The sequence below is a fragment of the Oncorhynchus clarkii genome, chromosome 2 (genome assembly GCF_045791955.1).
Source record: "Oncorhynchus clarkii lewisi isolate Uvic-CL-2024 chromosome 2, UVic_Ocla_1.0, whole genome shotgun sequence".
In the NCBI taxonomy this organism is placed as follows: Eukaryota; Metazoa; Chordata; class Actinopteri; order Salmoniformes; family Salmonidae; genus Oncorhynchus; species Oncorhynchus clarkii.
In genome coordinates, this window is record NC_092148.1 from 43,032,127 (window position 1) to 43,104,215 (window position 72,089).

General features: G+C 43.4%; 1 protein-coding gene across 1 annotated transcript; it reads right to left on the reverse strand.

The window, feature by feature from the left end:
- Window positions 1-1,908: 1,908 nt before the first annotated feature.
- LOC139368133 (LHFPL tetraspan subfamily member 6 protein-like) lies at window positions 1,909-35,185 on the reverse strand. Its single transcript, XM_071106722.1, has 4 exons — window positions 34,914-35,185; window positions 27,345-27,905; window positions 4,086-4,184; window positions 1,909-3,938 (listed from the first exon to the last, which is right to left on the reverse strand). The coding sequence occupies exons 2-4, from the start codon at window positions 27,727-27,729 to the stop codon at window positions 3,820-3,822; spliced, it is 603 nt and encodes a 200-aa protein (XP_070962823.1). The 5' UTR covers window positions 27,730-27,905; window positions 34,914-35,185; the 3' UTR covers window positions 1,909-3,819.
- Window positions 35,186-72,089: the final 36,904 nt, after the last annotated feature.

The following is a 72,089-nucleotide window of genomic DNA, read 5'->3' on the forward strand; positions in this document are numbered from 1 at the left end:
CCCCTATCAACACTTTTTAAACTTTTGGTGCCAGAGAGAATGGCATAAGAAAGTAGTCAAGACGACTAGCTAGATTAAGCCTCCGCCAAGGCATTGATGCTATGGACTGGCCCGCCCGTTCCCCAGACCTGAATCCAATTGAGCACATCTGGGACATCATGTCTCCACCAACGCCACGTTGAACCACAGACTGTCCAGGAGTTGGCGGATGCTTTAGTCCAGGTCTGGGAGGAGAACCCTCAGGAGACCATCTGCCACCTCATCAGGAGCATGCCCAGGCATTGTAGGGAGGTCATACAGGCACGTGAAGGCCACACACACTACTGAGCCTCATTTTGACTTGTTTTAAGGACATTACATCAAAGTTGGATCAGCCTGTAGTGTGGTTTTCCACTTTAATTTTGAGTGTGACTCCAAATCCAGACCTCAATGGGTTGATAAATTTGATTTCCATTGATAATTTTTGTGTCTTTGTTGTCAGCACATTCAACTATGTAAAGAAAAAAGTATTTAATAAGAATATTTCATTCATTCAGATCTAGGATGTGTTATTTTAGTGTTCCCTTAATTTTTTTGAGCAGTGTATTTGTAGATATATAGAAAAGCTATATTTCTTATTGTATTGTTACAATCCATAACCGGGCTAAAATTGTGTTTCATTATTTTCCTCGTCTATGAGGACATTGTAATTTTTAAAATAGCCGTGGAGTAGTCTTTGTGTCTCTGAACAACTGGTTATCAATATATAGTTTATTGACGACGAGAGCTACTTGTTTCTCTTTTAATCTATTTTCTTTGAAAATTGGATACAGAACTTTACGCCGTTCTGCAATTTCCTTTGGGAACTGATCACCCGTGCCGATTTTGGTCCCAGCAAATATTTTACCCAGGCTTTTAACCATTATTTTATCTTTAAAGGAAGCAAATCTGCCAACGATTGGGCGTTCATATCTTTGCCCTCTCTGTCCGAAGCGGTGTACAGAGATCTTGGTGCAGTATTTCTCTTAATTGAACAATTCCTACTATTGAAGAATCCCTACTGTTGACCAATCACCAAGGAAGGGGTGTAGACTTTGGTTTGCCTCGAGAATTTTTGAGGTGTGCACAAACAAAAAAAACTTGCCGAAGACCAAATGAACTAAAACGTCCCAAAATGTTGTCATAATATATGCATGAACTGTTCCTACCTGTTTCGGATGGGAAGCATGCAGATGTCTTAATGGTCTGGCAGTGGACCAATGACATTTGGAATTGGTGTGTGTGCATGCGTGCATGTGTGTTAATCCTTACTAATGATTTACCTCCAGCAGCATCTGTTGACAGGTTAACTCCCCTCCCTCCTTGCTGTTCTGTTCATAGTCAATCCTGATGGGTTTTAAAGCCCAAATAACAGCCAGTTCATGTTGTTTGAGCTGACCATCAATAAAGATAAACACGACAGATGGTTTTAACACAGATTAACCAAGCATATCAACTCAGAGACAGCAGGAGCAGTAGAGATACTCTGAATGATTGGCTATGAAAAGCCAACTGACATTTACTCCTGAAGTGCTGACCTGTTGCACCCTCTACAACCACTGTGATTATTATTATTTGACCCTGCTGGTAATTTATGAACATTTTAACATCTTAGCCATGTTCTGTTATAATCTCCACCCGGCACAGCCAGAAGAGGACTGGCCACCCCTCATAGCCTGGTTCCTTTCTAGGGAGTTTTCCCCAGCCACCGTGCTTCTACACCTGCATTAATTGCTGTTTGGGGTTTTAGGCTGGGTTTCTGTACAGCACTTTGTGACATCAGCTGATGCAAACAGGGCTTTATAAATACATTTAATTGATTCACCAATAATCTGAACAGATGAGAAACAAATTGCTGTTAAGGCTTCAAGAAAGACCAATAGTCTCATGCCAAGTGCTTCAATTCAGATTAAGTGGAGCTACAGCTTTAGAACTTCTCCACTTCTGAAAGGTTTGTGAATATTTATTAAGACTTTAAAGTAACAATTTATTTACAGGGTCAAATCTATTGTGTTTCATTCAAATGTAATGTTATACAATACAATATATTGTACATCATACACACACAAAAACACAAACATATGTCAGACATACATTCAGGGACTTTAACATTCCCTGTTTTATAGCTATACTGTAAATAGTTACTGACATGATAACAGTTCAAAATGATTGCAAGATACCAGTAAGGGTTTATATATTTAAAGGGGTGCTGAACTTTTGGCCTCGTTATTCGGCTTGGACATTAATAAATGCAGCAGTCATGACTGAAGCCAAACAAGATTTGTTTTGGAGTGGTGGTTTAACGTGGGTGTCTCATGTGTGTATAATCACTCTGCCACAACAGTACACAGTCACTCAACCTTCTAGATAACTTGAAACAGTCGAACCAGGTCTCGAGTCTTGAAGTCTAGGCTAGCTAGTGCAAGCAAACTTATTTCACCAATTAGCTAGCTCACTGTTGTAACACAGTGACAAAGTTTGTTTGACATTGTTTGACATTGGATAGCCTATCTCTGGCTCTAGTTAGGGACAAATAAATGACACAACGTATGGTTCAATATTGTCATGTTGCACATATTTTAGCTTTCAATATTTGTATATGAATTTCTCCAATTTATAGTTGGTTTGAGATTTTTAAGTAATTGAAATTTGGAGCTTTTGACCTTTTAAAATATTGTCCCAGGTACATTGTGTCATTTACTAATGGTCCCTAACCAGCTCCATAGGGATATTGAATGTCAAACCAAATTGAACATTGCGCTCCAAATTGATGATTACTTGGGTGCTGCCAGCTGTGGGCAGGATTTAAATAAACCCAACCCAAGGAAAACTCTTACGGTACCCTTCATTATGTGACATACAAGCTTTCCTATAATCTTGCAAATCAACCTTTTGGACAAGACTGACTTTATGACCAAAATTATCCAATTTACACTTGGTAGTACATTTTGACGCTACAATAAATGTTTCGGACTCATATCGACGCCATGAGAATGAGCTTTTTACGGGTCTTTAAGGCAATACTAGGCCAATGTGGGGGTACATAACATATTTATTAAATACAGGATGTAAAATACAATAAAAGTAACATCAAAAGTATAGTAATTTAATATATCTTTACCACTGGTTGTGCCACTACTTCAGTTACCACAAAGTTATAGTACATAGACATGACAGAATAGAATAGGAGGCGAAATAGAGAAGCAACCATACAACCCAAGGAAAATAGAGATAGAAACAGATGTTGTTCTTGCTGTCAATGAATACAAAGTATGTAGACTACACTCTTTTGAAATGCTCTGTTGGACAATGGAGTGTAATTGCGAATGTATTGTGTTGTGTTGTATTATTTTCTGCCTCAGTACCAAATGCACCACAAGGTAGTCCGCTCTGCTTCAATTATGATGACAGAGTGCATAACTAGCCTATGGCATTACAGGCCGTGTTCAAGAGCATCAAAATTGTGATGTTCCATGGGTAAATTGTGACTGACTGACTGATCTACAAATAATATTGAGTAGTTATTTATGATGGTGATTTGTAGATCAGTCTCGACTCGCCTTTAAAGTCAGCTGCAATGTCGAATGCGCCCATAGACACTGTCCCCCTGATATTATCCTTTGCTCTGAGTCTCTTCAATTGCCAGTGATGACGGGTGTTGGGGGAGGTGGTCATCATGGTCTCTGTGGCTGTCCCGCCTTGATGACATCAGTAGGGGTACTGCTTCCGTCTCTTCCCAGCGAAGCAGGCCATCCAGGTGCATAACATCATGGTCTCTGTGGCTGTCCTGCACTGATGACATCAGTAGGGGTACTGCTTCTGTCTCTTACCAGCGAAGCAGGCCATCCAGGTGCATAACATCATGGCTGCTGATGCCCCTGCTCCGGTACAGTAGAACGCCCAGCCAATCTCACAAGAACCTGGACGCAGACACAGACACACACACAGCGAATTTGAATCTGAGCCAACATACCATAATATGAGCTGTGACCAATTTGAATGACTTGTTGATTATCAACTTGTGCCTTGAATATGATGGTGTTCTTGTGTGGATGTTTGACCCATACCAAGCTCAAACTGGTTGGATCTATTGCTGCAGGTCTGTCGAACTTCGTCACTGTCCCAACCTAGAGGGTAGAGCGCACACCCCGACCCAATCAGCAACGCTGTACAGAGAGAGAGCGAGAGAGAGAGAGAGAGGGAGAAAATCATTAGAAGTGCTTTACAGCATACATGTGCTAAGCTAAGTCATAAACTCATACAGTACATAATACAGTGAACAGTGCAGCTTGCATTATTCAAAACCACTTTTGATGTACTGAAGTTAGAAAGATACCACAAAAGATAACATTCCTGAGATGGCACTTTCACAAAGAGCTTACATATGTCACCTCATTTTATCACCCTTCATTTTGTAATGAGACACCCGAGCACCATCAGACACACGTACACACACACACACTGGGTTCCCATCATCATCCCTCTCCCCTGGGAACTCTCTCACTCATATTGATCTCATTCACTGACCTGAAACCTTAAGTTAAATCATGTTTTAAACTTTCCATCTCAAAGCTGACTGTCCCTTTCTCCCTCACTTCATGCAGTAACATTTGACTTCTAAATTTCCTCTCAGACGTCTATGTTTGCTCTCAGAAGAAACGCTGACCAGGTATTCTCAGACGTCTATATAACACTTCTAAGATGTCTGTTAGCTCTGAGAAGAAACACTGACCAGGTATTCTAAGACTTCTATAATAGACTTCTAAGATGTCTATGTTAGCTCTCAGAAGAAACGTTGACCAGGTATTCTCAGACCTGTTGCGCAGCATCTCACTGCCTTCCTGAAGACAAACAATGTATACGAAATGCTTCAGTCTGGTTTTAGACCCCATCATAGCACTGAGACTGCACTTGTGAAGGTGGTAAATTACCTTTTAAATGGCATCAGACCGAGGTTCTGCATCTGTCCTTGTGCTCCTAGACCTTAGTGCTGCTTTTGATACCATCAATCACCACATTCTTTTGGAGAGATTGGAAACCCAAATTGGTCTACACGGACAAGTTCTGGCCTGGTTTAGATCTTATCTGTCGGAAAGATATCAGTTTGTCTCTGTGAATGGTTTGTCCTCTGACAAATCAACTGTAAATGTCGGTGTTCCTCAAGGTTCCGTTTTAGGACCACTATTGTTTTCACTATATATTTTACCACTTGGGGATGTCATTCGAAAATATAATGTTAACTTTCACTGCTATGCGGATGACACACAGCTGTACATTTCAATGAAACATGGTGAAGCCCCAAAATTGCCCTCGCTAGAAGCCTGTGTTTCAGACATAAAGAAGTGGATGGCTGCAAACTTTCTACTTTCTACTTTTAATGCTTGTTCTAGGTCCCAAGAATCAAAGAGATCTTCTGTTGAATCTGACAATTAATCTTAATGGTTGTACAGTCGTCTCAAATAAAACTGTGAAGGACCTCGGCGTTACTCTGGACCCTGATCTCTCTTTTGACGAACATATCAAAACTGTTTCAAGGACAGCTTTTTTCCATCTACGTAACATTGCAAAAATCAGAAACTTTCTGTCCAAAAATTATGCAGAAAAATTAATCCATGCTTTTGTTACTTCTAGGTTAGACTACTGCAATGCTCTACTTTCTGGCTACCCGGATAAAGCACTAAATAAACTTCAGTTAGTTCTAAATACGGCTGCTAGAATCCTGACTAGACCAAAAAAATGTGATCATATTACTCCAGTGCTAGCCTCCCTACACTGGCTTCCTGTCAAGGCAAGGGCTGATTTCAAGGTTTTACTGCTTACCTACAAAGCATTACATGGGCTTGCTCCTACCGGTCTTTCCGATTTGGTCCTGCCGTACATACCTACACATACGCTACGGTCACAAGACGCAGGCCTCCTAAATGTCCTTAGAATTTCTAAGCAAACAGCTGGAGACGGGGCTTTCTCCTATAGAGCTCCATTTTTTTGGAATGGTCTGCCTACCCATGTGAGAGACGCAAACTCGGTCTCAACCTTTAAGTCTTTACTGAAGACTCATCTCTTCAGTGGGTCATATGATTGAGTGCTGTCTCTGCCTGGCCGGTTCCCCTCTTTCCACTGGGATTCTCTGCCTCTAACCCTATTACAGGGGCTGAGTCACTGGATTACTGGTGCTCTTTCATGCCGTCCCTAGGAGGGGTGTGTCACTTGAGTGGGTTGAGTCAATGATGTGATCTTCCTGTCCGGGTTGCCCCCCCCCCCCCCCCGGGTTCGTGCCATGTCAGAGATCTTCGTGGGCTATACTCGGCCTTGTCTCAGGATGGTAAGTTGGTGGTTGAAGATATCCCTCTAGTGGTGTGGGGGCTGTGCTTTGGCAAAGTGGGTGTGGTTATATCCTGCCTGTTTGGCCCTGTCCAGGGTATCTTCGGACGGGGCCACAGTGTCTCCTGACCCCTCCTGTCTCAGCCCCCAGTATTTATGCTGCAATAGTTTGTGTCGGGGGGCTAGGGTCAGTCTGTTATATCTGGAGTATTTATCCTGTCTTATCCTGTGTGAATTTAAGTATGCTCTCTCTAATTCTCTTTTTTTCCTCTCTCAGAGGACATGAGCCCTAGGACAATGCCTCAGGACAACCTGGCCTGATGACTCCTTGCTGTCCCCAATCAACCTGGCCGTGCTGCTGCTCTAGTTTTAACTGTTCTGCCTGCAGTTATGGAACCCTGACCTGTTCACCGGATATGCTACCTTGTCCCAGACCTGCTGATTTAAACTCTCTAGAGACAGAAGGAGTGGTTGAGATACTCTGAATGATCGGCTATGAAAAGCCAAATGACATTTACTCCTGAGGTGCTGACCTGTTGCACCCTCTACAACCACTGTGATTATTATTATTTTACCCTGCTGGTCATCTATGAAGAATTGAACATCTTGGCCATGTTCTGTTATAATCTCCACCCGGCACAGCCAGAAGAGGACTGGCCACCCCTCATAGCCTGGTTCCTCTCTAGGTTTCTTCCTAGGTTCTGGCCTTTCTAGGGAGTTTTTCCTAGCCACCGTGCTTCTACACCTGCATTGCTTGCTGCTTGGAGTTGTAGGCTGGGTTTCTGTACAGCACTTTGTGACATCAGCTGATGTAAGAAGGGCTTTCTAAATACATTTGATTGATTGAGAAGAGTAGTTCACAATCTAGTCTGGTTGCGGCCGTAACTAGACCTCGTTTCAAAGGTATGAACAAATGATCTTATTTGTATTCCTAGCAATCACAACTATACATTGTTTGAGACACACTTTTATAAGTCTCAGTCACAAACAGCTCCAATAAGCTCCAAAGATCTGTGGTGGACTGTGTTAAACAGGATGCTAGTCTATTCCCAATCTACACATACACACACACGCATGCAAGCAGGCATGTGCCCAAACACATACACACGCACTCCGTCCTGCTCACATGGAAATGCTGGACAACAGCACAGCGTCCCATGCCAAGACAGACATTCCTGCCAGGCCCAGCCACTTCACTACCTAGAGATTGTAAATGCTTTACAACAGATCTGTTTGTGGTTCAGAGACAGACACCAATATAACCAGTGTTACAGTATGTTACTCCTTCCCTCTTCTTTTTCATGGCCCATTGGGACATGGAGATGTGGCTACAACAGTTCATAAACTGTATGGTGGGTGGTGGGTTTATTATTATATGCGTTTTAACAGTATACCGTCAGGTTGCTCTGTTTGTGACAACATCCACAGTGGGTTTGTTCCTGTGCTTGGCGAGGTCTGTGTAGCCTACACCACCGACAAGTCTCCACTCATCAGAATGATATGTAGGTTTAATCCTTTTTCCACTTTCAAAGCCAATAAAACACTCAGGATGAAATGAAATTCACATAAAACATGCTCATAGGTTCAACATGTAATTACACTGAACAAAAAAAGGTGCGCAAAATGTAAAGTGTTGGTCCCATGGTTCATGAGCTGAAATAAAAGATCCCAGAAATGTTCCATATGCACAAAAAGCTTATTTCTCTCAGATGTTGTGCACAAAATGTGTTTACATTGCAGTTAGTGAGCATTTCTCCTTTGTCAAGACAATTAATCAGCCTGACAGGTGTGGCATATCAAGAATCATATTAAACAGCATGATCATTACACAGGTGCACCTTGTGCGGGGGACCATAAAAGGACACACTTAAAATGTTCAGTTTTGTAACAAAACACATTGCCACAGATGTCTCAAGTGTTCAGGGAGCCTGCAATTGGCATGCTGACTGCAGGAATGTCAACCAGAGCTTTTGCCAGATTATTGATTGGTCATTTTTCTACCATCTACCAATGTTGTTTTAAAGAATTTGGCAGTACGTCCAACCGGCCTCACAACCGCAGACCACGTGTATGGCGTCGTGTGGGTGAGTGGTTTGCTGATGTCAATGTTGTGAACAGAGTGCCACATGGTGGCGTTGGGGTTATGGTTTGGGCAGGCATAAGCTACAGACAACGAACACAATTGCATTTTATTTATGAAATTTGAAATCACAGAAATACCGTGACTGTAAGGAATGCGTACTGGCGGCAGAGAACTCAGGCGCAGGAGAGCAAAGACTTAAACTGCGCCGTTGTAACATAATCAAAATCACTGTGAACAAAACTATATATATGGGACAAAAACCCTTCGCACGCCAGACATAACGTGCATAAGCACTTACAACAAACAATTCCGGACAAAGACATGGGGGAAACAGGGGATTAAATACACATGTAATTATGGAATTGGAACCAGGTGTGTGGGAAGACAAGACAAAAAAAATTGAAAATTAAAAGGTGGATCGGCGATGGCTAGAAGGCCGGCGACACCGACCGCCGCCCGAACAAGGAGAGGGCCCGACCTCGGCGGAAGTCGTGACAGCGACGAGATCCTGAGGTATCTGTGACCAGCATATCTGTATTCCCAGTCATATGAAATCCATAGGTTAGGGCCTGATTTATTTAAATTGACTGATTCCCTCATGAACTGTAACACAGTCAAATCTTTGAAATAGTGTTTATATTTTTGTTCATAGATCTAGTGCTTTCAGAAAGTTTTCATAAAACATTGTTGTGTTACAGCCTGAATTCAAAATGGATTCAATTCACCCATCTACACACAATATCCCATAATGACAAAGTGAAAACATGTTTCTAGACATTTTTGTACATTTATTGAAAATTAAATACAGAAATCTCATTTACATAAGTATTCATACCACTGAGTCAATACTTTGTAGGAGAGCCTTTGGCAGCGAATATAGTTGTGAGTCTTTCTGAGTAATTCTCTAAGAGCTTTCCATACCTGGATTGTGCCATTTATTATTTTCAGAATTCTTCAAGCTCTGTCTAATTGGTTGTTGATCATTGCTAGACAACCCTTTTTTGGTCTTGCCATAGATTTTCATGTAGATTTAAGTCAAAACTGTAACTCGGCCACTCTTGAACTTTCACTGTTTCTTGGTAAGCAACTCCAGCGTAGATTTAGCTTTGTGTTTTAGATTATTGTCCTGCTGAAAGGCGAATTAATCGCAGTGTCTTGTGGAAAGCAGACAACCAGGTTTTCCTCTAGGATTTTGCCTGTGCTTAGCTCCATTCCATTTCTTTATACTGAAACTCCCCAGTCCTCCGATTAAGTATACCCATAACATGACGCAGCCACCACTATGCTTGAAAAAACAAATTAATGTGTTGTATTGGATTTGCCCCAAACATAACATTTTGTATTCAGGACAAAAACTGAATTGCTTTGCCACATTTTTTTAAGTAGTAGTGCCTTTAGTGTTTTGAAATAAGTTTTATTCTTCTTTTCACTCTGTCAATTAGGTTAGTATTGTGGAGTAACTACAATTTTGTTGACTCATTCTCAGTTTTCTCCTATCACAGCCATTAAAAACTCTGTAACTGTTTTAAAGTCACCACTGTCCTCATAGTGTTAATCCCTGAGCGGTTTCCTTCCTCTCCGGCAACTGAGTTAGAAAGGACACCTGTATCTTTCAAGTGATGGGTTGCATTGATAGACCATCCACAGAGTAATTTAAAACTTCCCCATGCTCAAAGGGATATTCAATGTCTGCTTTGAAAAACCTCCCTGGTCTTCGTGGTTGAACCGGTGTTTGAAATTCATTGCTCGACTGAGGGACCTTACAGATCATAGTATGTGGCATAATCATAATATTAAACACTATTTTTGCACACAGACCATGTCCATGCAATTTATGTGACTTGTTAAGCACATTGTACCCCTGAACGTATTAGGCTTAACATAACAAAGGGGTTGAATACTTATTGACTCAAGACATTTAAGCTTTTTATTTTTATTAAATTAGTAAAAATGTCTAAAACATAATTCCACTTTGACATTGTGGGGTATTGTGTGTAGGCCAGAGACCCCAAATCTTAATTTAATCTAGATAGATGTAGGCTTGATTCATGAATTCTATTTTGCAAACACCAAGACAAAACAGTTCTCTCATCTACGGTATGGTCTTGGTTATCTTGGAGCTTACCTCTCTGCTGCAGCAGTCAGAGCATGCCAAGCGCTCCTCAACTATCTCCTGACTGTGGATGCAGGCCCCACATCCTAACCCTGCTGGCCTGACTGCGCAGGAAGCAGAGGACAGGGGGAAAGAGACCGGCTCAGATACATTTTAATCCCCCCTTCCCTCGCCTCGACAGTGTTGAGGCATGAAAGAGACAGCAAGGGAGCAGGCAGGCCATATGGTCCCAGAGGAGCAGCCAGCCAAAGCCTGCAGAGGTTCTATTGCCTGCCACATGAACACCCTAGTCCCTTTATTCCCTAAATAGAGGGCCATTTGGGACGAGCCCAGGGACTCACGACTTCAACACCAGAGAGACTATACTCAGCACTCTACCGCAGCTCTGTGAAGAGAGAAGCAGAGAGGGGGTTTAATCCTACAAATCCGACTATTGCAGACATCAACAGTATAGTAGTCAGTGTGCTAGCTGTATTTATGTTATATTCATTTGATCCCGGTGTATGTAAATGTGTTCACTACCAAACCACAATGGAGATATGTGAGAAAAAAAAAGAAAAGAGTTTGACTGTGTCCTTGTTCTACTGGAAATGCCAAAAACAGTGTCAGAGAGAGGAGACGAGTTGGAGATGATAACTTCAGTATGTACTGCTAATATGGTGTATATACAGTAGGAGTTGAGTGAGTGAGTGACAGGGGTGTGTAAATGATGCAGGAAAGGAATGTAGTGTGAAGTTATACGGATTACAGTGAGGCTGTGACTATGGTAATAGAGGCTGGGCTAGGTGTGAGTGGGAATGGGGAAATTAGGTCAAGACTGACTGAACTTCTGAGCAGCAGCAGCACTACAGAACACAGCATGTGTTGATGTCCTATATACTACAAATCTCTGAAGTGCCATAGGCCACAAAACAGATGAAATATTGCCAGGAGCATATTCTGTGCTTCGATCTGGCACTGTATAAGACTTCTTATACTATCATATGGTGATGGTATCCGTTCTACTAAAGCAAGAGCATTGCTTACAGTATAAATCTCTCTTTATCTCTCTGTGTACACAACACTGACCTAACACTGAGGCCAGGATTCAATACGATCGTGCATTGTCAACAATAAAAGGCAATGTTCCTGTGTTTGGGGAGATTGCATTCAAGGTAAACGTTGCAGATATCGACTCTAACGGTGCGGTCATATATAATCCCGGCCTAAATACATACCACTGAATAAAATGTTGCAGGTTTAATAGTGGTGGAGTATAATAGAAGTTGTGCTTCAGTCGGTCTGGTATTCCTAACTCCTCTCACTCAGATCCTACAGATGCTTTATTCAAGACACCCTCTGCAAGGATGATTCATTATTTTGCCTCTGGATATGCGTTTTAGAGTCTTATTATTATTTATTTCCCCTTGTCTGAATTGACATATCACTCATCGCAGTGCCTTTCTCCCCCATCACCACCATGTAGCAGCAATCCCTATACTCATTTGATGTTGGTATTGTCTTCACTGAGTATTTTGTCTGCAGTTCCAGCTGAGGTTTTAATCATACCAAAGGCTTAGCGAACGATATATCAAAAACCTTACATTCCCTCTCTCCCACATCCACTCCTTTGCCTTGGAGACACTGAACAACACACTGCTGATTCCCTGGATTCTGTGATCCCAGATTGCTTTTCTCTAAGTATGGCCAATTATAACAAAGGGAAATCTTTGAGTTATAATTGGTCTCCTCCTATTTTGGATGAAATCAAAATCAAATCAAAGTTTATTGGGCACAGATTTGCAGATTTTACTGCAGGTGCAGCGATCTAAAACGATGCTCAAATAATAAAAAAAAATGCAAATGAAATTAAGAAAAATGAGGACGAGCAATGCCAGAGTCCAGAATATATAAATATATATACACACACTACCGTTCAAAGGTTTGGGGGTCACTTAAAAATGTCCTTGTTATTGAAAGAAAAGAAAACATTTGGTCCATTAAAATAACATCAAATAGATTAGAAATACAGTGTAGCCATTGGTAATGTTGTAAATGACTATTGTAGCTGGAAATTGATTATTTTTAATCAAATATCTACATAGGCGTACAGAGGCCCATTATCAGCAACCATCACTCCTGTGTTCCAATGGCATGTTGTGTTAGCTAATCCAAATGTATCATTTTAAAAGGCAAATTCATCATTAGAAAACCATTTTGCAATTATGTTAGCACAGTTGAAAACTGTTGTCCTTCTTTTGACTAGTTGAGTATCTGGAGCATCAGCATTTATGGGTTCGATTACAGGCTCAAAATGGCCAGAAACAAAGTACTTTCTTCTGCAACTCGTCAAACAATTTTTGTTCCGAGAAATGAAGGCTATTCCATGTGAGAAATTGCCAATAAACTGAAGGTGTTCGTACAACGCTGTGTACTACTCTCTTCACAGAACAGTGAAAACTGGCTCTAACCAGAATAGAAAGAGGAGTGGGAGGCCCCGGTGCACAACTGAGCAAGGGGACAAGTACATTAGAGTGTCTAGTTTGAGAAACAGAAGCCTCACAAAACCTCAACTGGCAGCTTCACCCACAAAACACCAGTCTCAAAGTCAACAGTGAAGAGGCGACTCCGGGATGTGGGCCTTCTAGGCAGAGTTGCAAAGAAAAAGCCATATCTCAGACTGGCCAATAAAAATAAAAGATTAAGATGGTCAAAAGAACACAGACACTGGACAGAGGAAGATTGGAAAAAAGTGTTATGGACAGACAAATCTAAGTTTGAGGTGTTCGGGATCACAAAGAAAAACATTTGTGAGACGCAGAAAAAAAAAAAAGATGGCGTGCTTGACGCCATCTGTCAAGCATGTTGGAAGCAATTTTATGGCCATATGATTTTATGGGGGTGCTTTGGTGGTGGTAAAGTGGGAGATTTGAACAGGGTAAAAGGGATCTTGAAGAAGGAAGGCTATCACTCACTATCATTTGCAAACGCCATGCCCTGTGGAAGGCGCATAATTGGAGCCAATTTCCTCCTACAACAGGACAATGACCCAAAGCACAGCTCCAAACTATGCAATAACTATTTAGGGAAGAAGCAGTCAGCTGGTATTCTGTCTGTAATGGAGTGGCCAGCACAGTCACCGGATCTCAACCCTATGTTTACATCTGCTCCTGCCACGCCCTCTACTTCTCATCCTGTGTATCCCTAACCTGCCACCACTTCCCCAGTGCTCTCTCCTCCTGTGTGTGTGTGTGATTGTGTGGGTGGAGACAGGTGTACTGGAGGCAGAGCAGATCCCCATCAGCTGCAACCTCTTCCATAGTCAAGACCTCCACAAATACTCAGCCCTGCCACTTCCATGCAGCCAGATCGTAACCTCTGCTCGGTCAGTCTGCGTTTTTAGCCGTTTGTTCATGCTTAGATCATGTTTTCGTGTTATGCCTGGTTTGGGTTCACCTGTTCTGCTCTGCGTGACACCCTATTGAGCTGTTGTGGGAGCAGTTTGACATTATGCTACGTAAGAAGTGCCCATCAAGCCAATCCAATTTGTGGGAAGTGCTTCAGGAGGCATGAAGTGAAATCTCTTCAGATTACCTCAACAAATTGACAACTAGAATGCCAAAGGTCTGCCAGGCTGTAATTGCTGCAAATGGAGGATTCTTTGATGAAAGCAAAGTTTGAAGGACAATTATTATTTCAATTAAAAATCATTATTTATAACCTTGTCAAATGTCTTGACTATATTTCCTATTCATTTTGTAACTAATTTCATATCTTCTGTATACCACCCCTATCTTGTCACAACACAGCTGATTGGCTCAAATGCATTAAGAAGGAAAGAAATTCCACAAATTAACTTAACAAGGCACACCTGTTCATTGGAATGCATTCCATGAAGCTGGTTAAGATAATGACAAGTGTGCAAAGCTGTAATCAATGCAAAGTTTGGATACTTAGAAGAATCTCAAAATAATGTTTGCATTTGTTTAGAACTTTTTTAGTTACATTATTTCATACATAGTTTTGATGTCTTCACTATTCACTACTGAGTGCATAGAACATAAAAATCATCTGTCCTCAGTTGCAACACTCACTACCGAGTTCAAAACTGCCTCTGGAAGCAATGAAAGCACAAGAACTGTTCGTTGGGAGCTTAATGGAATGGGTTTTCATGGCCGAGCAACCGCACACAAGTCTAAGATCACCATGCCAAGCGTCGGCTGGAGTGGTGTAAAGCTCGCTACAATTGGACTCTTAAAACAGTGGAAATTATTTCTCTGGAGTTATGAATCATGCTTCACCATCTGGCAGGACAATGGACAAATCTGGGTTTGGCGGATGCCAGGAGAATGCTACCTGCCCCCATGCATAGCGCAGTTGTTGAATAATAATGGAGCTGCAGGGGATGGCTGCTGTTTTACAAGCTCCTAACCTAACACATTTCAGGTAAGACCTAGATGCAGACAATGTCGAGGTAACAGTTTATTAATCCAAAAGGGGCAGGCAAAGGACAGGTCAAGGGCAGGCAGGGGTCAGTAATCCAGATAGGTGGGGCAAAGGTAAAGGACGGCAGGCAGGCTCAGAGGTCAGTAATCCGGATAAGTTGGGCAAAGGTACAGGACAGCAGCCCGGCTCGGGGCAGGCGTAAAAGGTCAACACCGGGATAACTAGGAAACAGGAACAATCGAGAGACAGAAACAGAGGGGAAAATGCTGGTAGGCTTGACAAAACAAAACGAACTGGCAACAGAAAAACAGAGAGCACAGGTATAAATACACAGGGGATAATGGGAACAATGGGCGACACCTGGAGAGGGGTGGAGACAATCACAAAGACAGGTGAAACAGATCAGGGAGTGATATAACCAACTTTGCTATTTTGTTAGTTTTTTTCACATAGTTTGTAACGCATTTTGTACATAATGTTGCTACCGTCTCTTATGGCGGAAAAGAGCTTCTGGACATCAGAACAGAGATTTACTCCCCTCGAACTGGATGAAGATTTTTTATTTCATGAGTCCAACGCAAAGGGTATACTGCTTCCCGGAGTCTAGGCCCAAATCCCCTTCATTCGCGTGAAGAAAAGACAAAAACACAGGAGGCAGAGATCTGGGTGACTTGTGAGAATTTGTCGGCATGAGTAAACCACCACTACCCTCTGTATTATTGGCCAATGTGCAATCATTGGAAACTATCCTACCAACGGGACATTAAAAACTGTAATCTCTTATGTTTCACTGACACTTTCCCGAACGACGACAGGGATTATATAGAGCAGGCTAGCTTATCCGTGTTTCGGCAGGACAGAGCTGCTAAGTCTGGTAAAATGTGGGGCAGGGGTGTGTCTATTTGTCAATAACTGCTGGAGCGTGATGTCTAATATTTAAAAAAGTCTTGAGGTATTGCTCACCTGAGGTAGAATACCTCATGATAAGCTGTGGAACACATTATCTAACAAGAAAGTTCACATGTATATTATTCATAGCTGTCTATTTACCACCACAAACCGATGCTGGCACTAAGAACGCAATCAATGAGCTGTATAAGGCCATAAGCAAACAAGAAAATGCTATTCCAGAAGCAGGGCTCCTAGAAGCCGGGGACTTGCAGGCAAAAAACTTAAATCCTTTTAACCTAAAATGTCACATGTGCAACCAGAGGGGGAAAGAAAAAATAAAAACTCTAGACCACCGTTACTCAACACACAAACGCATACAAAGCTCTCCCTTGCCCTCCATTTGGCAAATATGACCATAATTATATCCTCTTGATTCCTGAATACAAGCAAAAACTAAAGCAGGAAGTAACAGTGACTCACTCAGTACGGAATTGGTAATATGAAGCGGATGCTACGCTTCAGGACAGTTGTGCTAGCACAGACTGGAATATGTTCTGGGATTCATCCAATGGCATTGAGTGTACCACCTCAGTCACCAGCTTCATTAATAAGTCCATCGACGACGTCGTCCCCACAGTGACCGTACATACATTTCCCAACCAGAAGCCATGGATTACAGGCAACATCTGCATCGAAGTAAAGGCTAGAGCTGCCGCTTTCAAGGAGCGGGATACTAATCTGGTAACGTAAAAGAAATACCACTATGCCCTCAGTAGAACCATCAAATAGGAAAAGCGTCAGTACAAGACTAAGACTGAATCCTACTACACTGGCTCTTGACACTCGAACGTGGCAGGGCTTGTAAACTATTACGAACCACAAAGGGAAACCCAGCCACGAGCTGCCCAGTGATGCAACCTACCAGACGAGCTAAATGCCTTTTATGCTCACTGAGGCAAGCAACACTGAAGCATGCACGAGAGCACCAGCTCAGTTCCAGAAGACTGTGTGATTACGCTCTCCGCAGATGATGTGAGCAAGACCTTTAAACAGGCCAACATTCACAAAGCCACAGGGACAGATGGATTACCAGGACGTGTACTCAAAGCATGTGTGGACACACTGGCAAGTTTTTTCACTGACATTTTCAACCTCTCCCTGGCCGAGTCTGTAATACCTTCATGTTTCAAACAGACCACCATAGTCCCTGTGCCAAAGAAAGCAAAGGTAACCTGCCTAAAAGATTACCGCCCCGTAGCACTCACATTGGTAGCCATGAAGTCCTTTAAAAGGCTGGTCATGGCTCATATCAACACCCTAGACCCACACTGCCCTTTCCCACCTGGACAAAAGAAACACATACGTGAGAATGAGCTCTTGAGTTGGGAAAATCTTGTGCAATACACAGACGCATGTCTTGTATTCAAGATCCTTAATGGCCTGGCTCCCCCTCCACTCAATATTTTTGTTAAACAAAAAACCCAGACATATGGCAGCAGATCCACAAGGTCTGCCATGAGAGGTGACTGTATAGTTCCCCTAAGGAAAAGCACCTTTAGTAAATCTGCATTCTCTGTGAGAGCTTCCCATGTCTGGAATACACTGCCATCAGACACACATAACTGCACCACATATCACACTTTCACAAAATGCTTGAAGACATGGCTAAAGGTCAATCAGATTTGTGAACATGGTCCCTAGCTGTGTGTTGCCGCTTTCCATGTTGTCTGTTGTCTGTAGCTTGTGAGGTGTGGAAACACTTTGTTGCTTTTATGAATTTTGTCTTGCTGCTTTTTGTTTTATGTTGCTCTGTCTGTATGCTACGTCTTGCTTGTCCTATGTTGCTCTGTATGCTATGTCTTGCTTGTCCTATGTTGCTATGTCTTGCTTGTTCTATGCTGCTATTGTCTATATTGTAATTTTTTTTAATAACCTGCCCAGGGACTGCGGTTGAAAATTAGCCGGCTGGCTAAAACCGGCACTTTTACTGAAACGTTGATTAATGTGCACTGTCCCTGTAAAAATAAAAATAAACTCAAACTCAATGCTATTCATTGACTACAACTCACCATTTAACACCATAGTGCCCTCAAAGCTCATCACTAAGCTAAGGACCCTGGGACTAAACACCTCCCTCTGTAAATGGATCCTGTACATCCTGGATGGGCCGCCCCCAGGTGGTAAGAGTAGGCAACACCACAGCTGCCACGCTGATTCACAACACTGGAGCCCCTCAGGGGTGCGTGCTTGGCCCACTACTGTACTCCCTGTTCACCCACGACTGCGTGGCCAAGCATGCCTCCAACACCATCATCAAGTTTGCTGATGACAACATGTGACAGCCTATTGGGATGAGGTCAGAGACCTGGTGGTGTTGTGCCAGGACAACGTCTCAATGTGAGCAAGACAAAGGAGCTGATCGTGGACTATAGTAAAATGAGGGTCGAACGGGCCACCATTAACATTAACGGGACTGAAGTGGAGCGGGTCGAGAGTTAAGTTCCCTGGTGTCCACATCACCAACAAACTATCATGGTCCAAACACACCAAGAGAGTCGTAAAGAGGGCACGACAACACATTTGCCCCTTCAGGAGACTAAAAAGATTTGGCATGGGTCCCCATCTCCTCAAATTTCTACAGCTTTACCATCAAGAGCATCCTGACCGGTTGCATCACAGCCTAGTATGGCAACTGCTCGGCTACAGAGGGTAGTGCGTACAGTTCAGTACATCACTGTGGCCAAGTTTCCTGACATCTAGGACTTATATACTAGGGGGTGTCAGAGGAATTCCCCCCCAAAATTGGTAAAAGACTCCAGTCACGCAAGTCATAGACTGTTCTCTCTGCTACCGCACGGCAAGCGGTACTGGAAAGCCAAGTCTAGAACCAAAAGGCTCCTTAACAGCTTCTACCCCCAAGCAATAAGACTGCTGAACAACTAAACAAATCAAATGGCCACCCAGATTATTTACATTGACCCCCCCCCTCACTTTACAAATGACCTTGACTAACCTGTACATTGACTCACTACCGGTACACCCTGTATATAGCCTCGTTATTGTTAAGTACATTTCTTGTGTTACTTTAATTTTTACTATAATTTAATACATATTTTATTAACTCTTTCTTGAACTGCATTATTGTTTAAGGGATTGTAAGTACGCATTTCACGGTAAGGTCTACCTGTTGTATTCGGCGCATGTGACAAATAAAATTAGATTTGAACTGTAAAGTTTGGTGTAGGAGGGATAATGGTCCAGGGTTGTTTTGCATTGTTCGTGCTAGGCCCCTTAGTTCCAGTGAAGGGAAATCTTAACACTACAGCATACAATGACATTCTAGACGACTCTTCGCGTCTAACTTGATGGGAACAGTTTACAATGAGTGTACAAAACATTAGGAACACCTGCACTTTCCATGACAGACTGACCAGGTGAATTCAGGTCAAAGCTATGATCCCTTATTGATGCCTACTTTAAATGCACTTCAAATCAGTGTAGATGAAGGGGAGGAGACAGGTTAAAGAGGGATTTTTAAGCCTTGAGACAATTGAGACATGGATTGTGTGTGCTATTCAGAGGGTGAATGGGCAAGACAAAAGATTTAAGTGCCTTTGAACGGGGTATGGTAGTAGGTGCAGGCGCACGGGTTTGAGTGTGTCAAGAACTGCAACGCTGCTGGGTTTTTCACACTCAACAGTTTCCAGTGTGTATCAAGAATGGTCCAACACCCAAAGGACATCCAGCCAACTTGACACAAGTGCAGGAAGCATTGGAGTCAACATGGGCCAGCATCCCTGTGGAACACTTGACACCTTGTAGACTCCATGCTTCTGCTCTTTCATAACAATCATCCCATATTCCCTGCATAGTCAGGGGAGTTCAGTGAAGGAGCGGCGATGGACACAAACAGGATCGGGGGAGTGTCACCACACCACTGCAGCTGGGTTACAGTGTTGTGGTAACAGATACAGTATAAGAACAGGCAGACCTAGTTAGCAATCTGTAATGCAGAGTGAAAAAGAAAGAAAAAAATATTGGTGTAAAAAAAAAAAAAAAAAGTCAATTTCAGTGACATAATATTGTGTCTGTTCATGTTGTGGAAAGTTATTGGTTTTCTTTATTTATGATCATGATTCGACTTAAGCATGCAATATGTAGCTGACAAGTTACAGCTTCATATGTTGATTGTAAGATCAACAACGTTCAGTTCATTATAATTTCGCTTGGAGGAGAAAGTCTTGAGCTGCACAAGCACGGCACACGTAATAAAGAGGAGAGACTAAGAAAAAGTGAGTGGTTGACTTATGGTTGTAGGTTTGAGAGTGAGTGGTTGGTTGACTTATGGTTGTAGGTTTGAGAGTAAGTGGTTGAGTGAGTGAGGGATATAAATTGTGTGGGATTAAAACTACTGTAAAATAAGAGCTTTAGAGGAATCAGAAGTGGGAGAAGAAACAATAGGAAGACACACAGCAAGTGTGTGCCATGTTTGTGTTAACGTCTGTGTTGTTTGTGGTGACTGTGTGGGTTCAGAGCCATATGTTCTGCCAGGTTGTCATGGTGGCACCATTCCATTTGGCCTTCTAGAGCACCTAAACCAATGGCCACACAGAACAGCACAGTAGTCAACCGTCCCACCCCTACACCACCTACAGAACCCTGACCACACAGTAAAGAACAGCAGACAGCCACCAACCCAGCTGTTATAATCAAGGAGAAAACCTCTACCGGGGTTGGCTTCTATACTCAGGACAGTATGTGCAGCAGCAGTGTTGACAGGCAGGCAAGTAGACTCACAGGCAGATAGACGGGATGAACATTAGGAAATAGGCAATTTACAGCTGTCAATTATGCATCGAACCTGCTCTGCATATTTAACCACCTGACTGAGAGTCAGTGATTTACTTACTACAGATTGGATATGTATCTATGTCTAAATTACTGTTCTACTGTGTGTGTGTGCCTGCGAGTGTGTGCTTGGGGTCAGGATTATGAATGATGTCTGAGACTAACCTCGCTTTCTGAGACTAATTTTGGCAGCTAGTGATCAACTGACGTAAAATGTTGTCTGTATCCGTAAGCTACAATGAAAGCCAATATAATGAAAGCCAATTAATTTTCCGTAGGCGGTTGGTCAGACGAGGCAATACCTCTGTCACGTCTGTGAGGCTGGAGAACAAAGGAGACTGTTGCAGAGCTTTCAAAGGTCTCTGGGCTGCATCCAGCCTGCCTGTAGTGCCCCTGAACTCAACAGGCTGGCACCAATTTTGTACACATTTGTCATTCTCTCTGGAATTAACCCTTTTACTGTGTATATTACTTTTTAAGATTGGTCTAAACTTCCCAAGTTGTGATGTTTGTTTTACTATCTACAAGAAACTGGAATGTATGCAAATTGTGATGATGCAATATAAGAACATCTGAGAATCTCCCATTTCCATGATTGCTACAAGTTGGCCTCATTGCTGATGTTTTCATATAAAGACTTGAAAAAAGGGTGGATTGGAATCTAAACCTTGGGTATTTGTGTTGCGGTGATATCGTCAAACAGTAATGCTACAGTAATTAAGCTCAGGAATGTGGGTATTAACAAATGCAAGATGTTGTCTGTGGGATATGTTCAGATTAAACAGATCCACAATGGCTAAATCACAGGGATATAAAAACCTGTAATGGAAGATCTTATCAGCACAGCAGATCCGTTTGTTCTTGCCAGCTGAACTGCAAAGCTGAATATTTTCTGGATGTGGTATTGTGAGTGTACCCATAGCTACATCAGCTTTCCTTGCACACATTAATGAATTGACAAGATCTCACAGCGGATAGTGAAAATGAGAGCAGCCAACCAACCAGACCAGCATACTGACGCTCACCCTAAACACTTGAGCATGGCCTGCCCTCACTTCCTCACGGCTTAGGAAGCAAAATAAAAAAAAAAGAAACAAATCACAGCAAAATATCTACTTAATTCTTATCAAAAACTGCATTATACATGTAAATAATGTTCTGATTTTTTTCAAACCAAAATAGACAGTTGTAGAATATTCTGTATAACAAAAATACACGTTTTTCCAAAGCAGAATCCACATTAGTACTAAGTGCAAATTTATATATATTTTTCATAGAAAAATTATTTTTGGGAAAATACACACAATATAGCACTATGTGCACATTCAGATGGTAGCTGGTTTCTGTATTACAGTTCTACCAATTACTTATACCACTTGACCTATAAGGTCAAGATCACTCCACCCTCTGAGGATACCATAAATCATAGTTGGTGGCAGCATCAAACTGTGGAGATGTTTTTCAGTCGCAGGGACTGGGAGACTAGTCAGGATTGAGGGAAAGACAAACGGAGCAAAGTACAGAGAGATCCTTGATGAAAACCTGCTCCGAAGCAGTCAGCACCTCAAACTGGGGTGAAGGTTCACCTTCCAACAGTACAACAACCCTAAGCACACAGCCAAAACAACACAGAAGTGGCTTCGGGACAAGTCTCTGAATGTACTTGAGTGGTCCAGCCAGAACCCGAACTCGATTCAACATCTCTGGAAAGACCTTTAAATAGCTGTGCAGCAGGACTCCCCATCCAACCTGACAGAGCGTGAGAGGATCTGCAGAGAGGAATAGGAGAAACACCCCAAATACAGGTGTGCTGAGCTTGTAGCGTCATACCAAAGAAGACTCGAGGCTGCAATCGCTGGCAAAGGTGTTTCCACAAAGTACTGAGTAGAGGGTCCAAATACTTGTGTAAATGTGATATTCGTTTTTTTTATATACATTAGCAGAAATGTCTAAAAACCTGTTTTTAGGTTTGTCATTATGGGGTATTGTGTGTAGATTGATGAGGGGAAAAAACAATTTAATCCAACTTAGAATAAGGCTGTGATGTAACAACATTTGGAAAAAGTCAAGGGGTCTGAACACCTTCCGAATGCACTGTAATGTATTAAGAACAAGCTGATTGACAACATCATGAAAGATTGGAAGAATTGAATAAACCACCTTTGGGCTATGATAAAAAAATATTCCTCTTGGTTCAAAATGACCCCAGTCGGTAGTTTGAACATTAATGCATAGGGTCAGCATACGCAGCTCTCCTTTGCCTAGCTTGAAGTAGCTTCATTCGAGACGATTTCATATTTTGCGCATGCTTATTGCCTAGACATGTTGTATGGGTATTGCCCTGGGGTAAACTGTGTAAATTTGGGTGTCTCCATAACTTGGTGGGCCCTTTGAACTGAACAAAGCTAGATAGTGAGCAAAAAAACAACACGTTACCTGATAAATGGACACTTTTGCACCTGAAACAATTTTCCACGTTTAAATAACATACCTCGTTTGCAACGTCAGAGTCGAAGAGTGGTAGAGTAAAGGTGGGTGGCGAGAATGAGAAGGAAAGGAATTGTATTCTTTCTGAAGTGGATCGGGAGAACCGAGTGGTTGCAATTTGCGAACGACCAGGGGACCTAGAGAAAGTGAGTTCCCACATTTCACATTCTACTGACAATTCAAGGTTGTGGTACTTTGAATGACATTTGAATCACATGTATTGTTCAGGGGTGGCATGGAAGGGTTCGTAAGGAATTGATGTAGAGTTGAAACCGTATCTTAGCACATTGATAATGATGACCACTGGTTTGGGATATAGCCTGGCTATTGATAAAGCATAATCTCGTCATGTTGAAAAGGTGTGTGTCCAGTAGGAGAGTGGTATTGTTTTTCTGACTACTTCATGACAGAATACATCCAAATGTCCATCGACTCGGCGCTTGTTCGAGGTCAATACGGCTGTGTACTCGCCTCACGGACAAATAACAGGCAAGAGCACCTGTCAAGCTGCACTCAGCTCTGCTCACCCTGTTATATAGACAAACAGGATATTTGAATTACACAGTGGAGAGAGAGGGTCCATTAACCAAACACGGGCACTGGAAACATTTGATCCGTTGCCACAGCACATTGGGCATATAAATTATTTAAACTATTTCCTCGAATAGGCTATTAGGCCTTGTAACATTATACAAATAAATGACCTATAGCTTTTACTATAGCTATTCCTGGGATTTCACAAAAAAAGAAATGGCCTATTGCAGAGAGGCTTGCATAGTCTATAGCCCGGGGGTAGGGAACACTGTTCCTGAAGTGCCACAGGTCCTGCAGGATTTTGTTCCAACTAGGCACCACACCTGAGCTACAGAGCTAATTGATCAGTTCAGTGACTGACTGAATTCAACACACCTGGTCTTCCAGGTTGGTTAATCAAAAACATGAAGAGCCTGCTTGGCACTCCAGGACCAGGGCTGCCTACCCTTGACATAGCCAGTTGCGCAAGGGAACAGCTGGAAGAGAGTCTTGTGATGTGTAGCCAAAGTAAGAAGTTAAAAATGAGCTAGATATTTGGGATAAATATCAATATTTGCCAGTCAAAATGCAAGAAACATAGTGAACAGATTATGAAATGGCAGATTTGCAGTGCGTTCCTCCAGGCGCGTGGTCCCCGGGCGCTCAAAGCTCTACTATTGATTAGACCTAGGGCTACGTTTTTTAAAAATCTGGGTTATAACAATGATGAATGTATTATTGTTATCGAGTACGCAATTGCTGTCCATAGGCTGTATAATGCAGTGATATAGGCTAATTTGAGTAGCCTCTCAAAGGTCCTGTTTGTATCATGCCGAAATAACTACATAGGCCGACAACCTAGGCCTGATTATGCAACCATTTGAATCAGTTTGGGTCTATTCTCGACATCTAAAAAAAAAGGTCCAGAAAGGTACATTAACAGGCCACTCATATGATGTATTCTGTCTGATTGTAGCCCAGTGTTAAGATTGACTTATAGGAAAATAAGGGCTTCTCCTTTCCAACTCCCTGCCCGTTCTTAATGCTGTAGACTATTTTACGTTCAGCAAGCAAAAGGAAGTGTGCATCTCTCGTCCAATAGGCTATTAGTAGACTAAAGAAAATACGTCTAAATAAGTGTCCAACAAATTTTAGCATTTTCCTGGAACTCCAAAAGACTTAAGAGGAATAACTGGGTCAGCGGAGGGGACATGTGCGTAATTGCGCAACAGAACAAAAGACAGGCTCGAGATGTAGCCTTATAGCCTAGAAGCGTGTGCATATGAGGCCATAATTTACAAGCTCAATGTTAGGCTTAATACTGCAGTGAATATATCCAGTCTATTTTAAACAGTGAAATGATTAATATTTTTTTATCAGATAAGGAAATCATAGCTAGCCTACACTATGTGCACTCCCGAGGCTGCGCTGAGCGAGCTCCCTCCCAGTCCCCAGGTACCAGCTGAAAAGCTACCCTATTGTGCCAGGTTTTTTTTCCCCAAGAAATGTATCCTACCTAGGCTACAATAACACATTGTACTGAAGAATGTTATTATTGTTTGTAGCCTACAAGGTCAAGGCACATTAGCAGGCCAGTAATATGGTGTATTTGTTCAGGATGTATCAGCAAACAAAAACATGCTAATATAGGGATTTCTTGTTGCATTATCAGCGAGATAGCGGAGGAAGTTGTATCCATAGTTTCCCCGTTTCACTTCCTTGCTTTAAAAGCGTTTAAAAATGGAGGTGGATAGGTTTCTTCTTGTGGAAGAAAAACAACAGTTTACTCCCAACCTAATTTTCAAACAACTAGAAATCCTTATATTAGCATGTTTCTTAGCTGATTCATCCTGAAAAAAATGCCCAATCAGGCATAGGCTGTCATTTGCATAGAATAAAATTGACTTTTTAGAGCTACTCTGAGTGTTTTTGTGAGTAAATCTGGCCTCAACGCACATCACTGGCTTGTAAGAACCAGTGAATGGACCATAGAATAGAATTTAGAAAAGACCAGAGAACATAATTTAGGATGACAGTCTCCCAGCAGCAACTTCAATTTTCACTGAGGTGTGAAGTGAGAGGTGTGAATTTCCTGGAATACAATAATGGCAGCAGAGCACCAAAAGCCTGCTTCCCCCTCCCAAAGGAAGAGGCCTCACACCACTATGCAGAGGCCATCAAAGTACAGTTACCCTCTGTCAAGAGAGAGGGTATTAACCCAGAATACTGGACATTGAGGACACAGAGACAGATGGTCAACCTGTACAAGTCTGGAACAGTAATGTGAAGGGAAACCTCAGACCTTTATTTTCAGCAGGCTTTTCACAGGATCAGAGAGAGAGAGTGCTACCTATATCCCCCCAATAGAATCCCTATACTTTAATGACGACAGTTTCTACAGCCTAGAGGGGAGATCAACCATCTCCAGGCCCAGGGACATGTACCAGTCTGTGGTGATCTAAATGCAAAAACTGGACAAGAACCTGACACTCAGTACACAGGGGGATAGAAACCTACCTGGGAGGTGACAGCATTTCCTCCCCAATATGTCACAACTATGAAAAAATAAAAACGGTCACAACTCCTGCAGCTCTGTCGCACGATGGGTCTGTACATAGTCAATGGTAGGCGTCAAGGGGACTCCTACGGTAGGTACACCTATAGCTCATCTCTTTGCCTTAGTACTGTGGACTACATTATCACCGACCACAACTCAGTCTCACATTTAGCCAACGAACACCCCTATCAGACCACAATACTATATAATAAGAAATATATAAACTATGATAATCACACTCTACTTGAACAGAGCAATACTTATGAAGCATCAAAGCCGAACAAACTGCATGCTGCTAAGAAATGCTATAGATGGAAGGAGGGTATTGTAGAAGCCTACCAAAAAATTATTGGCCAACTACAAATCCAATTCCTCCTAGACAACTTCCTGGGCAAAATATTTCACTGTAATAGTTAGTGTAAACTTAGCAGTAGGAAGCATGAACAGTATATTTGACCTAACAGCTAACATATCACATATCAGAAACCCATTGCTACATTGAACCAAACCTGTTGATACCAGGAGTTCCTCTAGAGGAACTCCTCCCCCCCCGTTCAGCTCAAACCGTGGCGCATGGAACGCAAAAATATTCTTAGAAATATTTAAAGGATCCACCAAGAACCCCTCAACTAACTGAAGGTGCAACTATGAACCATTAACTGGCAATGGCTCCTTGAGGATCTCCAGGGATTCTTGAGTCAACACTAATTCTAAGAGGGTACTCATTCTTTCAGCAAAACAAAAAAATCCCATGACTGAAGTTTAAGTTCATCTCAGATTGATTGTCTGTGGGGCCACCTCCCCTTTCATGTAAAAAAAGTAATGACCATCATGCTTTTAGGGAAAGATGAACATTTTGTACATGTACTTAACTACTAGTTTGATGAATTCCAGTCCTTTTACATTTTAAAATATTTTTAAAAAACTATTTGGAGAACTTTAACCCGCCTTCATCCATCCATCTATCCCCGACCCACCCACCCACCCACCCATTCCTCCACCAATCCATCCATCGTTCCATCACTATCCAATTTTCAAATCACTTAAAAAAAGCAACAGCAGGCTGTGACTTGATGATTTTAACTTACCCCCAAAAAACTGGATGCCCCCAGCCACACGTCCAATGGTCCTGGAGATGAGATCAGACAAACAGAATCCCATGAGGGCCGTGAGTGCCACCAGGAGCAACAGGCCACAGCCCAACCCGATTATCACCGTACAAATCCTCCATTCCAGACTAGGGATGCCCTGGAACGAGGCGTAGCGTCCACACTGCTCTAGCATCACCGTGGCCTGGCGAGCCTCATCACGCACCGGGTACGAGCACCTCCGGAAGGTCCCGAAGGAGACCGGTTTACCCATCTGGGACCCTAGGAGCCAGTAGGGCATGAAGAATCCCACGCAAGAGGCCGCCGCACACAGGGAGGAGAGCAGGGCCCACACCACGCCCGCACTTGTTAGGCTAGAAGCCATATCTCAGAATCTCAGTGACCAGCCACAACGATGACCACCCAATTTTTTTTTTTTTTTTTCCTTCTCAGAAATGTATTGCTTTTTATATGGACATCAGCAGCTCTGTTGTTGATGGATAATATCCAGGTTAACACCAGCAGTGTTCCTCGTCCCACCTCTTCTCAGTGTGGTGATCCCTGGTGAGAAAGCGAAAGATTGAGAGAAAAGAAAGGGAGTTGGTGAAAGAGTGAGAGGGAAAGAGAGAACGAGAGAGAGAGACAGTTGAATATTTGAGGTTCAGACAGGAATGACAACTGTACTGCCACTGGATACATGCAGGCCCACGGTGTCCGGTTTGGAGCGTGAAGTAATGAACTCTGCTGGTCGAATACTGCGTAGCAACCGAGCAGTGCCAAAAGCCCTGGTCTGCCCTAGAAAATATTTGTAAATAAATTAAGATCACCCGAACAATTTTGGGCTCTAAAATTAGTTCATTAGGATTAAATTCAATCTCCACTGAATTATTTTAACATTCGCTACAAATGTAGATAGATAAATAGGGATCCATTAAGAACTACAACATTTGTTGTCACACAGGACCGCGTGCTGACAGGCCAACCAGATATGAATGGTATCAGCTTTAACATTTTAAGTAATGCCCCCGCAAAGCCAATATAATTTCCCAGTGAGAGGCTAGTTAAGGATCATAAAACCTCCACCCACACAGACATTGTCGTGAAGAAGCTGCAACAGCGCCTTTTCAACCTAAGGAAGCTGAATACATTTGGCTTGGCCCCTAAGACCCTCGTACAGATGCACCATTAAGAGCATCCTGTCAGGCTGTATCGCCGCCTGGTACGGCAACTGCACCGCCCGCAACCGCAGGGCACTCCAGAGGGTGGTGCGGTCTGCCCAACGCATCACCGGGGGCACACTGCCTGCCCTACAGGACACCTACAGCACCCGATGTCAAAGAAATGCCAAAACGATCACCAAGGACGTCAACCACCCGAGCCACAGCCTGTTCACCCCGCTATCATCCAGAAGGCAAGGTCAGTACAGGTGCATCAAAGCTGGGACCGAGAGACTGAAAAACAGCTTCAATCTGAAGGCCATCAGACTGTGAAATAGCCATCGCTAGCCGGCCTCCACCCAGTACCCTGCCCTGAACTTAGTCACCGTCACTAGCTGGCTACCACCCAGCTACTCAACCCTGCACCTTAGAGGCTGATGTCCTACGTACATAGAATCACTGGTCAATGTAATGTTTACATAGTGTTTTACTCATTTCCTACTCTTCTATCCTACATATTCTACATATATAATATTTAGTATATCCACATACTGTCCATAATGTGTATAAATCATCACACACACACACACACACACACACACACACACACACAGGAAACCAACATTGATCGTCCTAATATTTCTAGATTTCTTAATTCCATCCTTTTACTTTTAGATCTGTGTGTATTGCTGTGAATTGTTAGGTATTACTGCACTGCTGGAGCTAGGAACACAAGCAATTTGCTGCACCCACAATATCATCTGCTAAATATGTGTATGATACCAATACAACTTGATTTTATTTGCATTGCCATTTCGATATAAATGTAGAGTTACCACCCATGACTGCATTTGTTAGTGACAGAGACACGACTGTTGAATTCGTAAATGTTCAGTTCTGGACATAGTAGGTGGTGAACTTGACACTAATGGCAGTAAAAGCAAGAAAGATTGTCCAATGTAAGTAAGTTGAACTCAATGTGTCTCACCTTAGATATCTCCCTGGACTCATACGGGAGATTTTGAAAATATATGAAATCAAGGACATGTCTACTTCTTATATCTAAATGTATTTGTAATTGTATTTCACCTTTATTTAACTAGGTAGGCTAGTTGAGAACAAGTTCTCATTTACAATTGTGACTTGGCCAAGATAAAGCAAAGCAGTGCATCAAACAACGACACAGAGCTACACATGGAATAAACAAACATACAGTCAATAATACAATAGAAAACGTCTATATACAGTGTGTGCAAATGAGGTAGGATATAAGGGAGGTAAGGCAATAAATTAGGCCATAGCGGCAAAATAATTACAATATGGCAATTAAACACTGGAGTGAGATGTGCAGAAGATGAATGTGCAAGTAGAGATACTGGGGTGCAAAGGAGAAAAATAAAAATACCAGTATGGGGATGAGATAGTTGGATGGGCTATTTACAGATGGGCTATGTACAGGTGCAGTTATCTGTGAGCTGCTCTTACAGCTGGTGCTTAAAGTTAGTGAGGGAGATAATTCCGGATATCTAACATTTTATCTAGATAAAGATATACCCTGATATTATTCCTTTTCACCCAATGAGGGGAGGATGAACGGCTCACTGGCCAGACACAGATGACAACTTTTCCTGAAAAAAAGACAACGAGAGAGGACATGGACTCTAGAACATGCAGTTGTGGAAAAGTGCTTAAGAACGAGAGGGCTGAAAATCCACCGTACCAAAATGGGCTGTTTAGCACCCCAACAACGGGTGACAAACACAAGGCAAGACCTTGGTGAGACGGCGAAGGAACCAAACCAGGACACAAACCACAGAGTTAGAGCCGGTTGAAGGAATCACAGAGAGGGCCAGTGAACAGAGGCCGATCAGAAAGCATTCAACAGCAGGAAATTACAAAGAGGATACAGTGGCCCAAGAGAGTGAACAAGAACAGCTGGACACAGTTTGACAGTGACACAGACATGGTGCATGAGACAACGCTTTCCGGGAGCGGAGAAAGCAAGTTGGAAGTCCTTCCTGCAATCATGTGCAACATGGGGCAAGGTAGATTTGGGACCCATGCCAAAAAATGACATGCACAGCTTAACAACCAAACAGGCAAGAGAGGGAGATAGCGGCAATAATAGAATACCTGAGGAGACTAAAGAAAAGGTCAACAGCAGCAGAGGAAGAAGAGAGCGCAGAGCTACAAGGGACTACAAGACACACTATGACAGCAACTATGCAGCCTGAGGTGTGCTGAAAACCACTGCAGGAACATGAGGGAGAGAGCTCAGAAAAGGGCAGAAATGTAACCCTTACAAGTTCACAAACAAACTACTAGGGGACAAGAAGAGTAGAAGACTGCAATGCCCCAAGAGGGAGGTGGAAGACCACCTGAAGAAAACACACAGCGACCCACTCCAAGAACAGGATTTGGAAGAATACAACTCCTCAACCCTCCGAACACCAGGAGAAATTTGACATGATGGAACCTAGACTGATAGAAGTGAAAGACATCATCAGGAAGGCACGGGCAGAGTCAGCACCAGGACCAGGACTATGAGGGATCCCATACCAAGTGTACAAGAACTGCCCAAGACTACCAACAAGGCTCTGTAAGCTGTTGAGGGTTGTGTGGAAGAAAGAAAGAGGCGGAGGGCTTGAAGTCAGCAGAGGGATGATTCATCCCAAAGGAGGAATCCACACAAATCTCACAGCTTCTCTCTTGAATGTGGAGGGAAATATTTTCTTTGCCATTGTAGGAAGAACCAACTTCATGCTGGACAACAAGTACCGGGATACATCAGTGCAGAAGGGAGGAATCCTGGGAATATAAGGGTGCCTAGAACAAACAAGCGCACTAACACCGATCATCACAGAGGCATTAGAGAACAAAGGAAGCCTACAAGTAGCTGTCCTGTGGCTGGATCTTTAAAATTAAATCACATTTTATTTGTCACTTTATTCATAAACAAGAGGTGTTGACTAACAATGCAGTGACAGAACTGGTCAGGAGCCCGCAATATGGATGCTATCCACTACATTGCCATCTGTACCAACACATGTGGCATTGTTTGTAACTTCTTTTTTAAACTTCTTTTGTACATAATGTTGCTGCTACCGTCTCTTATGACCGAAAATAACATCTGGACATCAGAACAGCGATTACTCACCAGGAACTGGCAGAAACTTTTTTTCTCCCTTTAATGAGTCTGACGAGCTTGACGTGAAAGACATACTGCTTTCCCGGGAACAGGTGCAAATCCCCATCATTTGCATGAAGAGAAGACGGAGAAAAAGAGTACGAAGGAAGATTAAACTACCAACGGGGCATTAAAAATGGTAATATCTTATGCTTCACGTGGCTGAACGATGACATATCAGCAGGATAGAACAGCTGAGTCTGGTAAGACAAGGGGGGCAGACATTTGTAAACAACAGCTGGTGCATGATATCTATAGAAGTGTCTAGGTTTTGCTCGACTTATCATATAGTATCTCATGATAAGCTGTGGACCACACCATCACCTAGAGAGTTTTCATCTGTATTTATCGAAGCTTTCTACATACCACCACAGACCGATGCTGGCACTAAGACCGCACTCAATGAACTGAAATCCGCGATAAGCAAACAGGAAAATGCACATCCAGGAGGCGGTGCTCCTAGTGGCCGGGGACATGAATGCAGGGAAAATAAATCAGTTAACAAATTTCTATCAGCATGTTAAATGTGCAACTAGAGGGAAAAAGACTCGACCACCAACTCTCTCCACACACAGAGACGCATACAAAACTCTCCCTTGCCCTCCATAATTATATCCTCCTGATTCCTGCTTACAAGCAAAAATTAAAGCAGGAAGCACCAGTGACTTGGTCAATAAAACAAGTGCTCAGATCAAAAGCTACAGGACTGTTTTGCTAGCACACTGGAATATGTTCCAGGATTCTTCCTATGGCATTGAGGAGTATAACACATCAGTCATTGGCTTCATCAATAAGTGCCTCGATGATGTCGTCCCCACAGTGACTGTATGTACATACCCTAACCAGAAGCCATGGATTACAGGCAACATCCGCACTGAGCTAAAGGCTAGAGCTGATTTCAAGGAGCGGGACTCTAACCCGGAAGCTTATAAGAAATCCCGATACGCCCTCTGACCAACCTTCAAATAGGCAAAGCGTCAATACAGGGCTCAGATCGAATCGTACTACACTGGCTGCGACGCTCGTCGGATGAAGCAGGGCTTGTAAACCATTACAGACTATAAAAGGAAGCACAGCCATATTTTTTTAAACTTCATTGTTGGTTAGGGGCTTGTAAGTAAGCATTTCATGATAAGGTCTACTACACCTGTTGTATTCGTGTGACTAATACAATTTGATTTGAAATAGGTAACTATAGGTAGGTAACTAATAGGTAACTATAACAATGAAAAATAACCTGTGCCTTATAAGTGCTCCTATGGGACAACTTTGACGAGTTCATGATGAGACTCATTGTCGGGGACTACACCCCCAATTTGCAGAGGTTGGAGGTGGGGATTGTCACCAGGTGTACAATATCTGTCCATTTTTGCTGCAGCAATCCATTTCCTTGTGCAGTCAGCTGAAAGACCAAGCAGAGGACCCACCATGAAGTCCAAGGTACGGCAACCAAGATGGATGCTTGAAGATCCGAAAAAAACGTGTCACGTGGGCTAGGATGACCTTTAAACCAAGCAAATCACAAAGCCTGGTACTGAAAAAAGGCAAAGTGGACGACAGCAGCGGTTCAAGTTGGAATGGCAGCGAATTCCAGTCATGAGTCATGAGCCTAGGGATGTGCTTTGACAACTCTGTGACACAGAAAGTGTTGAAAGGCCAACTGACCAGGCGAATGATTGGATGCAAAGGGTGGGAAAAGTGGTGTCCCATGAAAGTGCAAAGCCTGGTGCTACCAGCTTGGAGTTCTTTCCAAACTACCCTTGCCCCTCCTGGTGTATATGAAATCCCAATGACAACAGTGGAATCAATAGAAAGGAAGATCAGTGGTTACCTGAGAAGAAGGCTTGGTGTACCCCAGAGTTTCAGTAACAAGCCTTTAAAGCAGGGGTAAAAAGCTCAGCTGCCAGTCCGAGGCCTGCCGGTGGAATTGCAGGTGACCAAAGCAAGGCAGGTCCTAATACTACGGGAATGCAAGGACGAGAAAGTAAGGAATGCTGGGATTGAGGGCCGCACAGGGAGGAAGTGGTCAGCAACATCAGCAGTGAAGAGTTGGAAGCAAGACTACACCACAAAGACATTGTCAGAACCATGGCCTTAGGATGCCTGGGTATTGGCTGTGTGAAACGGGTGTCCTGGACTAGAGCAAGTACATGGAAGAGAAGGGACCTCAGGCTAACGGAGATACGGTACATGGTGGAGGAGGGAGGGCAAACCATTGCGGTTGGGCTGAGGCAGCAGGGCAAGTTGACATGCGGAGAAGGAGCCAGGGAGAGGAAAATAATAAGGGCTGACATTTAGATGATAGGACCAGCAGAATAAAGTTTGTTTTCCGCAGCATGTACAATGTACTACCAAGCCTGACAAACCTTGTTGTGTGGGAACTAAAACAAGACCCAAACTGCGCTTTGTGTGGAAGATCAGCCAACCTCGAGCACATACTATAATCCTGCAGGAAAGCACTGATGGACAGTACAGGTGGACACACGACAAGGTCCTGACAGCAATAACATCCCAGCTGGAGGACGCAGCCAAAAAGATCAGGCCAAAACAGAAAGGACCAGGCTTCATCCATTTTGTCAGTAGTGAGGAACAATCAGCTGGCACCCCATGAAGGTTGCAGGCTGACCTCAGAAGACACCTAATCTTCCACCAGAACATCATTAACACATCACTCAGACCAGACCTGCTGATCTGGTTGAGGAGCACTTTTGGACATTAGAGTATTTTGTGTAGATACATTTTTTATACAATTAAATCCATTTCAACCCCACTTTGTAACACTACAAAATGAATTAAGTCATGGGGTGTGAATACTTTCTGAAGGCACAATATAGCGCTATTTAATAATGCAAGTAGCAAATCTTGACAAAGTCAATGTGCCCTTCATTTCAAAGGGTGATGAATTTTATGAGATGTAATTAATACGTTAATGTAATTAACACAAGTAATAATTATAATACATTACTACATAATTATAATACTGCATATGGGCTATACAATTTAGACGAGCTAAGCATTACTAATAATAACCCAAGGCAATCATATCGGATATTATTTTTATGTAATGGCCTGACAAGTCTGCAGTGTTTGATTCCTTATCAGAAGTTGATAAATATGACAATCAGTACCCCTCATGCATAGGCGCTTATTTTCGAGGCTAACAGACATTGTGTTTGGCATTCTGTTCAAGTAATGCAAGGTAAAAACATTTTTTTGAAATCTTACGTTTAAATTCCTCAACGTTATCCCAAACGGCAGATGATAGCTGAATGTAAAAGTTCAATGGAGTTGATGAAGAGCCGAGCAAAAATAAAGGTCTCCTTTATCGCAAAAATATCCATGACAAACTCCCTCAGTTAGACAACTGAAGTTAGGATAGGGACCTATAACGGCAAACACCTTTATTGCAACAAACAGAGTAACATTCAGAATGACGAAGGCTTGATAAAAACAATTCTGTGGTGAGAGAGGAACCTTCCATCTGCGAATCTCCCCGCCCAGTGGGTTGGTTCAGGTGATATTTATAAACCCTGAATTGCTTATTATGTAATGTCCAATGAGAGGTTTTCAAGCCACTGGCCGCCATATTGGTACTCCCCAGGAAGCGCAGTCCTCAATAGGAATGAAAGGAATTCTAAATTATTTTAATAAAAACAAACGTATTTAGGTATGTATTTGTTGTAGTTTGGAGAGTAACATTAGTACTCTGTAAAAATAAGTACTTTAAGGAATATGTTTTTATATTTTTATGTATTTAACATTTTTGTGTTTAGTTCACATAATATAAATTAAAAGTGTGCATTAAGGTGTCTGTAAAATAATATACCTGGCAAAACGAATGTAGACATTAATAAATGCATTTCTATAGCTTCCAAAATATTTTTTTACTACAGAGGAGGAGTATCAAAATGGCTGCATATGGTGGCTTCAATACAGCGCCCCTGTATGTATTCTATGGTTAATACATATCAGTCTTTTAAAGTGCGCAAATTCTCTGCCTGGCTGCAAACTGGTTCTGTAATCTAACCACGGAATAGGGTTTTGTAAAACCATGGTGCACATTCTGCTTGGGTAAATACACTGCTACAGATGTAGGATCTTAATTTGACCACCCCATTGCAGGATAACTTTTCTGTAGGCCTGTTTAAAACGTGTAGTGTGTTTGAGGTATAAAAAAGCCTCTGGAAGTTTGTAATTTTCACTTAGAAATATTAGACATGTTTTTGCCTTGAGAACATTTATCAACCCCTATAAAATGTCCATTAATTATAGACTACATAATAATTCACAATTTCTGTTGCTGCAGGATTATTTTTCTGCTCAAGCAAACTGGCTCAAATTAAGATCCTACAGTTGCACTTGTTCTTAGGATAATAATAATAATAAGACCTGTTCTTATGAATTACAAAGAGCCTTCCACTCCCCGCAATAACCATAGTTTTATATTGGCTCAATGAGTGCTAAATATTTTTGCAAGCTAACGTTAGAATTTACCTTAAATTGATGTAGCCAAGGTAGTTTAAAAATTAGTATAACTTGCTAGTTTAAGGTGCTGAAAAAAGTACTCAATGACTTGAACAGTGGTGGAAAAAGTACTCAATTGTCATACTTGAGTAAAAGTAAAGATACCTTAATAGAAAATGACTCAACTAAAAGCGAAAGTCACCCAGTAAAATGTGTAAAAGTATTTGGTTTTAAATATACTTGAGTATCAAAAGTAAAAGTACAAGTATAAACCATTTCATATTCCTTATATTAAGCAAACCAGACAGCACAATTTTATTTTTTGTATTTATTGGCGGATGGCCAGGGGCACACCAACACTCAGACATAATTTACAAACAAAGAATGTGTGTTTAGTGAGTCCGCCAGATCAGAGGCAGTAGGGATGACAAGGGATGTTTCTTTATAGCATAACAGTAATTCAATACCAATACAAATGAAACAAGTCTATGAATGTTTGAATGTTCAGTAGGGCTGAGCGAATGGAGTCCAGACGATTAACAGCTAGTAATGCCTCTGCCGAGGCGCTTGATTACTTCCCCACCCCGTCCGTGTCTGAAAGAAACTTAACTCAACGCAAAGGACCACATACCACTGAAGTGAACAACTGTGAGTATTTGTTTTGCACTAAGGGATTGTGCTGAGTAAAGATGTAACAATTCACCGGTCCTTATGGTCCCCGATTGAAATGTTGAAGATCGGAGTGCATCGCTTCACAAACACCAAATATAGTATGCATCTTATTTATATTACATAATGTTTTCTTTACAAAAAAGACCTTGCATCTTACGTGACAGCTTACGCATACTCTCCTCTCCTTCTATCATAGGTTGTCTAGTCAAGCTGCACACTACCCAGTTTTACATGCTGATCAACCTGAGTTTGACAACCTTTTCTTTTAGGCTTTATTTAGTTCGATAATTTGCCAGGTTATTGTTATCTATGCCCTCTGGAAAGATAGCGCCGGAGGGATTGGCTGCCTTTTTATTGGCTCTTAACCAACCGTGCTATTTTGTTTGTTTTTTCGCATTGTTTGTAACTTATTTTGTACATAATGTTGCTACTGCCATCTCTTATGGCCGAAAATAGCTTCTGGACATCAGAACAGCGATTACACAACTTGAATTGGACAAATAATTTTTCTTTAATGAGTCGGACGAGAGGGATTTACTCCAGGCACACAAACAGGCCCTAATTCCTGTCATTCCGGGGAGAAAGAGACAGAGGTTTCACGGAAGGAGATCAGGGGTGCCTTGTGAGGATCCGGTGACGAGTGGCTAATCTGCCTTTGCCATCGGTACTATTGGCCAATGTACAATCGCTGGATAATAAAGTGGACAAATTAAAAGCACGTAAATACTACCAATGGGACATTAAAAACTGTAATATCTTATGTTTCAATGAGTCGTGGCTGAACAACAACATGAATAACATAGGTTATACACTGTATCGGCAGAATAAAACAGCATTCTCTGGTAAGACAAGGTGTGGCGGTCTATGTATATTTGTAAACAACAGCTGGTGCACGAAATCTAAGGATGTCTCGAGGTTTTGCTCGCCTGAGGTAGTATCTCATGATATGCTGTAGACCACACTATCTACCTAGAGAGATTTAATCTATATTTTTCATAGCTGTCAATTTACCACCACAAACCGATACTGGCACTAAGACACGCACCCAATGGGCTGTATACGGCCATAAGCTGACAGGAAAATGTGACCTTGTTTTAAAACAATATGTGTAACAGTGTTAGCTGTGTTGCCACTGCAGACTTTTAATGTTATGTATCAATGCACTGGTATGCATTGGTGCATGATTGAGTAAGCTAACATGCACAAACTAGACTTTAGTACATTACAGTATAGCATAATAAAGCACATTAAATTAGCATACAGTAATGTATACTGTACTTTATTGTGCTTTATTATGCTATACTGTACTGTACTATACAAATTAAAAGACCATTTCAGTATTTAGGACCCTAATCATATTAAAGCCATGTTAAAGAAGGATGAAGACCCTTTTTTGAAATATCACTAGGTTTTGAGTAACTTATCTGCAGCAGCAGTTGTCTTCCTGAGCATCTTCCTGGGATGGAAATAGCAACAAAGGCTCCAAAAACACACAACTACCTACTTTTACAAGCTGCAAAGTTCTCGTTACCAAAGTGCAGGTCTGTAGATCTTGTAGAAATTAACATTTTGTAATTCTAAACATAATCTGCATTGATCTGTGGCGGTGAGTGTTTGAATGTTAAATGACGAGACAGAGGCATTGATGCGAGAAACCAGTCTTGTTCAGGTCATTTAAATACATCCGGGTACCTCAAGCACACTGGTAAAACCACTGGCGTTGCAGTAATTAACATTTACCAACAGATGGCATCACTGTGCCATAACACTGTGCCTTTTATAAAATAGGACAGGAGCTGTCAATTCTCTAACTAAACAAACCTAGTAATAATTTCCAACATAAAGACTTGAGGTTTTCTTCACGTATCAACTTAACACATTTTGACAGTCTCTTCACTTTTCCCCATTTTTTTTATATCTATGTCTGTCAAAAATCCCTAATGGGAAACCTACAGATAAGACGCCTGCAGCGTGAAAACACAGGGGGCTTGTCTGCGAGGACTGTGAGTTCCCGCACAGGCGTGTCACCTGACACTCTAAGGGGAGTACTGATGGGCGAGGGAGCGGCCGACCTGTGATCCTCTGGCTCTTCGCCCAGTGCCTCATGTGACTTGCTGGGGTTCCGTCCTTTGTCATGCGACCATCAGGGCATGCGACAGGTGAACCCTGCCACAACGTTACAGGGATCCATTCACTTTGACCAAGCAGGAGCATGGTGCAACTTTCTGTACACAGGATCCGAGTCTCCAGAGGCCCTGTTTCACCCACCCTGAGCTCAGGTAAGTCTTTTGCTGATTTGTCGTAGATGAACTTGGAGACCTGTCTTCTGTGATGTAGCTTCACCAGCACGTCTGTCACCACACAGGGCCCCAGGAGAGTGTTGGCTACTGGCAGAGCTGCTTTTAAGCACCGTGCCCTGAGGCACTGTGCCGGGCTGCTAGCCATGCCTTCTGTAGGGGTATTGCGCCACTGCAGGATTGCTTTCCGTGCATCTTTGCCCTCTCGCAGAGCCTTTTTTTACAGAGGTTCTTTGCGATTTTGACTGCTGACTTCGCCTTCCCATTAGCTTTTGGGTGTCGTGGCGATGAGGTGACTTGCTCAAATTCACATTCTACAGCAAATGTTTGGAACTCAAATCCAGAGAATTGGGCTCCATTATCTGAAATTACACTATCTGGCTGGCCATAGCGGGCAAACTGAGCCTTGCAGTGTTTGATTGTTGTCTCTGCTGAGAAGTCGGGGAAGAGGTCAATCTCCCAGAAGTTTGAGTAATGATCAACTACCAGCAGAAAGTCTTTGCCACTGTGCTGGAAGAGATTGAGACTTACTATCTGCCAGGGGCGCATCAGTAGCTCGTGGGTCATCATCGTCTCTCTCTGTTGCTCAAAGGCACATGCACTACAGATAGACATAGTCTTTGATTTCACTCTGCATTCCTGGCCAATACAGTGTGTCACATGCTTGTATGTAACAGGCCTCACCTCCTATGTGACTTGAGTGCACGCGCGCGCCAACATCTCAGAGTGCAGAGACCAGGGAATAACGACTCTCTGACCCTTGAATATTACTAAGTTTTGAACACTGCGCTCCTCTTTGACTGGCCAATAGACTGGCCAATATTCTCTGACGACTAGAGCATTTTTTTCTCTGCAGTCGGGCCAGGGACGCTAGTTTCAGCTTGGTGCTACTCTGTGTAAGTTTGTCTCTGGGCGCGAGCCTCCATTTGTCTTTAAAGCTCAAAACGTTACACGTGGCCCACAAATCTAGTTGTGGTCTATTATTAAGTAGTATACTGACAAACCACTTTTTTCCTTTTGCCCCTATGCACTTGCTAGCATATACTGTACATCCTTAGTGCTGTTGTTGCCTTCATCTGTATTTGTTTCAATGGAGTGCACTTTACCCTCCTTTCTCTTGCTTTTCATGTAGACCCTTGCGAAGTGATTAGCTGAACCACAGAATTTGCATATTTTCCAATAGGCTGGGCAGTTGTTATTTTCCCTGTCCATGAGAAATACCATAATATCTGCATGTATTGTTGTTGTCTACTGCAGAGTTGACTGTAGTATTAGCATTAGATGTGTCAAAGGGGGTAAGTTCTTTACTGGCAATGTAGCATTGACATTGTCAATATGTTGCCTTTCTAGCTCTATGGACCTTATCCGTATATCAGTAAGCTCTGCTGCACAGCATGTCTCCACTGCCAAGACCAGTCTCAGGTCCCGTTCTCTCAGCAAACGTCTGCGCGTGCGATCATCAGCTATACCAAGCACTATCTTATTTCTGATCAGTTCATCTCTTAAAGCACCATATTCACATGTAGCTGCCTTTTCCCTTAGCCTGGTGACGAAGCTGTCAATGGACTCCCCGTTCTCCTGTTTGCAACAACCGAAAACATAACGCTCGTAGATAACGTTCTTTGCTGGCTTAAAGTAATGTTAAAGAGCATCGAGAATAGCTGTTGCGTTACCTTGCTGAGCTGCAGTTAGGTTCAGGATGTGTTTGTATTCGACTACCATTATAGACCTCAAAGTGACAGCCACTACATCATCGTCCTTTTCCAGAAGTCCTGTTGCATTGTCCTCCTATTCACCTCTAAACGTATCCCAGTTTGTGCTCCAAACTCCACTGAGCTTCATAATGGCTCGAGGGGGAATGTTCGCTGCCATGTCTAACCGGTGCTAACAACACTGAAGCTAACTGCAAATTAAGCTCAGCAAAAAAAATAAATGTCCCTTTTTCAAGACCCTGTCTTTCAAAGATAATTCTTAAAATTCCAATTAACTGCACAGATCTTCATTGTAAAGGGTTTAAACACTTTTCCCCATGCTTGTTCAATGAACCATAAACAATTAATGAACATGCACCTGTGGAACGGTTGTTAAGACACTAACAGCTTACAGAAGGGAATCCAAATTAGAATATGACAGACGTAGGTTTACCATGTTGAGAAATAAGGTGATGAAAGAAATCAGACGGGCCAAGGCAAACTTTTTTATTAACATAATTGGTGAAGCAAAGGGAAATTCTAAATTGATCTGGGAGAATCTAAAAAAGTTAAAAGGGAAAGACCATAGTAACACTGCAAAAAGACTAGAAATCATGGTGAATAACAATCTAACACAGGATGCAGTCGAAATAGCAATAGCCTTCAATTCCTACTTTATTGACTCTGTCAGGGTACTGACACAGAACCCCTCTGCTGGTTTCTTGGGCTCAGTGCTAGTAAATTACGCTCAACCTGTCTTCATCGTAAGGGAGGTTTCTGAGTCAAAGGTGAACAAGGTGATTAGCTCACTAAAGAACTCTAAAGCCAAAGATGTGTTTGGGCTGGACTCTACCTTTCTTAAAAACTACAAAGAGACACTTATTGGCCCCATTACTAAGGTCACCAACACATCTGTTGGTCTGGGGGTTTCCAAGGGTATGGAAGTCGGCCATAATAAAGGCCATCTTTAAATCGGGCGACCCTGCTGACGTGAGTAACTACAGGCCCATTAGTATACTGTGGTGTCAAAGGTTGTTGAAAAGTGTGTAGCAAAACAAATGACTGCCCACCTCAACAACAACCCCTTCACACAACTGCTTTCTTCTAGAAAATGTGAAGTCCAAGATGGACAAAGGGGGCGTTGTTGGGGCTGTGTTTCTGGACCTGAGGAAGGCTTTTGATACTGTTAACCATGAGATTCTCATCACAAAATTATCCAAGTTCAACTTTTCCCCCGATGCCTTGAGATGGATGAAGTCATACCTTGAAGGCAAAACTCAGTTTGTCAGAGTGAGCAATGAGCTGTCGCCCACTCTTAGCTATGATGTGGGCGTGCCCAAAGGGTCAATACTGGGGCCCCTCCTGTTCAGCCTGTACATTTATGATCTGCCTTCTGTCTGTACTGGGTCTGATGTTCAAATGTATGCAGATGATACTGTGATATATGTGCATGCAAAGAGCTAACAACAAGCTGCACAAGAACTCACTACTGTAATGGTCCAGGTTACAAAGTGGCTCAGTGACTCGTGTTTGCATCTCAATGTGAAAAAAAACTGTTTGCATGTTCTTCCCAAAGAGGGCAACAGATGCTACTGAGCCAGATGTCTATGTGTCAGGGGAGAAGCTCCAGGTGGTATCTGATTTTAAGTACCTTGGCATCATACTTGATTCCAACCTCTCTTTTAAAAAGCATGTGAAAAAGGTAATTCAAATAACCAAATTCAACCTAGCTAATTTCCGATTTATACAAAATTGTTTGACTACAAAGGTAACAAAACTGTGCTTCAAATCTATGATACTCCCCCACTTAACATACTGCTTGACTAGTTGGGCCCAAGCTTGCTGTACAACATTAAAACCTATTCAGTCTGTCTAAAAACAGTGCTTGATAGGAAGCCCAATAGCCATCATCACTGTTACATCCTCAGAAAGCATGAGCTCCTGAGTTGGGAAAATCTTGTGCAATACACTGACGCATGTCTTGTATTCAAGATCCTAAATGGCCTGGCTCCCCCTGCACTCAGTATTTTTGTTAAACAGAAAACCCAAACCTATGGCAGCAGATCCATAAGGTCTGCCATGAGAGGTGACTGTATAGTTCCCTTAAAGAAAAGCACCTTTAGTAAATCTGCTTTCTCTGTGAGAGCTTCCAATGTCTGAAATACACTGCCATCAGACACACATAACTGCACCACGTATCACACTTTCACAAAATGCATGAAGACATGGCTAAAGGTCAATCCGATTTGTGAACATAATCCCTAGCTGTGTATTGCCGCTTTCGATGTTGTCTGTTGTCTGTAGCTTGTGAGGTGTGGAAACACTTTGTTGCTTTTATGAATTTTGTCTTGCTGCTTTTTGTTCTATGTTGATAATGAGGCATGAGGACTACAGACGTGGCCAGGGCAATAAATTGCAATGTTCGTACTATGAGATGCCTAAAACAGCGCTACAGGGAGACAGGACAGACAGCTGATCTTCCTCGCAGTGGCAGACCACGTGTAACAACACCTGCACAGGATCGGTACATCCAAACATCACACCTGCTGGACAGGCACAGGATGGGAATAACAACTGCCCGAGTTACACCAGGAACGCACAATCCCTCCATCAGTGCTCAGACTGTCTGCAATAGGCTGAGAGAGGCTGAACTAAGGGTTTGTAGGCCTGTTGTAAGGCAGGTCCTCACCAGACATCACAGGCAACAACAAACCCACTGTTGCTGGACCAGACAGGCCTGGCAAAAAGTGCTCTTCACTGACGAGTCACTTTTTTGTCTCACAGGGGTGATGGTCGTATTTTATCGTCAAAGGAATGAGCATTACACCGAGGCCTGTACTCTGGAGCGGGATCGATTTAGAGGTGGAGGGTCCGTCATGGTCTGGGGTGGTGTGTCACAGCATCATCGGTCTGAGCTTGTTGTCATTGCAGGCAATCTCAATGCGGTGCGTTACAGGGAAGACATCCTCCTCCCTCATGTGGTATCCTTCCTGCAGGCTCATCCTGACATGACCCTCCAGCATGATAATGCCACCAGCCATACTGCTCGTTCTGTTCGTGATTTCCTGCAAGACAGGAATGTCAGTGTTCTGCCATGGCCAGCGACGAGCCCGGATGTCAATCCCATTGAGCACGTCTGGGACCTGTTGGATCAGAGGGTGAGGGCTAGGGCCATTCCCCCAGAAATGTCTGGGAACTTGCAGGTGCCTTGGTAGAACAAGTGGGGTAACATCTAACAGCAAGAACTGACACATCTGGTGCAGTCCACGAGGAGGAGATGCACTGCAGTACTAAATGCAGCTGGTGGCCACACCAGATACGGACTGTTACTTTTGATTTTGACCCCACCCCTTAGTTCAGGGACACAATTTCTGCTAGTCACATGTCTGTGGAACTTGTTCAGTTTATGTCTCAGTTGATAAATCTTGTTATGGTCATACAAATATTTACACGTTAAGTTTGCTGAAAATAAATGCAGTTGATGGTGAGAGGACTTTTCTTTTTTTGCTGAGTTTAGCAAACTCACTCTAGCTAAGGTCAAGTCTGGCTAATTTTTCTCAAGGAAGCATTTTTTTGGGAAACCAGACCAGTTCACTCTAATTTGCGGAAATCATGGTTCGTTATCCGACTCTCTAACACCATGTTTGGATGTTAAATAATGAGACAGAGGCATTGATGCGAGTAACCAGTCTTGTTCACTACATTGCAATACTATACATGTGGGTATCTCAAGCACACCGGTAAAAACACTGGAGTTGCAGTGATTAACATTTTCCAACAGATGGCATCACTATGCCAGTAAGTTTTGTCGTCTTGTGACAATATCTGACATACATGTTTGCACATGAACGTGCAAGGTCTCAAATGACACCATTTTTTTCCTACAACATATACAGACCTGCACCATGATAACAAGATCTTTGCAGCTTGTTAAGTACATATGTGTGAGTTTTTCAATTAAACCTTTGTTTGTGTTGCCAACGTACACCAAATTTCCAGAAGATGCTCAAGACGAATGCTGCTTCAGGTAAGTTACTCAACCTAGTGATATTTATTTTTAAAGTGTATAACATGGCGTTTATATTTTAAATACAGATTAGTGTCCAAAATACTGAAATTGTGCTTCAACTGCTGTAATTTGATTTCACAACTTGTGAATCAGATTGTTACTTGGTCCTGTCCGGACCAACCAAATGTGGGTTTGTAGCTCAAGAATAGTCACATTGTAGTATTATCATTGTATGTACTATCTTTTACTTGTGGATAAAATGTAAAAATCTCAGTCCAACCCTGTCTATATTGTTGTAGATTTTTTCCACAAGGGCATCTAGCCCAGAGAAAGTGTCTCTTGGAATTTGTGGCCCAAATGAGTCTTTCTTATGGCAGTACAGTCTTGTTCCAACTAAAATCAGGGAACCTTTGCTGAGTTGTTGGCTAAAATAAGTTTACAAGGTGGGTCAATTCTGTCTGAGTTACGGCTGCCGCATCTGGGCCATAGTCCACTTCGATGGGCCTACTGTTAATCGAAAGATAGCATTTTTGTAACGTTTTTGAAAATGAAATGTAAATGCTAAATAATATATTGTGGTTTTTGTTACTGTTTTGTTGTTTATTGGGTACAATATTTGTTGTACAGTGTAGACTTAAATTAAAGGTTTTACATTTGTCTGGTTAGTTTTAATAAAGCAATTCATGAAAATGGCTGTTCCTTGTATGTATGCAATTCACACAGGAATCAGAAGTTATCAGAGGAACCATTATTCTATTTGGTCAAGTTTATCTGCTATGGTTGCTGAAAAGGAGTAAAAATGTGCAACGAACAGTCTCTCATTAAAAGTAATTACGTGTTGATGAATGCATCAAAGGAATATTGTCCATAAATCAAGACCATAGCCTTAACATCTAAATGAAATGTAGGCCCTATTAAAGCCACTAAATACAGGTTATCAAGTCACAACAAGGCCGCCCTTGAATGTCACATCACCGAATACAATGCCATGCCTGGGTGCGCGATTCATCACCTCTGAATGGACAGCGCTTCAAATGTGGTGCCAGAGCACATCTGAAACAGTCAGTGGATAGTCTTTTTGTGATAGTCATAGTCTTTAGTGCTGAATGAAAAGCATCTCTGTCTTGTATTTTCTGTCGGTCATTTACTGTTTTGAAAATCAAATTCCCCATTTGTTGACTGTTAGTGAGGGTCGGTTAGTTGGTAGCAAAATTGACCCAAAGTTGCATCCCTAAAACACAACATGTAACAATTACAAAGATTTTACTGCGTTACAGTTCATATAAGGAAATCAGTCCATTCAAATACATTCATTAGGCCCTAATCTATGGATTTCACATGACTGGAAATACAGATATGCATCTGCTGGTCACAGATACTTTTAAAAAAAAGTTGGGGCGTGGATCAGAAAACCAGTCAGTATCTGGTGTGACCACCATTTATTTGCTTCATGGAGCGAAACGTCTCCTTCGCATAAAGTTGATCAGGTTGTTGATTGTGACCTGTGGAATGTTGTTCCACTCCTCCTCAATGGCTGTGTGAAGTTGCTGGATATTGGCGTGAACTGGAACACGCTGTCGTACACGTTGATCCAGAGCATCACAAAACATGCTCAATGGGCGACATGTCTGGTGAGTATGCAGGCCATGGAAGAACTTGGACATTTTCAACTTCCAGGAATTGTGTACAGATCTTTGCGACATGGGTACGTGCATTAACATGCTGAAACATGAGGTGATGGTGGCAGATGAATGGCACGACAATGGTCCTCAGGATCTCGTCACGGGTTATCTCTGTGCATTCAAATTTCCACCAATAAAATGCAATTGTGTTCATTGTCTGTATCTTTTTTTAATGTAACCTTTATTTAACTAGGCAAGTCAGTTAATTAAGAACAAATGTTTATTTGCAATGATGGCCTACCAAAAGGTAAAAGGTCTCCTGCGGGGACTGGGGATTAAAAATAAAAATATATAGAAATACAGGGCACAACACACATCACACAAGAGAGATAACACAACATTACATAAAGAGAGACATAAGACAACAACATAGCAAGGCAGCAACACAACATGAGAACAACATGGTACCAACTCATCATGGTAGCAGGACAAAATATGGTACAAACATTATTGGGCACAGACAACAGCACAAAGGGCAAGAAGGTAGAGACAACAATACATCACGCAAAGCAGCCACAACTGTCAGTAAGAGTGTCCATGATTGAGTCTTTGAATGAAGAGATTGAGATAAAACTGTCCAGTTTTAGTGTCTGTTACAGCTCGTTCCAGTCGCTAGCTGCAGTGAACTGAAAATTATGTCTCCGTAATCTAGCATGAGTAGGACTGTCATCTGAATCAGGGTTAGTTTGGCAGCTGGGGTGAAAGAGGAGTGATTACGATAGAGTAGACCAAGTCTAGATTTAACTTTAGCCTGCAGCTTTGATATGTGCTGAGAGGACTCCCCCCAAGTACTTGTATTAGGTGACTACCTCAAGCTCTAAACCCTCAGAGATAGTAATCACACCTGTGGGGAGAGGGGAATTCTTCTTACCAAACCACATGACCTTTGTTTTGGAGGTGTTCAGAACAAGGTTAAGGGTAGAAAAAGCTTGTTGGACTCTAAGAAAGCTTTCTAGTAGAGCATTAACACAAAATCCAGGGAGGGGCCAACTGAGTTTAAGACTATCATCTGCATACAGATGCATACTTCCAAAGCATACGTCCAAATGGACAATGACCCCAAGCATACTTCCAAAGTTGTGGCAAAATGGCTTAAGGACAACAACGTCAAGGTATTGGAGTGGCCATCACAAAGCCCTGACCTCAATCCCGTGGAAAAATTGTGGGCAGAACTGAAAAGCGTGTGCAAGCAAGGAGGCCTACAAACCTGACTCAGTTACACCAGCTCTGTCAGGAGGAATGGGCCAAAATTCACCCAACTTATTGTGGGAAGCATGTGGAAGGCTACCCGAAACGTTTGACCCAAGTTAAACAATTTAAAGGAAATGCTACCAAATACTAATTGAGTGTACATAAACATCTGACCCAGTGTACGTAAACATCTGAAATAAATCATTCTCTCTGCCATTATTCTGTCATTTCCCATTCTTAAAATAAAGTGGTATGTAAAGGTGTAGGTGTATGTAAACTTCCAGTTTCAATTGTATGTAGGAGAGAGATGGTTAGTTAGAGAGGACAGAGGGATGCAGAGGGTAAGAAGAAATAGCAAGTTAATAGACGCATCCAGAAGGTTGAATATACACAGTATGTACACAGTAATTTAGATATATTTTGAGAAGCTTTCCCAGACCCAGATTACTGGAATACAAAGTACTTTCAATGGAGATTCTCTACTGAGAATGGTTTCTAGTCCAGGTTAATGTTAAATCTAGTCTTGGGAAACTAGACTGTAGGGGCTAGTTGGGTAAGATGAGCCAAAGGGTTAAGTTGAGCCGCCCTTGTTTCTAGGAAACCATACACACCATGCATTATTTTACCATTTAGGAAGAGGTCATCATTTCATAGAGTCTGTGAAGGAAGACACCACATGGAAAAAGTGGTAAGCAAGTTAGGAAAAATACAGATTTTCACCAAGTGAAATGAATGTATTGTGTTAGAGGTTTCACGATGCTTGTATCTAAACCAAACTAGATACTTTGGTTTAGATTCATCAGTTGGGTCTCTTTAAGCTGAGTTCCTAATCCTAGCATTAAAGTGCACCCTTGTAGCTGTGTGGGCTAATGAGTTGAGCCAATGGTTGAGCCAATGGCAAGCTGAGTAAATTTAAGTTGTTTATTTCCGGGGCATGATGCAAGGCATTATCACTGGGATATGAGGTAACAACAGGGCCTGGTCTATGTTACAACTGTTTTAAAAAAGTACAACATTTTTGTTAGGTGTTAAGCCTGTGTTAAAATATGCTTAAAATGATTAAAAGACCAAAAGTGACTGTGATTGTGTTGAATTGTGTTTGGAATATATGTAGATATCTTTGTTAGAAAGAATACTTTATTTCGCTTAATGGAGTAATACTGAATGTAAAAAATGGCTTAACTTACCCCACTCTCCCCTACCGCCTGTTGAATGCTAAGTGTACATGAACTTTGGATTGTATCTCTGTCTTTCTATTCTTAGATTCTGTATAAAATACTGTATGTCAACAGGCTGTTTAGTACAAGAGTTATAGCTTTAGTCTGTCTGTAGGTGGCGCTCCAGGCCACATTATAACCTGTGATGTTTAGACTCAGGTCTAGACTTAATGGCGGTGGTGAGTGAGAGAGAGGGCCTCTATGTTTCCTCACCCAAGGAGAAATGAAGAGCTATCAACTCCTAACAAGTCAAAGGAGTTCACTCGTGACACATACTTCTGAAACACACGTGCACACGCACGCGCACGCGCACACACCACGTCCTTCTGAAATACTGACTGTCAACATGCCACTCTTCACTTATTCAAACCATATGACTGGCTCTCCTCTCTGACCACTAGCCATATACAGGCAATCTGGACATCTGCTTCTCCAGCCTGGCCTCTGAGCCATACAAAATATACTTTACATATTTCTGAGCACCTCCAAGACGTATGATACCTACTAATAGTCTAGTTACTTGAAACAGAAACGAAAGTAGGGAGATGGGTAGGCGTAATCCGCGACAGTCTAGCAATCCAAAGGTTGCATGTTCGTTTTCTCGCATTTTAGCTAACATTTATTCTAAACTTAACCCAATTCACCTAACCGGCTACGTAAATTCAAGATGTATGATAAGTTACATCCTCCATATTGTACGACCAGGTAAGACGTATAATATTGTACGACCGCTAATCCATTCATAATGTAAACTAACGTAATGTTACCTATCATACTAAATTGAGTGGCATAGATTTTGTACAGAATAATATGAATTTCCCTGAAACCATGTTGGTGTCTCTGGTTCTGACTGTTTTAAAATAAGCGTCTTAAAGTTGTAGGTGTATTGTAACATTTGGATTCAACATACTGATGGTTCTCTTTACATTGAGCTGGACAGAATAAACCAATAGACAGGATTTTAAAGTGGAGAAATAAGTGGAATGGGACTTCTGGCCTGTCAATTGACAAAATATCACTTTGTTTAAAGATTTTTGTCAGTACAGGAAGACTAATGTCGATCAATGTAAGGAAGCAAAGGGTCACACATTTTACCATGGTCACTTACTGTGGTCACCACATCCTCCTCTCCACTTTCATAGGTCATTGTTGTTACTGCCCTAAATGTGAATGTGAACTCTTCCACCCTGTAAAATAAAGGAAATATGTTCAATATTTTATATCAATACAAATCTTAGGGCCCTAGAGGAGGAGACATTGGACTGTGATAGCAGGGATGGAAATGGGAAACAGACAGAGATGACTATCCATCCACTTCTCCCTTTCTTCACTCGCTGTCCCTCTCCATCAGACTCCCAAGAGTCCTTTCTTTCTTTCTTTCTTAAATTGGGACCTAATCTTCCTTTCCCCTCTCTTCATCTCCTTCACTCCTCCTCCCCCTTTTTTGTATAAACATTAGTTCTTCTCCTCTTTTTTTTGAGAGGGATGTTTTTGCGGCGGTCAGACCTGGTTTGTTGGGATGGCTGACTGAGAACGTTTGTTCCAGACCTGGGTTCAAATACTATTCAAAACCATTTTGAATAGAGTACTTTATCTGGCCTTGTTTGAGCTTGCCTGACACAATGGAACCAATAAAAAAGTCCCCAAAATCCAAACCCTGCCCAACTAGCACTCCAGGCAGACTAGAGCAAACATGAAAAGTATTTGAAAGATAGTATTTGAACCTAGGTCTGGGTCTCTCCCTCAGACAGACAATGTTGATTTCATGTCAGTCTGCTGAATCTCTCAGTCACGCCATTGTCTTAAATTGGCAAAGAGATGCATGTCAGCCAGCTCTCATAGACTACAGTATGCCGGCTATTTAAGGCAAGGGCAATGAAAAGAGAGTTTGTAAATGTAATATTTCACACAGTCTTCTATGAAAGAAAATATTCACTCGAGGAGTTACTGTAGGCTAAATTAAATCCTATTTTTAATCGTCTTCTTTCTAGATGGAAAATGGAGAGTAGGGGACCTCCATTGTGATGGGAGACAACACATCTCTGTGGCTTCGAGCTGCATGTTGTCCCCTCTTTTGGGAGTTTTTGTCTGTGACCTGCCAGATACCTGATGGACATCACAGGGCCAGTCTAGAACTTTGCGAGGATTCAGTTACATCCTTCAAAACAACTTCTTACTTAATATGCATTTTAACACATATGTATTGAATTAGATTGGTGACTCATGGCACTAAGACAATATCCTTTTTAAGCCTTAGGTATTTCACCCTTTTTTCATTGTTGTGGAGTGCCACTGACTGAACCCACTTTCGAAGTCTCTGGAAGCAACAAAGAGACATTTGAGCTGGCAAACTCACACGTATGATCACGCAAAGAACGCTCACATTAGTCAAAAAGCACTGCTACAGAAAATGGAGAGAAAAGGCTGCACATTATCCAATCACATGCTGATCTAACTGCCATGGGCTGGATGTTGTTTTTAGATCATGTACGAAAATACCTACATTTGATTAGTGTTGATATACACTGAGTGTAAAAAACATTAGGAACATTAGGTTATTTCGGTGACAGACTGACCTGGAAAATGCAGGTGAAAGCTTTGATCACTTACTGATGTCACTTGTTAAATCCACTTCAATCGGTGTAGACGAAGAGGATGAAACAGATTAAAGAAGGATTTTGAAGCCTTGAGATACAGTGCCTTGCGAAAGTATTCGGCCCCCTTGAACTTTGCGACCTTTTGCCACATTTCAGGCTTCAAACATAAAGATATAAAACTGTATTTTTTTGTGAAGAATCAACAACAAGTGGGACACAATCATGAAGTGGAACGACATTTATTGGATATTTCAAACTTTTTTAACAAATCAAAAACTGAAAAATTGGGCGTGCAAAATTATTCAGCCCCTTTACTTTCAGTGCAGCAAACTCTCTCCAGGAGTTCAGTGAGGATCTCTGAATGATCCAATGTTGACCTAAATGACTAATGATGATAAATACAATCCACCTGTGTGTAATCAAGTCTCCGTATAAATGCACCTGCACTGTGATAGTCTCAGAGGTCCGTTAAAAGCGCAGAGAGCATCATGAAGAACAAGGAATACACCAGGCAGGTCCGAGATACTGTTGTGAAGAAGTTTAAAGCCGGATTTGGATACAAAAAGATTTCCCAAGCTTTAAACATCCCAAGGAGCACTGTGCAAGCGATAATATTGAAATGGAAGGAGTATCAGACCACTGCAAATCTACCAAGACCTGGCCGTCCCTCTAAACTTTCAGCTCATACAAGGAGAAGACTGATCAGAGATGCAGCCAAGAGGCCCATGATCACTCTGGATGAACTGCAGAGATCTACAGCTGAGGTGGGAGACTCTGTCCATAGGAAAACAATCAGTCAGTCGTATATTGCACACATCTGGCCTTTATGGAAGAGTGGCAAGAAGAAAGCCATTTCTTAAAGATATCCATAAAAAGTGTCGTTTAAAGTTTGCCACAAGCCACCTGGGAGACACACCAAACATGTGGAAGAAGGTGCTCTGGTCAGATGAAACCAAAATTGAACTTTTTGGCAACAATGCAAAACGTTATGTTTGGCGTAAAAGCAACACAGCTGAACACACCATCCCCACTGTCAAACATGGTGGTGGCAGCATCATGGTTTGGGCCTGCTTTTCTTCAGCAGGGACAGGGAAGATGGTTCAAATTGATGGGAAGATGGATGGAGCCAAATACAGGACCATTCTGGAAGAAAACCTGATGGAGTCTGCAAAAGACCTGAGACTGGGACGGAGATTTGTCTTCCAACAAGACAATGATCCAAAACATAAAGCAAAATCTACAATGGAATAGTTCAAAAATAAACATATCCAGGTGTTAGAATGGCCAAGTCAAAGTCCAGACCTGAATCCAATCGAGAATATGTGGAAAGAACTGAAAACTGCTGTTCACAAATGCTCTCCATCCAACCTCACTGAGCTCGAGCTGTTTTGCAAGGAGGAATGGGAAAAAATTTCAGTCTCTCGATGTGCAAAACTGATAGAGACATACCCCAAGCGACTTACAGCTGTAATTGCAGCAAAAGGTGGCGCTACAAAGTATTAACTTAGGGGACTGAATAATTTTGCACGCCCAATTTTTCAGTTTTTGATTTGTTAAAAAAGTTTGAAATATCCAATAAATGTCGTTCCACTTCATGATTGTGTCCCACTTGTTGTTGATTCTTCACAAAAAAAATACAGTTTTATATCTTTATGTTTGAAGCCTGAAATGTGGCAAAAGGTCGCAAAGTTCAAGGGGGCCAAATACTTTTGCAAGGCACTGTAATTGAGACATGGATTGTGTATGTGTGCTGTTCAGAGGAGTAATAGGTAAGACAAAAGATGTAAGTGCCTTTGAACGGCGTATGGTAGTAGGTGCCAGGCCCACCGGATGGTGTCAAGCAGAGTATGTGAGCAGATGAGCTGTTGGAAATCCCGCTCCAGCGCTCCATGTCCTTTCCTACTGCCCAGGTCGCTAAAAACTGCTCCATGCTCACAGGGGAAAAAAATGCTTCATTAAACTGCTTCATTAAAATCACAATTGAATCAATACCCATCTATTTTTGTGACTACCTGGACCTGCCAATTGTTTTTTAAAGTATTGAAACCAAACCATATGGATTTTGTAATGCCTGGGGTGTACTGGAGGAAGGAGTCAGACGCAGGAGACAGAGAGTTCAGAGTAGCGCTACTTCTTTATTCACCAACCAGGTGAAAACAGACGCCACTCAAAACAAATGCCCCAAAACACAGGGGAACTAAACAGTCCCGAAAATAACTCACGTACACGAACATCCGTGACTTACAGGCGTGTACACACGTACACAATAAACAATCCCACACACCCAGCAGGCGGGCCAGCTGGCTAATAAAGCACAAATAATAAACCTAATTAACAACAGGTGTAACTAATAAACAGACAAGGAGGGGGAGGAAAAGATCAGTGGCAGCTAGTAGGCAGGTGACGACGACCGCCGAGCGCCACCCGAACGGGAAGGGGAGCCACCTTCAGTAGGAGTCGTGACAGTACCCCCCCGACATTGGCCTCGAGGGTGACCCGGAGGGCGAGGCGCAGGGCGATCCGGATGGAGGCGATGGAAATCCCTCAACATTGACGGATCCAAAATGTCCCCACCGGTACCCAGCACCTCTCCTCCGGACCGTACCCCTCCCAGTCCACAATGTACTGCAGGCCCCTCACCCAGCATCTCGAGTCCAGAATGGCCCGTATCGTGTACGCCGGGGACCCCTCGATGTCCAGAGGGGGAGGGGGAACCTCCGGCACCTCACCGTCCTGCAGGGGACCAGCTACCACCGGCCTGAGGAGAGAGACATGAAACAAGGGGTTAATACGATAATAGGAAGGGAGTTGTAATCGATAACACACCTAATTTATTCTCCTCAGGACTTTGAAGGGACCTACACACTGAGGCCCCAGTTTCTGGCAGGGCAAGCGGAGGGGTAGGTTTCGGGTCGAGAGCCAGACCCTGTCCCCCGGTACAAACACAGGGGCCTCACTGCGGTGGCGGTCAGCACTCCTCTTCTGCCATCCACTGGCTTGTTTGAGGGATTCCTGGACGGCCCTCCAGGTCTCATTGGAGCGCTGCACCCACTCCTCCACCGCAGGAGCCTCGGTCTGACTCGGATGCCACGGTGCCAGGACCGGCTGGTACCCCACCACACACTGAAACAGTGACATGTTGGTAGAGGAGTGGCTTAGTGAGTTCTGGGCCATTTCAACCCAGGGGATGTATCTCGCCCACTCCCCTGGCCGGTCCTGGCAATACGACCGCAAAAACCTACCCACCTCCTGGTTCACTCTCTCCACCTGCCCATTGCTCTCGGGGTGATAACCGGAGGTCAGGCTGACCGAGACCCCCAGACACTCCATGAATGCCCTCCATACCCGGGACGTGAACTGGGGACCCCGATCAGAGACGATGTCCTCTGTAGGGAGACCGGGCCATGGGAGGAGATGGCAGGACTTAGAGAACCGATCCACAATCACCAAAACCGTAGTGTTCCCCTGAGACGGGGGGGGATCAGGTCAGGAAATCTACAGATAGGCGAGACCATGGCCGTTGTGGAACGGGGAGGGGTTGTACCTTCCCTCTAGGAAGGTGCCTAGGAGCCTTATTCTGGGCGCACACCGAACAGGAAGAGACATAAACCCTAACATCCCTAGCCAAGGTGGGCCACGAATACTTCTCCCGGAGGCCCCGCACTGTCCTCGCCACCCCAGGGTGACCCGAGGAGGGTAGGGTGTGAGCCCACCGAATCAGTTGGTCCCGGACACCAAGCGGCACGTACTTCCGCCCAGCCGGACATTGAGGAGGCTCCGCCCTTAACGCCCGCTCGATGTCCGAGTCCACCTCCTTTTTCTTCACATAAAAGAAACTTGAGGAGACGGGTGAGATGGAGGGCCGAATGTACCCCTGTCCCAGAGACTCTGTGACATATGTCTCCATAGCAAATGTCTCCTCCTGGGACAATGGGTACACGTGACTTTTGGGAAGCGCAGCGTTTACCTGGAGATCTATCGCACAATCCCCTCTCGGTCGATGAGGTGGTAATTTTGTTGCTTTCTTTTTACTGAAAGGGATTGCCAAATTGGCATATTCGGGGGGGATGCGCACCGTGGAACCCTGGTCTGGACTCTCCACCGACGTGGCACCGATGGAAACTCCCAGACACCTTCCAGAACACTCCTCTGACCACCCCTGGAGAACCCCCTGTCTCCACGAAATCTTAGGATTGTGACGAGCCAGTCAGGGAATCCCCAGCACCACTGGAAATACAGGCGAATCAATAATGAAGAGACTTATACTCTCCCTATGATTCCCCTGCATCACCAAGTCCAGTGGAACCGTGGCCCCCCTGACCAACCCTGACCCTAATGGCCGGCTATCTAGGGAGTGCACGGGAGAGGGAGAATCTAACGGCACAAGCGGAACACTCAACTTGATGGCGAGTCAGCAAACCATAAAGTTCCCAGCTGCACCTGAATCGACTAGCACCTTATGCTGGGAAGAGGGGGAAAAAATCAAGAAAAAATATCAAGAGAAACATGTGACCAACAGGGGGTTCTGGGTGAGTTTGGTGCTGACTCACCTGGGGTGACCGAGAAGCGTTCCACCTGCAATCTCGACTCCCAGACGGGCCCCGCCAGCACCGATCGGCCGTGTGTCCTCTCCGACCAGCTGGTGCAGGGGACCCTCCTCCTCCGGTACCTCTCGGCATTGCCCCTCCCAACTCCATCGGAATGGGAGCGGGGGCGCTGGGTGGTAGAATGCACAGGACCCTCTCCGAACGCCCGCGGGCAGCCATCAGATTGTCCAGCCGGATAGACATGTCAATTAGTGTTGGAGGAAATTATAGTTGAAATGATTAATTATGTATACATTTAAATTAGAACCATTTATTCTAATACTATTATTTTATGGTATGAAATGTATGGGTTCTTGGTTAACCTGTTGAGTCTATGGGGGCGCTATTTCATTATTGGATAAAAAAAACGTGCCCGTTTTAAGCGCAATATTTTGTCACGAAAAGATGCTCGACTATGCATATAATTGACAGCTTTGGAAAGAAAACAGTCTAACGTTTCCAAAACTGCAAAGATATTATCTGTGAGTGCCACAGAACTCATGCTACAGGCGAAACCAAGATGAAACTTCAAACAGGAAATGAGCAGAATTTCTGAAGCTCTGTTTTCCCTTGTCTCCTTACATGGCTGTGAATGCACCAGGAACGAGCCTGCGCTTTCTGTTGTTTCTTCAAGATGTCTGCAGCATTGTGACGTATTTGTAGGCATATCATTGGAAGATTGGCCATAAGAGACTACATTTTCCAGGGGTCCGCCCGGTGTCCTTTGTCTAAATTGGAGCGTAATCTTCAGGTGCGGGCATTTTCTCCTGGGATTCAGGAGAGAAAGCACACTTCCACGAACGATATATCATCGAAGAGATATGTGAAAAACACCTTGAGGATTGGTTCTAAACAACGTTTGCCATGTTTCAGTCGATATTATGGAGTTAAATTTGGAAAAAAAAAAGTTTGGCGTTTTGATGACTGGATTTTCGTTTTTTTTTGGTAGCCAAATGTGACGCACCAAACGGAGCGATTTCTCCTAAACAAATAATCTTTCAGGAAAAACTGAACATTTGCTATCTCCTCATTGAAAACATCTGAAGTTCTTCAAAGGTAAATTATTTTATTTGAATGCTTTTCTGGTTTTTGTAAAAATGTTGCCTGCTGAATGCTAACGCTAATGCTAACGCTAAATGCTACGCTAGCTAGCTACTGTTACACAAATGATTGTTTTCCTATGGTTGAGAAGCATATTTTGAAAATCTGAGATGACTGTTGTTAACAAAAGGCTAAGCTTGAGAGCTAGCACATTTATTTCATTTCATTTGCGATTTTCATGAATAGTTAACGTTGCGTTATGGTAATGAGCTTGAGGCTGTATTCACGATCCCGGATCCGGGATGGCTAGAATCAAGAGTTAAGCAGTTACTGAAAATGTAAGTAAAACAAATTAATTGTTTGTACCTTGCGCGTTTAAGGGAGAGGGATGGCATATCTCTTTAGACAGATACAAATGTTTGTTTTATGTTCCATTAGTAGAGGAGAGTATATCTTCTAGACAGATTGGAATGTTTGTTTTATGAGGGGAGTAGAAGACAGTCTCCAGACCTAAAGACACTGCGCTATTGTGTGGATCGGAGAGAGTGTGAGAAACTGATGACGTCATTATATGTTCTCTCCTTAAAATGTAATGTTCTTTGTATTTTGAGTCAGTACTCTCTTGAATTAAACGCTATTACCTGACTTTTAAGACTGGTCTCGATCTATTTCATGCATAAATGATAAACTTACAACTTATTATGAAATAGAGAGAGAGAGTGAATTTGGTTTTGGCTACAAAACATATAGGAATTTAGAATTCCTCTAACAATTACTTCATCTAGGGAGAGAGCGGTGTCCCGACACGCTAGCTCCCTGCAGACGTCCTCTCGGAGACTACACCGGTAGTGGCCAGCTGGCTAATAAAGCCCAACTAATAAACCTAATTAACAACAGGTGTAACTAATAAACAGACAAGGAGGGGGAGGAAAAGATCAGTGGCAGCTAGTAGGCTGGTGACGACGACCGCCGAGCGCCACCTGAAAGGGAAGGGGAGCCACCTTCGGTAGGAGTCGTGACAGATTTGAATGAAACGTATGAATAAACATGAAAAGGTGAATGCAAGAAGTGTACATGAGTTCAAATAGGCTCCATGTCACATTAAACAGCATATAAACACTCTAAACAGGCTAGGAGCCAGACAGGGAGCCTAAGAGGGAACGAAAATGAATTACTATTATTTTCATATTATTCCAATTATTTCAAGGCTATAGCCTACCAATAAATACATTGTGAAGTATTTGTGTGTGACACAATAGGCTGGTAGGGACATAAAGATCTTAGCATTTAAACATTTGCACATATAGGCTGTGACTTAGAATTGAATACAAATTAAATGAATCATGTCTTATTAGTGCTTTGAATTCATTTTTAGAAACAAGAGTTTAGCCAGTCTGTGGCTTCAGGCTCATGTGATGGTACCTGGAGAGCAGGCCAGCAGAGGAGAATATCCTATCCACAATTGTAGAGCCACTGGAGATAATAAACACCTTTTTGGCCACTTTTGCCAGGCTGGGCAGAAATGCATTAAGCGCTCAGCATTTAAACAACGTTTTGTTGTATTAAATCATTATAGTCTACAAATTGTGCATAAAGGCTATGACATTAAATTAAATGATAAAACAAAAAAATGCCTTATTATGCTCGGTGCCGTTGAATTCACTTTTAGAACACGAATTTGGACAGTCTGTGAGTCAGGCCCAATATGATGGTGCCTGGAGAGCTGTGCACTTGTCAGAGCCACTGGGGATACTAAACTGTCACACCCTGATCTGTTTCACATGTCTTGTGTTTGTCTAAACCCTCCACCAGGTGTCGCTTATTTTTCCCCATTCCCCACTCCCTGCATTTTCTGTTTCTCTGTTGCCAGTTCATCTTGTTTTGTTAGGTCTTACCAGCGTGTTTCCCGTTTCTCTTGTTCTCAAGTTTCAGTCTTCCTGGTTTAGACCTTTCTGCCTGTCCTGATCCTGAGCACGCCTCCCGTTCTGTCCCTGGTTGACTCTGCCTTGGATCACAAACCTCTGCCTGCCCTTTGCCTACCCATTTGTTATAATAAATATTCTGAGAATCGAAAAATCCGGCTCCTGGGTCTGCATCTGGGTCATATCCTGAGTCATGATACTACAAACTGGCCATGACTGACCCAGCAGACTAAGACCAGCTCCACAACACGGTCTCCCTCCAAGGAGCCACCATTGGAAGACAAAAGGAATTACTGCATAACCTTGTAGAGGGACTCCATACTTTAGCACAACGCCATGACCATGCCTTCAATGCATTGTTGGAACAATTCCTTGGACTGTCTACTAGGCAGCAGGCCACAACGGTAACCTTACAGACTCCCAGTGACCCCGCTACCAGCGGTGCTTCTCCCCAGCCTACCCCAGCTTCCCGAGAACCCGGCCACCTCCGGAGCATTACGCTGGGGATCCTGGAACCTGCCAGGCGCCTCTCTCCCAGTGCTCCCTCATCTTTGAGCTACAGCCCAAATTGTTTCCTTTGGATTGTTTGAAGATAGCGTATCTTATAACGCTGATGTCCTGGAGGGTGCTCCCCTTGGCTACGGCAACAATCCACTGTTTGCCTTAGACTGGAGGATTTCATGATGGAGTAAGGAAGGTGTAAGTTTCTCCGGTGGCCGGGAGAGAGGCGGCTTGGAAGCTACTTTGGCTACGTCAAGACCCCCGTATTGTGGCAAAATATGCGGTATATTTTGCACGTTGGCCGCCGAGAGTGCCTGGGACCCAGAGTCCCTGTTTGACACCTTCCTTCACAGATTATCAGAGGAAATTAAAGATGAGCTTGCAGCCCGGGAGCTGTCCATGGACCTTGACACCCAAATAGTGTTAATAATGTTCCCGATTCCTCCTTGCCCCCGAAGAATCCCTGAAAGTCCCTGACCCCTGCATACCTGAGAGAATCCGATTTCACCCGTGTTCCCTCGGGAATCATCGAGGACTGTAGACTCGTTTCCTACGAAGCCCATGCAACTGGGCAGGGCTAGATTGCCTCCTGGGGAACGTTTACGCAAACTGAGCTCGAAAAGTTATCTGTATTGTGGTACTACAGGACATGACATATCCACCTGTCCAGTAAAATACCAGGCTCATCAGTAGGTACGAGTACGCTGGTGGGCCATAAAGGGAGTCTCCCATTTCTCATACTTCTTTCCATGCTATCCTGCTGTGGCGTGACCAGTCTAAATCTCTCCGGGTGCTCATGGACTCTGGGGGTGATGGGAAGACAGAACCCTGCGCCCGTGTATCGACTACTGAGGCCTTAATGACATCACAGTAAAAAAAAACATTACCCTCTACCACTCCTCTTCCATGCTTTTGAGCCTCTCCAGGGGGCAACCATTTGTTTGAAGTTGGACCTTTGGAACACCTATCATCTGGTCTGGATACGGGAAGGAGAATGGAATACAGCCTTTAACATGGCTAGTGGGCACTTTGAGTACCTGGTTATGCCATTCGGACTGACCAACGCTCCCGCAGTGTTCCAGGCCCTGGTCAACAAAGTGCTCTGATGACATGTTGAGAGCATGTTCTCCACGTCCGACAAATCCTCCAGCACCTCCTGGAGAACCCGTTGTTTGTTAAATGTGAGAAATGTGAATTCCATCGCTCCACTATCTATTTTCTGGGATACGTCATCGCTGCAGGGAACATTCAGATGCATCTTAACAGGGTGAGAGCGGTGGTGGGGTGGCCCCAATCCACATCCAGAGTGCAGCTTCAACGTTTCTTGGGATTTGCTCATCTCTACCGCTGCTTTATCCAGGGCTACAGCACCCTGGCTTCCCCCGTCTCTGCACTCACCTCACCTAAGGTTGCGTTCACATGGTCCCCAGCTGCAGACCGGGCATTTTCGGATCTCAAGCATCTCACATTTTCGGATCCCGTCAGGTCGTGGTGGATGTTGGAGTAGGGGCCGCCCTGTCCCAGCGTTCTGCCCAGGACCGAAAGCTGCATCCCTGCCCTTTCCTGTCCCATCGTCTTAATCCCACGAGAGGAACTACAACGTGGGAAATCTGGAACTTCTTGCGGTCAACATGGCACTGGAGGAGTGGAGACACTGGCTAGAATGGGTGGAACATCCATTCTTAGTGTGGACCGACCATAATAATCTGGAATATCTCCTCATTGCCAACGCCTCAACTCAAGGCAGGTTTGTTGGGCTCTGTTATTCACCTATTTATATTTTTACCATCTCTAACCGCCCTGGGTCCAACAATGTGAAGCCCTCTCTCTCTCTCTGCAGCTACACCGTCTGACCCAGTGACCAGCCTTCCTACCTCATGTCTGTCAGCTACACTCATCTGGGGTATTTTGAATTTTTTTTGAATTTTACCTCTTTTTTCTCCCCAATTTCGTGGTATCCAATTGTTGTAGTAGCTACTATCTTGTCTCATTGCTACAACTCCCGTACGGGCTCGGGAGAGACGAAGGCTGAATGTCATGCGTCCTCCGATACACAACCCAACCAGCCGTACTGCTTCTTAACACAGCGCGCATCCAACCCGGAAGCCAGCCGCACCAATGTGTCGGAGGCTACACCGTGCACCTGGCAACCTTGGCTAGCACGCACTGCGCCCGGCCCGCCACAGGAGTCGCTGGTGCGCGATGAGACAAGGAGATCCCTACCGACCAATCCCTCCCTAACCCGGACGATGCTAGGCCAATTGTGCGTCGCCCCACGGACCTCCCGGTCGCGGCCGGTTACGACAGAGCCTGGGCGCGAACCCAGGGACTCTGATGGCACAGCTAGCGCTGCAGTACAGCGCCCTTAACCACTGCGCCACCCGGGAGGCCTCATCTGGGGTATTGAGAGACTGGTCGTTTGTTTATCCCAGATTCTGCCCTGTCCCCGGACCTGGAATGGGCTCATTCCTCTAACCTTACCTGCCATCCCGGCTCCTGCCGGACCCTGGTTTTCCTCCGACAACGGTTTTGATGGCCGACCATATTTCCTAATGTCTCCACTCTTGTCGAAGTCTGCACTGTGTGTGCACAGAATAAGACTCAATGCCAGCTGCAGCAGGCCTCCTTCAACCTGTTCCTCACCATCCCAGGTACCCATATACCCCTGGACTTTGTGTCACTGGTCTTTTTCTGTCCGATGGCAACACCACCATCCTTACGATAATGGATAGGTTTTTCCAAAGCCTCCCATTTCATTCCCCTTCCCAAGTTACCATCAGCCAAGGAGACGGCCCAGCTCATGGTACAGCAGGTCTTTCTGATCCATGGACTTCCGGACGACATGGTCTCCGATCGTGGTCCTCAGTTCTCGTCCCGATTCTGGAAGACGTTCTGCACCCTCATTGGTTCATCGGCCAGCCTGTCCTCCGGGTTTCATCCCCAATCTAATGGCCATTCGAGCCAATGTTTCATTGTCTCGTCTCTGCCAACCCCATGTCATGACTTTAACATTAATCTGAAGACTGTTATTTTTCTAATCAACTGACTATGTATAATTGCTAACCGATTCAATTAATCATATAACAATTAACTCATTAGGATCTGGGGCACCACAAGAGTGGTTCTTTATTAAAGTCCCCAGCAACTAGGAGCGCTGCTTATGGGTGAGCAATTTTGTCTTTGTTTATGGCCTTATAGAGTTCGTTGAGAGTTCTCTTAGTGCCAGCTTCGCTTTGTGGTTGTAAATAGACCGCTATGAATAATACAGATGAGAACTCTTGGTAGATAGTGTGTTCAACAACTTATCATAAGGTACTCTACCTCAGGCGAGCAATACCTCGAGACTTCTTTAAAATTCGACATCGCACACCAGCTGTTATTGACAAAAAGACTCACACCCCCACCCCTCGTCTTACCAGAGGTAGCATCTCTGTTCTGCCGGTGCATGGAAAATCCCGCCAGCTCTATATTTTCCGTTTCTTCGTTCAGCCACATCTCGGTGAAACATAAGATGTTACAGTTTTTAATGTCCCGTTGGTAGGATAATCTTAATAGTAGGTCATAAATTGTTAGCATGTTAGCAAGGAGAATGGAAGGCATTGGTAGTTTAGTCGCTCGCCGAAGAATTCTCAGAAGGATCCCTGAACTGCGTCCCCTTTTACGCCGTATTTTCTTCACGCAAAATGTGTGGAACTCGTTAAAGGAAAACGTTTCTTCCAGTCTGCGGTGAGTAATCAATTTTCTGATGTCCAGAAGTTATTTTCAGCTTTAAGAGACGGTAGCAGCAACATTATGTACACAATAAGTAAAAAAAAATAAGATACACAAAACGCAAAAAAAAAATGCACAATTAGTTGGGAGAATGTAAAAAATCAGCCTTGTTCTTTCAGAGCTGTCTTGATACAAATGTTCAAATGGAAGGAAGTGGTCATGATGAATAGTGATTAGAGTGTCGCTTTTGAGTACTTTGTGGAAATTCTTGGAGGTAATTTCAAAAAGAGCCTTTTGGATACTAAATGAAACACTGTTTTTGTAAGAAAAATATCTGGTGACCATTTCGGGAATAAAATTATCAGCTCAGGTCCCAAATGTTGTGCAGGAATATGGAGTATTTAAGGAGACAACAAGAGGGGAAAAATCAACTTTAACATGCATTGCCCAATCGTCTATCGTCACATCTATAATAATAGACATTCGGGAACCTTTTCAGACCATAATAAATTGTTATAGTCATATTACAGGATATTCTATTTTTTTATTTTATTATTTTTATTCACCTTTATTTAACCAGGTAGGCCAGTTGAGAACAAGTTCTCATTTACAACTGCAACCTGGCCAAGATAGAGCAAAGCAATGCAACACAAAGAACAACACAGAGTTACACATGGAATTAACAAACGTACAGTCAATAACATAATAGAAAAAAAATCTATATACAGTGTGTGCAAATAAGGTAAGATTAGGGAGATTAGGCCGTAGTGGTGAAGTAATTACAATTTAGCAATTAAACACTGGAATGGTAAATGTGCAGAAGATGAATGTGCAAGTAGAGATGCTGGGGTGCAAAGGAGCAAAACAATAAATAACAATAAGGGGAGGAGGTAGTTGGGTGGGCTGTTTACAGATGGGCTATGTACAGGTGCAGTGAGCTGCTCTGACAGCTGGTGCTTAAAGTTAGTGAGGGAGATATGAGTCTCCAGCTTCAGTGATTTTTGCAATTCGTCCCAGTCATTGGCAGCAGAGAACTGGAAGGAAAGGCGGCCAAAGTAGGAATAGGCTTTGTGGGTGACCACTGGAGCGCGTGCTATGGGTGGATGCAGCTATGGTGACCAGTGAGCTGAGATAAGGCGGGGCTTTACCTAGCAAAGACTTGTAGATGACTTGGAGCCAGTAGATTTGGCGACGAATATGAAGCGAGGGCCAGCCAACGAGAGCATACAGGTCACAGTGGTGGGAAGTATATGAGGCTTTGGTGACAAAACTGTGATAGACTGCATCCAATTTGCTGAGTAGAGTGTTGGAGGCTATTTTGTAAATGACATCGCCGAAGTCAAGGATCAGTAGGATAGTTAATTTTACGAGGGTATGTTTGGCAGCATGAGTGAAGGATGCTTTGTTGCGAAATAGGAAGCTGATTCTAGATTTAATTTTGGTTTGGAGATGCTTAATGTAAGTCTGGAAGGAGAGTTTACAGTCTAACCAGACACCTAGGTATTTGTAATTGTCCACATACTCTAAATCAAACCCGTCCAGAGTAGTGATGCTGGACGGGCGCAGGTAAGGGCAGCGATCGCTTGAAGAGCATGCATTTAGTTTCAGAAAGATGATTCCGAACGGCTCCCAGGCGGGCCCACAAAGGTTAGTAAGTCCCTCCTAAAAGTTTTTGTCACTGGTGCACTATGAGACAAAATCCTGCTTAAAAACTTTGATAACAGGGCCTCCCGGGTAGCGCAGTGTTCTAGGGCACTGCAGTGCCAGCTGTGGGTTCGTGCCCAGGTTCTGTCGCAGCCGGCCGCGACCGGGAGGTCCGTGGGTCGACGCACAATTGGCCTAGCGTCATCCGGGTTAGGGAGTGCTTGGCCGGTAGGGATATCCTTGTCTCATCGTGCACTAGCGACTCCTGTGGCAGGCCGGGCACAATGCACGCTAACCAGGTCGCCAGGTGCACAGTGTTTCCTCCGACACATTGGTGCAGCTGGCTTCCAGGTTGGGTGCGCACTGTGTTAAGAAGCAGTGCGGATTGTTTGGGTTGTGTTTCGGAGGATGCATGGCTTTCGACCTTCGTCTCTCCTGAGCCCGTATGGGAGTTGTAGCGATGAGACAAGATTTTAGCTACTAACAATTGGATACCATGAAATTGGGGGTCAAATAAAAACATTGATAATGTTTTTTTATTTCCAAATGACATATTTGATGTGAAAGATGACATGAAAAAGCTGCAGGTCAAGGTCATAGTTTTCCATAAGTGGCCAAGCAATTGGCTGTAAAAAAAAAAAGTAACGAGTCTGTCATTCAGTATAACTGTTATACCACAATGTGATTCTTCCTCCGAATAACACGTGTAGTATTGCTATTTTTATGACAATTCTTAAGCTTTTGGGGGTATTTTGGATGTTTCAGGCATATTTTGTCTTTATTTACGTTGTTAATTAACAAAAGAGATGGCAACATGGTCATAATTATTTTGTTTTTGTGAGGTTAGCTATTCAAATCATAAGTGTTTAATTAATATCATAATGTTTTAAAAATTCTTTATTTGTACAGTTTTTATGTTTGAACGGAAATAATTTCGCGGAACAAATGAGGATGGGCATCATTAGGGAAATGACGACCTCTGCAGCTGAGAAGAGAAGGGGGCAGTGGAGTAAGGAATAAGTTGAGGAGTCGCAGGGAACATTTCTGCCGTGATGAACTTCACTCCAGTGTCCATGGATGGTCAAAATCTTGACGAGCACTCTGAGCAACATCTACTGGAGCTATAATCCACAGCAAAATGAACTACCTCAGCACCACCCACCTGAGAACCCACCACCAGAGCAGGGACAACCACTTGCTGCATCAACCACAGATAGAAGTGATGTGGATAAGATGTCAAGGTGATGCACTCAATTGGGTAAAGAAAAAGCACAGCTGAAGCAACAAATTATCAGCCTTAAAATGCAATTTACACAGTCAAAAATAAAAAGTGATAAAATGAGAAAGGATATACTAAGAAGGGGTAAATGGAAAAGGAGAATTGTGATGGAGAAATATAAGCCGCGGGGGGCCAAAAAACTGGCAGCAGTGAAGTATGCACAGGTCACTCAATTCATCATGCCGATGATCTGTACCGCAAACTACAGGAGAACACAATTTCAAGCATAAAGCACCTTTGGATATCTGAAGATGATGTGTAGACATGATGATGAAGAGCTGAGTCAGTTGCAAGTTGTTAAATTAAAGGCAAAATGAAAATGCACCAAGGCCTCACAACCCCCCCGGGAAGATAAGTCACAGAGAGCTGTCCTGCATCTGCAGCTGCGGAGGGAGCCATTGTGACTGCTATAGTCCAAATGAGGTGGACTTAAATCAAAAAGGATCTGAGGAAACCGCCACTACAAGATCAAACTCAACACCACAGCCTACACAAAAGAACACAGGATTTAGTTGGGAAGTTTGTTGTCGTGAAGCATGATGGCCAACGTTTTGTCGGCCAAGTCCTTGAGCTGGTGGGGAATGAATTTGAGGTGAGCTGCATGAGGCAAATTCTGAGAAAAAAAAACTCGATATGGCCAAAAACACCTGATATCTTTTACTACATATCTGATGTGCAAGCAGTCAGCTCAGAGCCAGAACCATCCATCGCAGCTCAAAACTATGCAGCTCAGACTGATAACTCAAATGTGCATCTCCACCTACAATGGGGAGATTTCACCCCAGATTGGGGTATTTTGTAGTTCAACGGAAAGTGATAGTTACAAATGCCATGTAGTCAAATGTGAAGAGAAAATAGAAAGTTATGTTTTTAAAAAACATTCAAAATAATGAATAGGGACTGTGACCTGTTTTCATAGCATCTTCACAGTCTTAATCCAAGTTCACTTTTTGCTGACAATGGTATTCAATCAAATAGTTCAACTTTTCAATGTTTCAAAATTAATTGAATTTGACTTCATGTCAATTACAGTAAATACAGTTCAGATGTTGCTTATGCCTTTTCTAAATTTCCCTTATACAATTAAAAAGCTGTTCACATTTTTTTTCTAAGTTTACTGCCCTCTGCCTGACCTTGACCGGTTATTTGCCTGCCCCTGTACTAGAAATAGACGTTTATTACTTTGACACTTCTGGGTCATACCTGAAACCTCATAGTATGAACTGGCCATGACTGACCCAGCAGACTCAGACCAGCTCCACAGTGCTGTCTCCCTACAAGGAGCAACCATTGGAAGACACAAAGAGTTACTTCAAGGTCTTATGCAGGGACTCCATACCCTGGCAGAACGCCATGACCAGGCGTTCGATACTTTGCTGGAGAAATTCCTCTGATTCCCCACTGGGCAGCGGGTCTCACCCGTAATCTTCCAGCCAACCCCAGTGTCCTGAGAACCCCGCTTACCTCCTCCGGAGCACTACAGATTTCGGTACCTGCCGGGCTTTTCTCTCCCAGTGCTCACTCATTTTCGAGTTGCAACCTTCTTCATTCCCTTCTTCATTCCCGCTCGAGGATAGCGTTCATCCTTATGCTGATGTCCGGGAGGGTACTCGCCTGGGCCACAGCGGTGTGGGAGCAACAATCCGCCATCTGCCACAGTCTGGAGGAGTTTGTGGAGGACGTTCTGACGGTGTTTGATTCTCTGTTGTCCGGGAGAGAAGCTGCTCGTAAGCTGCTCCAGCTACGTCAAGATTCCCATAGTGTGGCAGACTACGCACTGGATTTTCGGAGGTTGGTGGCTGAGAGTGCCTGGAACCCGGAAGCATTGTTCGACATGTTTCTGCATGGAGTATTGGAAGAAGAAAGGATGAGCTTGCTGCCCGGGAACTACCGACAGATCTCAACTAGCTCATCGCCTTGACCATTTGAATCGATGGGCGACTACGGGAACGGAAGTAGACGAGATTTGATTTTATTCACCCTTCCACGGATTCCACCTCGCCTCCGAGGTATCCCGGAAGTCCCCAATGGCTCCATTGCCGAGAGAACCCGAAGCTACCCGAGTTCCCCCGAGAGTCTCCAAAGACTGCCGATTCACCTCTTCCCGAGCCTGTCCAACTAGGCAGAGCTGGGCTGTCACCAGCTGAACTGCTATACTGGATTCACACCAAGAGTTGCCTGTATTCTGGGACTACGGGACATTTAGACTCCACCTGTCCACTAAAAGACCAGGCTCCCCGGTAGGAGTGAGTACTCTGGTGGTTCATACTGAGAACTTGCTGTGGGGAAACTAGTCGAAACCTCTCTGGGAACTTATCAACTCTGGGGCCGATGAGAGTTTTATAGACGCTCCCCTTTTCCGTGCTGGAAATCCGCACTCAGCCCTCTCCATTCCCATGGATGGGATTTTTTGCCTCTGCTTCTGGGATTTTCTGCCTCACTGGCTTACTGGTGCTCTTCCATGCCGTCCCTAGGAGGGGTGCATCACTTGAGTGGGTTGAGTCACTGATCTTCCTGTCTGGGTTGGTGCCCCCCCTTGGGTTGTGCCGTGGCAGAGATCTTTGTGGGCTATACTTGGCCTTGTCTCAGGATGGTAAGTTGGTGGTTGAAGATATCCCTCTAGTGCTGTGGGGGCTGTGCTTTGGCAAAGTGGGTGGGGTTATATCCTGCCTGTTTGGCCCTGTCCGGGGGTATCATTGGATGGGGCCACAGTGTCTCCTGACCCCTCCTGCCTCAGCCTCCAGTATTTATGCTGCAGTAGTTTGTGTCGGGGGGCTAGGCTCAGTCTGTTATATGTGGAGTACTTCTCCTGTCTTATCCGGTGTCCTGTGTGAATTTAAGTATGCTCTCTCTAATTCTCTCTTTTTCTCTTTATTTCTCTCTCAGAGGACCATGCCTCAGGACTACCTGGCATGATGACTCCTTGCTGTCCCCTGTCCCCAGTCCTGGCCGTGCTGCTGCTCCAGTTTCAACTGTTCTGTCTGCGATTATTGTTCACCGGACCTGTTCACCGGACGTGCTACCTGTCCCAGACCTGCTGTTTTCAACTCTCTAGAGACAGCAGGAGCGGTACAGATACTCTTAATGATCGGTTATGAAAAGCCAACTGACATTTACTCCTGAGGTGCTGACTTGCTGCACCCTCGACAACTACTGTGATTATTATTATTTGACCATGCTGGTCATTTATGAACATTTGAACATCTTGGCCATGTTCTGTTATAATCTCCACCCAGCACAGCCAGAAGAGGACTGGCCACCCCTCATAGCCTGATTTCTCTCTAGGTTTCTTCCTAGGTTTTGGCCTTTCTATGGAGTTTTTCCTAGCCACCATGCTTCTACACCTGCATTGCTTGCTGTTTGGGGTTTTAGGCTGGGTTTCTGTACAGCACTTTGAGATGTCAGCTGATGTAAGAAGGGCTATATAAATACATTTCTGTTATACTCACATGCATAGAAACTTTAGACTGTTTTCTATCCAAATCTACCAATTATATGTATATCCTAGCTTCTGGGCCTAAGTAACAGGCAAAGTAACTTTGGGCACACTTTTCATCCGGATGTGAAAATACTGTCCCCTACCCAAGAGAGGTTAAACGTATGTCTCACAGCCCTTTGTCTCCTGTTTGCAGGTATTTATACCTGCGTTCTCTGTCTCTGTCTCTGTCTGTTGCCAGTTCATTTTCTTTTGTGAAACCTACCAGTGTTTGTCCCCTTGCTCCTGTCTGTTCTTGTTCCTGTTTTCTAGTCTTTTCCAGTTTTGACCTTTCTGTCTGCACTGACCCTGAACCTGCCGTTCTATACCTTGCCACACCTCTCTGGATTATTTACCCCTGCCTGCCCTGACCCTGAGACTGCCTGACCCTGAGACTGTTGTCAGACAGTTGTAGGTGGGTCTACTCTCAAAAGTTTAGAAGGTCTAGAAAGGCACAGTAGCAAGCCAGTCTGGCTATATTTTTTACTACCGATACTGTGCTGTCTGTTGCAGACCATCATTCTCCCAAGTCCTATAATAATGTGGCCACATAGCCTCCCGGAAGGCCAAGTTATTCTGGGATTTGCCTCCTCTCCAATCAGAGCGGCTATTCCTTGCGCACCCAGAACCTAATGCTTCAATATAGACACATTTTTTGTCATTGAACTTTCACAATGCATTACCTTTTATGTGTGGGATGAACCCAATCAGCCACAATGTTTTAATCTGATTAGGCTCCTTCAAAACTACCTGCCCTCCTGGATTCGGTCTTACGTAGCAAAACTTGAAATTGTGTTTTCTACATTGGATAAAAGTAGAGACTCAGAGCTACAAAATGGCATATCAAACACTGCATTTTTGAGGAACAATTGGACAGTAATTCCTCTAAACTTGTAAACTCACTTTTGAGTTTTGGTATCTAGTGAAGTGCTCCTCTTTGTCTACACCCATTCAGCATCGTTCACACCCTCTTAAGCTTTAGCCCCACCCATCTCATTTCGCTCTCGGAGCGTTCAGAGCGCACACTTGACACTCTGGCCAATTATTTGTTTACCTCTGGATAACATGAAAACAGCCTAACCAGCTCTGCTGGCAACAATGTCATTACGCTTTATTGTAGATGTTTACTTCACACAGGCCATATTCAACTTTATCTTAAGACATGTAGCTAGCTAGCTAGCTAGGTAAACAACGTGTAAGATCACACACATCACTTGACATTCAAAGCAGTCTTGAAGCATGGAATTCGATTGGTCAGACCAGCATTGGATAGACCTAAGCACCGGCACTTTCTGTTTTATTTTCTGCCTATAGGAGGGGAGCAACAAGATGGAGTCATGGTCAGATTTGCCGAAGGGAGGGCGGGGGAGGGCATTGCATGCATCGCAGAAGTTAGGGTAGCACTGGTCCAGTGTTTTGCTCAAGTGGGTACTACAATCAGTGTGCTGGTAGAAGTTAGGTAGCCTTTTTCTCAAATTAGCTTTGTTAAAATCCCCAGCTACAATAAATGCAGCCTCAGGAAATACGGTTTCCAGTTTACATAGATTCCAGTGAAGTTCTTTCGGGGCCATCAAGGTATCTGCTCGGAGTATCTGCACACAGTTGTGACTAAAATCGAAGAGAATTTTCTTGGGAGATAATACGGTCAGCATTTGATTATAAGGAATTCTAGGTCAGGTGAACAAAAGGACTTGAGTTCCTGTATGTTGTTATGATTACACAAATCAAATCAATCAAATCAAATGTATTTATATAGCTCTTCTTAGATCAGCTGATATCTCAAAGTGCTGTACAGAACCCCAGCCTAAAACCCCAAACAGCAAGCAATGCAGGTGTAGAAGCATGAGTTGTTAATCAGGAGGCATCATGAAGCATACACCCCCGCCCTTCTTACCAGAGAGATGTTTGTTTCTGTCGCTGCAACACATGAAGAAACCCGGTGGCTGTACCGACTCTGACAACATATCCAGAATGAGCCATGTTTCCGTGAAACAGAGAATATTTGATGTACCCACAATGGCAATGTGCTTACCCCTGTTTTTGAATACCTGCTCTAAAATGACGTTGGAGGCGGCTAAACAGTGCAGTCAGTCCACTTCACAGATTGGATTAGTTCAGAAACATTGTCACGTCGGTATAAAGGGTCGGGAGACAGGCGCAGGAATGCATAATAGTTTATTTATTATACCCAATTACGGCGTGCCGTGTAAAGGCACAGGGACGAAGACCAAACAAACACCATACACAACAAAGGGTTGAAACCCAAACAAAAGGGCGAGGAGTACCTTGAATGAATAACACAAGCGCACAATGATTAACATACAGGACAAGACCCGTAATCATAATCCACAATGGCATGAAAGCCAAATCACACAGCACAGGTACTCGCACGAACCAACGGACATTGTAACAATAATCGACC

What these genes read in the sequence shown, in the direction of transcription:
- LOC139368133 (XM_071106722.1), bottom strand. Translation starts at nt 27,729, where the DNA reads ATGGCTTCTAGCCTAACAAGTGCGGGCGTGGTGTGGGCCCTGCTCTCC. An exon ending in GGGCATCCAGTTTTTTGGGG is followed by an intron (nt 4,185 to 27,344) that starts GTAAGTTAAAAT and finishes CTCTCTGTACAG; the next exon opens with CGTTGCTGATTGGGTCGGGG. An exon ending in ATCCAACCAGTTTGAGCTTG is followed by an intron (nt 3,939 to 4,085) that starts GTATGGGTCAAA and finishes GTCTGCGTCCAG; the next exon opens with GTTCTTGTGAGATTGGCTGG.